The sequence below is a fragment of the Macrotis lagotis genome, chromosome X, assembly GCF_037893015.1.
Source record: "Macrotis lagotis isolate mMagLag1 chromosome X, bilby.v1.9.chrom.fasta, whole genome shotgun sequence".
NCBI lineage: Eukaryota > Metazoa > Chordata > Mammalia > Peramelemorphia > Peramelidae > Macrotis > Macrotis lagotis.
This window is the reverse complement of record NC_133666.1, coordinates 628,446,343-628,504,626: the sequence shown is the minus strand read 5'-3', so window position 1 is coordinate 628,504,626 and position 58,284 is coordinate 628,446,343. Positions and strand designations below refer to the sequence as shown.

The 58,284-nt window shown below is 41.5% G+C and overlaps 1 long non-coding RNA gene across 1 annotated transcript; it reads left to right on the top strand.

Moving 5' to 3' along the window:
• Nucleotides 1-12,984: 12,984 nt before the first annotated feature.
• Nucleotides 12,985-49,244, top strand: LOC141500477 (uncharacterized). The gene is made up of 4 exons (XR_012471939.1): nucleotides 12,985-13,409; nucleotides 45,422-45,511; nucleotides 46,287-46,521; nucleotides 48,089-49,244. It is a non-coding gene; the product is annotated as an uncharacterized LOC141500477 (long non-coding RNA).
• The last annotated feature ends 9,040 nt before the right edge of the window (nucleotides 49,245-58,284 follow it).

Genomic DNA, 58,284 nt, shown 5'->3' with positions numbered 1-58,284 from the left:
CTATAAATTACAAGAAGACAAAACTGTAGAGTTCTGCCCAGAGCAGGCAGAAATACGCAGAATGTATGTAGTTAACAGCTCCGAACTGGAAAGGATCTTAACAATTAACTAATTTAACGTCCATTTAATTTGAATGGGCAACTTTTAAGTTGTTACTTTTTGCTTTTGTTTTTGCAAGGCAATGGGGCTAAGTTACTTCTGTATCTGAGGTCAGATCTGAACTCAGGTCCTCCTGACTGCAGGGTGAGCGCTCTACCCACTGTACCACCTAGCTACCCTTATAAAGGTGGTATTATTTTTTCCAAGGCATTGGGATAGGAGGAGTCTTACCCAAGGTCACACAGCTAGGAAACTATTAAGTGTCTTAGATCAAATTTAAACTCAGGTCCTCCTGACTCCAGGGCCGGTGCTCCATCCCCTGAGCCACCTAGTTGCCCCAGTGGGCAACTCTTAAGCTAGGAGACCTTGTGACAGCAGGCAGTAATGTTCCCCATCCCTGGTCCCAGCAAAGAGAATGGGAGTCATCATAAAGCCCTGTGAAATTGCAGCTGTCCCTTTAGCCACATCTTCTCTCCAGACTGGTTCCTTTTCTTGGCAAGAAGCAGATCCAGTTCCTGACCCCTCACTCCCACCCTGTTTTGCCTCTGTATTTCTTCCCTCATAAGGCTGCCTAACTGCTTTGGAGCTCTCACCAGATGAGTTCAGGACAAAGGAATCAAAAACATATGATTGCGTTTCTTAGATGGAAGAATTCCAGACAAAAGAGCTGACTGTCGGGCGGGGTGGGGTGGGGTGGGGTGGGGTGGGGGGGGAGAGGAGCAGGGTGGTATCCAGCCTGGGTTTGGTGTCAGTTTTGTCTTTTACTCTTTGTGTTGTTACCTTGGTCAAGTCCCTCTCTCTTTCTCTGGACCTCATCTTTCTCGTCTATAAAAGGAGGGGGGGAGGGACTAGAAGTAATCTAAGGTTCCTTCCAGTCCTGGATACTGTGATCCAGAGGAGGTAGAGACAAAGCCAGGGCAAGACTCAGGAGTCTGGGAGTTTTGACATAGGGCCTCATCAGATTGTACTGTCCTCCCCTGAAGTCTAGCATAGTAGTATATACACATAGTAGGAGCTTAAATGCTTATTGATTAACTGGCTGACTGAATGAGAATGAAAGCTGCTTCTTGGCTTCCCTGAACAAGGGGCTAGGCAGAGCTCTCCACTAGGCTTAGCCTGACTCCCAACCATTTTATTTTCTTTTATTTTTTAAATTGTATTAATTTAAGGAAATTGGGTTGAGTGATTTGCCCAAGGTCACACAGCTAGGCAATTATTATTGTGTCTTAGGATGGATCTGAACTCAGGTCCTTCTGATTCCAAGGTCAGTGTTCTATCCACTGTACTACCTGGCTGCCCTGCTCCCAACCATTTTAAACCATTTCAGTAGCTGGGATACTTGGTGGGAAGAAGGGACCAAGGCAAGTGGCTGAAGCTTTAAAAACAAAGCAGAGATAGAGACAGAAAGAGAGAGGAAGGAAGAGATAGAAAGAGAGAGAGAGGGAGAGAGAGACAGACAGACAGACAGACAGACAGACAGATTTTGGGGTGGCAGGGAGAGATTGGGGGGGTAGAGAGATAGAGTGAAAGAGAAAGGCAGAGACAGAGAAGCTGACTGAACATCCCAGTCTCAAGATGCTGCTCAACCCCCACTTCTGTGGCTGAATGTTGGACACTTCAGGGCTAAAAAGGATCTTATCTCTGAGGTTAGTCAGCCTTGCCAAGTCTGGTCAAGGCCACTTAATCATGAACGGGGTCCAAGTGTGGGGAGGCAAGACCATCTCCCAATGGGAAGGCACCCTTCTTCCTCTAGCTCCATCCTCCCTAAGGCTCCCTTCTCTTAACCCTATTCTTTGTCCTCAAACCTGCACCTTCCCTTCTAGCACCTTCCCCTCAGTCCTCCTCCAGCTCTCTTTTCACTTCCCCCCCCCCCCCCCAGTCTTAACCTCCTAGTTAACCAGGGACAAGTGATTAGCTCTCTTGTCCAAGGGGCACCTTGAGCATCACTGAACCTCAATCCTAAATTGAGCCCATGACCCATTCCTCCATGCATTTGAATGAAGGCAGAAGGAATCACTTAACCCTCCTCACAGGGTCTATTGTATCCATCCTTAAAGAGGCCCTCACAGCCAAAGGAAAGCCTTCTACCTTTCCCTGATTAACTCAGGAATTCAACCTCAGATTCTACAGACTCATAGATTCATAGAATTGGAAGCTGCCTCAGAGGTCACTGTGAGTTCAACCTCTACTCTTACAAAAATTACCTTTATATCACATCTGACCAATGGTCTAATCTTGGTTTGAAAAGCTCTCAAAAATTTTTTATTGACATCTTTTGCATTTAGATATGTTTGTTGACACAGGGAGGGCCTATTATTGCCTCTTGAGGAAGCCCATGGCACTTTGGGAAAACTCAAATGATTGTCATTGCTGTTTAGACATTTATTTCAGTCATGTCTGAGTCTCCGTGACCCCATTTGAGGTTTTCTTGGCAAAGATATTGGAGTAGTTTGCCATTTCCTTCTCCAGCTCATTTTACAGGTGAGAAAACTGAGGCAGACAGGGTAAAAAGATTTGCCTGAGGTCACACAGCTAGTGTCTGAGGCTGACTTTGAAATCAGGAAGATTAGTCTTGCTAACTCCAGTTCTGGCACTCTATGCACTATGGAAAGTCCAGATGCTCCCACAAATGATTAGGAAGGATTTTCTTACATCAAGCCTAAATTTTCCTGTCTGCAGCTTCCATTACCTCTATTTTACAACCACTGAACGAATGTTTATTAATTTATTTTTATATGCAAGGACAGGGATTCAAAGACAAAGAAAAAAACTGAGCCTGCCCTTAAGGAGGTTGCATTCCATCAAGGAAAACAACATGTACCATACAAATAAACAAAATATAGGGTGTAGGGACTGAATCTGTGATTTCAGTAATTTAGGGAACTTCTAGGGAGCTCTACCAAGGCGGGTTGTCACCCTCTTTTCAACTTACAGTCTTAGAGAATTGCCTAAGTCACAGAAAAGTTAAATGACTGACCTATAGTCACATAGACAGTATATGCTAGAGTCAGGAACTGAAAGACAGCTTTTCATGACTCTGAGGCCAGCTCTCTATCTGCTTTGCTATAGATGCTTGTGAACAGAAAACAGAAATATAAGATAATTTTTAGAAGAGACCCCAGGAATTGGGGAAATGAAGAAGGGCCTCATAGAGAGGGCAGTCCTTGAATTGAGCTGTAAAAGAAGCCAGGGGTTCTAAGAGACAGAGGTGAGGAGAGGGCATGTTCTGGGAAGGGGGCAGCAGTGTAAAGTCATTGAGGCGGAGATGGAATGTGGTGTATGAGGAACTGGCAAATAGACCAGCTTGTAATGTCTTATGTACACAGGTAAGTAAACACAAGGTAATTTGAGGAGGAAAAGAGCAATTACAAAGGGAGAGGGAGGGGAATCAGCAGAGGTGGAACTTAGGAATTCCAGCACCTGGAGCAACTTCAGTTGAATTATGGGAGGGGGGGTGAGAGGAGCATAAGGAAAGGGGGGGAACATCCGAGGGAAGACTATTTCTAGGCAGGTGTGGAGACAGAGGTCATGGGAACTGAGGGAACTGAACAAATGGAGAGGCCAGTATATATGAAAGGGGAGGTTGGGTGCAAAAGAAGACTATGAGCTAAGTACTGAACTCATTAAGGTTGTGAAAGATTGGCCTAGAAATCCATAGATGACAGTAACATGGCTCTGGAAAGGATGGAGGGAACTTTAAAGGGGAAAGGCAATTGCCAAGTGGTGGCAAAAAGTGGGACTGAAAGTGGTAGTAAGGACTGAGGAGTAGGCCACCACTTCTTCTTGGCCCTGGGTGTTGGGGGTGGGGTGGGGTGGGGGGGTATGAGAGATAAGGAAGGCTGAAGATAGAAAGAGATGGAGAGAGGGGGGGCAGGGAGGTGGGGCGATAGATAGAAAGGGAGGGAGAGACTGAGATGGAGAGAAAGAGACAGAGAGAAACAGAAAGAGAAAGATAGAAGCAGAGACAGAGACAAGAAAGAGACAAAGACAGAGAGAGGGAGAGAAGGGGGGAGAGAGGGAGAGATGGAGGTAGAAACAGAGGGAGAGAGAAAGAGGGAAAGAGAGAAAATGAGAGAGGGAGAGAGAAAAAAGAGAGAGAAAGAGAAATAGGGAGAGAGGGAGAAGGAGAGAGACAAACAGAGACAGAGAGAAACAGACAAAGAAAGAGAGAGAAAGTGATAGCGGCAGAGACAGAGACAAAGACAGAGAGAGAGGGAAAAAAAGGGGAGAGAGAGGGAAAGATGGAGTTAGAAACAGAGAGAGGGAGAGAAAGAGGGAAAGAAAGAGAGAGAAAATGAGAGAGGGAGAGGGAGAAAGAAAGAAAAAAGAGAGGGAGGAAGAAAGCAAAAGAGAGAGGGAGAAAGAAAGAAAAAAGAGAGAGGGAGAGGGAGAAAGAAAAAGAAGGAAAGAAATAGGGAGAGAGAGGGAGAAGAGGAGAGAGAATGGGAGAGGGAGAAGGAGAGAGAAAGAAACAAAGAGAAATAGTAAGAGAGAGGGAGAGGGAGAAAGAGAAAAGGAGAGAAATAGGAAGAGAGGGAGAGGGAGGGACAGTGAGAGGGAGAGAGAAAGAGGGAGAGAAAAGGAGGAGAGAGAAAAAGAAAGGGAAAGGGAGAAAGAAAGAGAGAAAAAAGAGAGGGAGAGAGAAAAAGAGAGAAATGAGGGAGAGGGAGAAAGAGAAAAAGAGAGAGAATGAAAGAGAAATAGGGAAAGAGGAAGAAGAGAGAGAGGGAGAGACAGAGAGGGAGAGAGAAAATGAGCAAGAGGGAGAGAAAGAGAGAGAAATGAGAAAGGAAGAGATAGAAAGAGAGGGAGACAAAGAAAAAGAGAAATAGGGAGAGAGGGAGAAAAAAGAAAAAAGAGAGAGGGAAGGAAAAAAGGAGAGAGAGGGGGAGAGAGAAAGTGAGAGAGAGAGGGAGAGAGAACTTTTTATTTATTATATATTATCTGTAATGTATAAAAATATGTAAATTATATTTATCTATATAGTGTTTACTATTTATGTAGTGCTTGTTGGATGCCAGACACTGTGCTAAGCTCTTTCCAATTATTATACACTAAAAACAAAAGGAATATAAGAAAAAGAGATACAAGAACATGGGATTATTAAGGGATAATCTTATAAACACAAAGGAGGTTCAGTCCAATCTTGGGGCATCTAGGTGGTACAGTGAATAGAGTGCCTGTTAGGAAGATCTGAGTTCAAATCCAGCCTGAGACACTTGGCAGCGACCTGAGCAAGTCACTTCAGCCTCTATGCCTCAGTTTCCTCATCTGTAAAATGAGTTGGAGAAGGAAATGGTAGTATCTTTGCCAAGTCACAGACCTGAATTGCAACAATAATAGTTTAATCCTACCATTATACTGTTTATGTCAGCAAATGGAAGTATAGAGAGGTGGAGGGGGCTTGCCCAAGGTTACATCAATACAAAGTGTCAAAGAAGCCAGATTTCAAACTCAGGGCCTCTGATTCTCCATAAAAATAGGAGGAGGAGGAGTGGTTGTAGCGGTAGTATTGTCCAGCATTTACATAGTCCTCTAAGGTTTTGAAATAACGTGCTTCCATATTTGATCCTCACACAACTTCAAAAGGTAGGTACTATTATTATTGATATTTTCCAGATGGAAAAACTGAGGAGGAGAGAGCTTAAGTGACTTGCCTAATGTCACAAAGATAATAAGCATCTGAGACCAGATTTGAGCTCAAGTTTTACTGATTTCCTGTCCTGGACTTTGTCCACTTTGCCAACCTGTTTTCTCTAGTCCAGTGGTCCTGTCACTACATTTCAGCAAAGTGAGGCAGACAAGTGCCCTACTTAGGGCAGCACTAGAGCTAAGAGGTAATGTGGTATTAATATGGGTTTTAGTTGCATAACCAATGTAGTTAGTCATTTTGGTCAATGAATCACTTTGGCTGCTGATGCTGCACCAAACTCGGGTTCTTCTTCAGCTGTGAGTTCTTTTGGTCCTGACTGAACTAACTCATTCAGGCTGTTTCCTTCACTTCCCCAAAGGTCATCCCACCCCTAGAGAAGGATGTGTTGGAAGAGGGGGTGGGACAGTAGACAATGGGGTAGACAAGGAGAAGGGAGCAGATCTCCCAGAGAACCAACTCTGTCCTGTTCTTTTTAATTTTCTTTTCTGTGTTATCTTCTCCAACTAGATTGCAAGCTACCTGAGGGCAGGAACTATATTTCTTATTTACATCCATATCCTTAGAATAGTGTCTAGCACTTTGTAGGTGTTTAATATATCTCTATTGACTATTTATGGAGAGGAGGGCTTGAATCTCCTATGTTATCCTATGTAGAACAGCCTCATTGCTGTGTTCCAATATTAGTTTGGGGGATCAGTAAAAAGAGAAGAGCTTTAAGGAAATTAAAAATTCTAAGAGGCAGAGAGATAAAGGGGAAGGGAGAACCTTTGCAAAGGCAAAAAATGGAATATGCCGTTTGGGGAACTTCTACCATGTCACTAAAGCTTCAATGCAGTGTAACAAGAACCTAATTGTAAAGGACTTAAATGTGAGATTGAGAAGTCTATTTTATTTTGAAGACATTGAGGAGCCATAGAAGGTTTCTGAGGAGAGGAGGGACATAGCTTTCTGCTTTAGAAATGATCCATTTGGCACCTATTTGGAAAAAGAGTTAGAGAGGAGAGAGACTGAAGGTAGGGAAATGGCTTAGGAAACTACCGAATAAAAGCAACCAGATAGCTCAGTGGATAAAACAACAAACATGAAGTTAAGACCTAAATTCAAATCCAGGCTCAAAAATTTTCTAGCTGTGTGACCCTAGGCAAGTCACTCTGTGTAGAAAAAAAAAAGAATTTCAAAAGAGGTGGACTTGAAGGCATAAGATAATGAGTTCTCTTTCAGGCAAGTTGAGTTTGAGATACTTGTGGGACATTCAAATAGGGATATTATTGGTGATGTAAGAGGGAGATTAGGGTTGAATAGATAGATTTGGGATGGTGAAGTGTTGGACCTAGAGATGGGAAGACCCAGATTTTATTCCTGCCTTAAACACTAGCTCATTGAAACTCTCTGTAATTCAGTTCACTTATCTTACAGGGTTGTTATAGGGGATCCAAGGAGATAACAAAGTACTTTGAAAATATTTAAGTGTTATTATTATTATTATTATTATTATTATATAAAGAGTGGATTAAATGAACTCATGGGAGCTGTTGAGGTTATTATTTGGAAGGTTATAAAGAGAGAACAGGGTCTAGGCCAGAACCTGGAGGAGACCCCTGAGTGTGGGTGGGTAGGAGAAGGGTTATGATCCATCAAAGGAAAATAAATCATTAGAGAGGGTCATGTTAACAGAAACCAAGGGAGGAGAGGGCATCAAGGAAAAGGAGATTGACAGTGTCAAAAGTTAGTTCTCAAGTAGTTTGAGAATTGAGAAAAAGACTTTGGGTTTAGCGGTTGGTAACCTCAGAAAAGAAATTTCAATCTAGTGGCGATATATGAAGTCAGATTGCAAAAGGCTGGGAAATGAGCAAGAAAGGAGCAAGTGTCGGCAATGAACCCTCGGCTCTTTTTCAGGAGTTTGGCTGTGAAAGGAAGAAGACAGAAGACAATAGATTGAGGGGGAGGCAGGGTCAAGTGAACTTTTTTTTTCAAAACTAAGAACAAGTGGGTATGTTTGTAGGCAGCTGGGAGGGAGCAGTGGACAAAGAGAAGCTGAAGATGAGAGAAAGATTGATGAGGCATGCTGTAGAAAAGACAGGAGGTGATGGGATCAAGGGTACAAATAGAAGACCCCAACCTTGACAAGAAGGGTCTCCTCTTTCTCTGAGACTAGAGAAAAAGGAGAGTAGAATGGGGGATATGGATAGCTAGGGAAGGAAAGGGATCTCATGACAGATGGCCTTTATTTTCTCAGTCAAATCAGAAGTGAGCTTATCTACTGAGAGAAAGGAGGTCATAGTCATAAATTTAGAGCTGGAAGAGACCTTAGAGTCAGTTCATTCCATCTACAAATATATAATCCATCAACAAATATTTAATAGGTGCTGATTATGTATCAGCACTGTTCTAAGTGATTAAAGCAAAAACCAGTCCCTGCTCCCAAAGAGCTTACATTCTTAGGGTGGAAATATGCACATGTAAATCGATACATACAAAAGACATTCAGAGCTGAAGTCTACAGTTAAAAAGTTAGTGACTTGTCCAAGGTGGCAGAATCAGAGCTTCTAATTTCAAATCCCATGCTTTTTCTACTGACCCACAGATTGAACACTGGTGAATATCTTGGGTAATTGGGTATTTTTCAGTTGATGAGATCTCTCTCATTTTTTTCTTGGATTTTTGCAAGACAATGGGGTTAAGTGACTTGCCCAAGGTCACACAGCTAAGTAAGTATTAAGTATTTGAGGTCGAATTTAATTTCAGGTCCTTCTGACTCCAGGGTGGGTGCTCTATCCACTATGCAACCTAGCTTTCCCTGAAGAGATCTCTCTCTCTCTTTTTTTTAAAGAATCTTTTGAATCTGCCACAAGTTGTCATGTTTGCTGCTGCTGTTGTTGAGGGAATGGGGAGGCAAATGGGATTAAGTGAATTGCTCAAGGTTACACAGTAAGTCTGAGACCACATTTGAATTCATATCCTCCTGACTCCTGGCTGGTTGCCACCTAACTATCCCTTGCCTTGAAGTTTTTGTGATTTTAATGTATATGGAAAGGACATAATTGATTTCCAAATCAAAATCTTTGAGAGCTCTATATTCCCAACTAATTGGTGGGTTTTTTCTACCACATATTTAAAATTAATTACATTATCTTGATCCAACTATTCCACTATTGAAAAAAAAACAAAGTGGCTGAAAAATGTCTATTGTCCAGATTCAGCTACACAGTTGAATGAAGAGCCTATATAATTTACTGGTCTTGGACAGGTGAAGTAAATGAACCAGGCAACAGGGAAAGATTGAGGAAGAGAAGATAAGACTGGATTTAGGAAATGACACAGAATTTCCAGTGACCTCTTAATGCTCACTGCCTCTGTGTCCATCATTTTCATACCCATAGTCTCTCAGCAAGATATTACAAGGTTGGGAATCTTGGAACACTCCAATCTTGGAAGAATTGACATACATTATCTAAAAGGTGGTAGAAAGTCATATCATGAGGAGTAACAGGCTGAAGCATGTCATAGGATTTGCGTGTGAGAGAGAATAAGAACATGTCATGGTGGACCTGGGATTAGCAGAGGAGAGCGGCCAAAGTATAATAAGTACAAGGAAGAGAGGAAGGAAGAAAGGAATGGAGATGGATGATTCAATGGGAACATTGGAACTCCTGTTAAGAAGGGCACAAAATAGGGGCGGCTAGGTGGTGTAGTGGATAAAGCACCGGCCCTGGAGTCAGGAGTACCTGGGTTCAAATCCGGTCTCAGACACTTAATAATTACCTAGCTGTGTGGCCTTGGGCAAACTACTTAACCCCATTTGCCTTGCAAAAACCTAAAAAAAAAACCAACAACAAGAATGGCACAAAATTAGAAACAAGGGTGGTGGTGAATTTGTAAGTCATTCCTTGTAGAAGAGGAAGCATCCACATCCCTGATAGAGTCCCCCTAAAAAAAACCAAAGCATTCACCGGAATATTTAAATCTGGAAGGCATCTAGTGAGCATTTAGTTTAGTCCCCTCATTTTTTTTTGTTTTTGTGAGTCAGCGGTGTTTAGTGACTTGCCCAAAGTCATACAACTATAAATATCAAGTGTCTGAGGTCCCATTTGAACTCAGGACCTCCTGACTTCAGGGTCCATGCACTGTGCCACCTAGTTGCACCCAGTCTCCTCATTTTATAAGGAAACCAAGCCAAATATAAGAAAGGAACTTGTTCAAGGTCAGTCAGGTGTAAGAGAGCCACGATTTAAATCTAGGTCTAAGGATGCAGACACTCAAGGGGCCATCCTACCTAACTACTCAAGTTTGATTCCTGCCTTTAAAAACTAATTGGGTAATTCTGGGCAAGTCATTGAAACTCTCTCAAAATTCACTTACCTTACACGTTGTGGAGATTTCTCTATTCCTTTGGTCACACCATTCTCTCTTTATCTTGGCATATTCCAAATTCAACTAAATCAAGCCAAACCTTGAAACCCTCCTTGGACATTCAAATATACCATGATCCTGTGTTCCCCTGAACTTGCATAGCATTGAAATCACCAGTTCTGTGATAATAATAATGCAAGGCTGTTTGTAGGAAATGGTAAATCTGAAGACTGCAGAAAAGAACAAGAAGACTTAGATGAACTGATGCAAAGTGAAAGAAAAGAACTAGGATAATACTATATAGCAACATAACTGGAAGGAACAGCAACAAACCAATTAAAACTGAATGTTGTGAAATTATAATGATCAAGCTTTGTCCAAAAGAAGGAACCCTCCACACACCTCTTTGCAGAGCAGAGGGACTATGGGTGTGAATATGTAAGACTTTTTCAATATGCTGACTCCTTTTGCTGAACTATTTATTTGTCCCCTGCCATCCTCCCCACTTTTTTTTTAACTTTTCTATAAGGAATGGCTCTCTGAGGGGGGAGAGAAAGAGATACATTGAGAAATATAAAATAGAAATTATCAATAAGAATGTATTTTTGAAAATTCATGGCAATAACAACAGAGAAGTCAATTGCTTATGGGTGTGAGTCATAGGGTAACTGAGTAGTGCAGTGGATAGAGTCCTGGTCCTAGAGTTGGGAGGATCTGAGTTCAAATTTGGCTTCACACACTAGCTGTGTGACTCTAGGTAAGTCATTTAACTTCAATTGCCTCCCCCAAAAAGTGTGTGTGTGTGTGTGTGAGAGAGAGAGAGAGAGAGAGAGATGGGTTGTGTCTCCACCACTAGAAAATGAGCACCACAAGGACAGGTAAAAGATGAGTTTCTTTCATCTGTATATGTGATATATGGGATACTAGACTATATGGTTGCTCTAAAATCTGGTGATTAATTTTGTGATTCTGACCTGGGTTCTAATCCCACTACTGTCACTAACCCTATGTGCAGGTAAATGAAGTGAGAGGTGGTGCTTCAATTTGCTCATCCTTAAAATGGGTGGGTTGGACTACATGACCTCCCAGGTTCCTCCCATTTCTAGAGTTATGATTCTGTGATCTTTCTGGGCCCTTCTTCTTCCAGATTTTAGGACCCTAAGAATGAAATACTAGGGAAGACAACAAAAAAAGGAATGGAGGAGGGAGGAAAGAGAGGGGTTTATGGAGGGTAAATATTTTGGCTTCATGAAGGAGGGAGAATTGACTAATTCCCCAGACCGATTAGTGGTAATTAACCCTTCACGAGGCAGTAATTATATCTGTTCCTTAGAAACTGTAATTAGCAGCAACTTGGTTTTCCACTCTCCTTCTCAGGCAATGCCTTTCCTCAGGCCCCTGGAGCCCCAAGCCCTAGACTTGACTGGAGAGCCCAGGCACTGACCCCCAAGCTGTGTCCTGACTCATCATAGCTTCTTAGGATTCAGAGTCTGGAAGGATCTTAGAGATTGTCCAAGTCACAAATACTTGACCTGGGGTCCATGAACTTTTTTTTTTAACATTTTTGAAACTATTTCAATAAAATAAAATTTCCATTTTAATCTTGTGTATTTCATTCTGAGAAGGGTCTACAGCTTTCACCAAAATACCAAAGGAGTCCATTACACATGCATGAAAAAAAAGATTAAAAAGCCTGCTTTTGGTCTAGCCATCTCATTTTCACAGAAGAGTAACCAGAGGTCCCAAGGGGGTAAATGAGTGGTCTAGGTCACACATTAAATGTCAAAGAATGAACTCAAACCCAGATCCTCAGCCTTTATATCTTTTGACATTCCAGAAGAATATCTGATGACTCTACTTCCCTCATACTGATTCTCCCCCCCAAAAAAGAAGGGACCCCCCTCAGAGAACCAAGGAGCTTAACTGTCAGTCCCCTTGAGTCTCCTTATGCATCCTTCCTTCAGCTTCTCTCTCTCTCTCTCTCTCTCTCTCTCTCTCTCTCTCTCTCTCTCTCTCTCTCTCTCTCTCTCTCCCTCTCCCTCTCTCTCTCTGGTCATGCAGTTATTGGGGCAAGGGTGGGGAGGAACGAATGAGGGAGAACAGTGGAGTCTGGGGGAGTGGACTAGCGGAAGGGGTGTGGAGACAGCTGGAAACCCTGGCCCCAGCTCTCAAGTGGCTCCTGCGGCTGGGAGTGGGGCTCTTTGACCAGGGAGGGGCGGCAGGAGCCAGGCAGGTGACTGGTACAGCTCCAGCGGTTGCCATGGCAACCGGCGACTGGGTGACAGCCGCCTGAGGGGCCTGCAGGGCTTTTGTCTGGCCAAGGGGAGCTCAAGCAAGGGATGGAGCCCGAGGCAGGGGCAAGGAGGCCAGACCCCTCTGGAGGGAGGCTTTTCCAAAATGGGGCACAGGCTGGCCAGAAGGGGAGAGGAGGAGACAGCCATCCATTTCAAGTACAAGCAAGATCATGGAAGCATAAGATTGAGAACTTGAAATCATCTTGTCCAGGGCTTCTTCGCCCAGAAGTGTTTTGAACCCCATGGGCAGACTGGGGAAGCCCAGGGACCTTTTCTGGGAATAATGTTTTAAAAGGCATAAATAAAATAGAGAGGGCTACAAAGGAAATCATTTATTTTGAAATATAGCTATCAAAATAATAATAAGACAAGGTCACGGATCCCAAGCTAAGAGAGTCTTCGACTCCTCTAAGCCCTTTATTTTAGAAATGAGGAAACTGAGATGAGGAGAGAGCAAAGGGACTTGTCCAAGGTTACACAGATAGCTCTTAGAGGTGACAGCTGGGAGGAGGGGGTGGCGCTAATCTGATCTGCTCGTGCTGGGAGGCAGTGGGATGGGTAGAGCTTCAGAGCTTGCCTTTAGAAGGCAAGACCGAAGGGAAGACTAAGGCTGCTGTCCAGAGATCATGGCTGGTCTGGGGGGGAAAGAGCGCTCTCAGAGAACCAGCTGGCTAGCCGTCTATCTCCCTTCCTGGGTTTCTGCTGCCCCCTATCTAGGGATGTAGACAGGCAAGGCAAAGGCCAGAACGCCACTCCTGGGGGGTAGGAGCTTGAGGAGGGATTGGAGAGAGGAGCTAGCCACCTACAAATGTTTTCTAGTCCCCTAGATCTGGGGGCTCAATCTTTCCTCCTCTCTGCCCCTCCTCAGAATGTCACTGGGGGTAGGAGGAAGGGCGGGGTAGGAAGGGGAAGTGGGGTCACTTACCTGAGCCAGGTTAGATCTCCCTTGGCCTATGGATCATCCATTATCTGGGATCTAGGACTCCAGGGTTCCTGCAACACATCAAACATAGGTCAGTCTGCCTCTCTCCATGGATCTTCCTTCCCTCCTATGACTGTGGGGCCCCCGGGGTTATTGTTGTGGCTTAGTCTTGCTCTGAGTCTTGGACGGGCAATCCTCCCCCTGCACCCCTCTGCCCGTGCACACCTCTGCCCGTGCCCGCCACTGCAGCTCGCTCCGCTCTGCTCACTCGCTAGTTCCTCTCCATTGCACATGCCACTTTGCTTAGTAATTAGAGTCAATATCCCTGGTTCCCCTTGGAGGCAAATGTATGTGTGAGAGAGAAGAGGAGGATTGTATTTATGGTTCTGGGGTCTCTCCATGCGCAGGCAGGTTTGGGGGCATTTTTTTTTTACCTGCAGACCTTCCTCTGTGTAAGGGCTGTGTGTGTGTGAATGTGTATGTGTGTCGTATGGGTATGTGAGTGTGTGTAAGTGTGTATATGTGTGTCATGGCTGTCAGGGTGTATGACTATGTGTATGTGTGTTTGTGTGAGAGTGTGTGTGTGTTTGTGTCTCTCAGGTTAAGAGTGAGATACAAGGGACTATTGGTGCAGAGGTGTCTGATTGTGTCATTAGGCAGTGTGTGTACCTGGAGCCTATAGTCTCAGGTGGGGGTGTCTATGTCTATGTCTAGGCCTGTGGAGACACACAAGGGAATGTATCTTTGTTAAGCTGCATATGTCTATGGTTATGCATAGAGATTTTTCTATCTGCAAGACTGTGTTTGGGTACCTGTGTGCCTGAAGCCAGGGAATGTGTAATTATGCCTATATGTGTGTGTGTGTGTGTGTGTGTGTGTGATTTTTGGATTGTGCAAGGCTGTGTAGGGATCTATTTGTATTTATCTGACTAGACAGATTTGTGAATCTGTGGATATGTGTGCAAAGATATTGGAGTACCTGGAAGAACCCTGCAGAGGTGTGTGTGTGTGTGTGTGTGTGGTGCACACGTGCACACACATGCTTGCACATGCATACAAGGGTGTATATGCCAGGGTATGGTAGCTGGTGGTGAGTGAGTATTCAGACTTTAGGGTCACTGAAACATCTGAGGTCCTATAACTTGGACTTAAAATCCAACCCAGAAGGTTCTAGGACCTTGATGACATCACTTTCTCAAATCTTTTCTCTTAAGGAGCTCCAAATACTTTCTATTTCTTTTCCTTGGGGTCTCCAGGAATGAGCAGATATTGGATATTTATTTTTCCCAAAAGCAGGTGACTTAGTCTGTGTTTGGAATATTCAGTAGAATGGGGAAACTGAGGTCAGAAACTGTGCCCTGTAAGCTGACTTGTTTACTTGTTTGTTTTACAAAAGCCAGCCCCTGGGCTTGGCGGCCAAGCCAAAGCCGAGTAGGGCTACCTGCTCTTTCAGGTTTCTGGTTTTGGCGGCAGAGCACTTCTCCTCAGTGGCCCCCAGGTGGCGAGCTCGGCCTGTACTGCTATAGCAGCCTTGCATGGACTGTTGAAGAAAAGCATTCCATCAAGAAATGGGGGGATCTGTCCATCTGGGCCGAGACCCAGCTCCGACCCTCCACCCGGCCCGGTCACCTCACCAGACCTTAGGAAGTCCACCCTCAGCCCCAGCACAGTGGAGAGAGGATTCAGGTCTGGAACCAGAGCACCAGGACTCACATGCCCACTCTGCTGCCAATGTGACCTTGGACAAAAGGGGAAGTTAAAGTAGACTTCTGAGCTTCATTCCAACTCTAGGTTTATGATCCCTTGATAATATTAGTTAACACTTATATAGCATTTTCAGGTTTGCTGAGCATTTGGCATATGACGTTTGATTCTTACAATAACCCTGTGAAGCAGTTATTATTATTACTTCCATTTTGCAGATAAGGAAACTAAGGCTGAGAGGTTAAATGGCTTCTCTGTGGTCTCCCAGCCTGCAAGTGTCAGAGGTAGAATTTGAATCCAGGTCCTCCCAAAACCCATGACAGGCACTCTGTCTGTCATGATGCCCAGAAGAATCATATTTGTATGGACATGCTGACTGAGCAGGGCACTAGGTGTGCCAATGTCATTCCCCTCTTTCCCCTACTCTTCTATCGGCCGACACAAAAGAAAAGGGAATAAGTGATGGGGGGGCAATGGGTGGAGAGCCTGCACCCAGAATAAAAGACTGTGAGTTGGAGATTCTGCTCACACACTCTTGAGCTGAGCAAAGCAAGGGCACCATGGCCCACTCCCCAAGCGTGGATGCAGGAAGATTTCCCCACCCCCAGCCCCCAGCAGTTTCTACCAGGGCCTTCTGTCTTACAAATTCACTCATCAAAAGAAGGCCTAATATATCTGGGTAAGCTGTTCACCGATGTTGTCTGACTCCATACAGGGTATATAGGGTCAGCGCACTAGGAGGAAGAGTAAATGGTGGGAGGTGGGACCTCCCAGCAGCTTCTGGGGCCTCCTGCCTTATTCATTCATTCATCAAGGGAAGGTCTGATATATTTGTGTAACCTGATCTCTGATGCACAGTGTCTGAACTTGGAGCTGGCTCCTACTCAAAGGGTCAAGATGATAACACCACTTCTTCTCGGACCAAAGGAGGAAACCAAGATGCCTCTTGGGGGTGGCAGCTGCTACCCTTGCTGGGGAGAAGAAAGGACCTCAGGATCACAGCTTGGACCTGCTCTAGCTGTTTGTGTTCGTATGTGCTCTTCCGAGGCCTGGCACGAGGGTGGGGAAAGACACAGGGGACTTCTTTTGTAGGAGTGTATGTGGGGACTGGAGGAACTGGCCACATAAACGTGTGTGTATAATGTGTAAATATGTATGTGTGTTTGGGATGGGGGCAGTAGGTGTGCATGTGAATCTCTCTGTGTGACCATTATTTGTGTTTCTATATGTTTGCATTTGATGGGGTGTATATGGCTTACTATGTTCATATCAAGCATGTGTTTGCATGGATCTTCATGCATTTAAGCAACCAAGAGGCCTTGATTAAAAGCCCACCGCATGCCAGGCTCTGGGTTAGTATGCAAAGACAAAAGGGAAGGCTTAAGGAATTTAAAATCTGGCTAGAGGCAAACAGCATGTGCATATACATGGATATATATTGAGAGGGAGACACACACACACACACACACACACACATACACATACAAATAAATACAAGGCGATGGGGTGGAGGATGGCACTAGCTGACAGGGGATCTGCTTCACGTAGAAGACAGAATTTGATCAGTCTTGAAGAAAACCAAGAGGCAGAGGTGAGGAGAGTGTGATTATTTCTGATTATTATCTGGGGATATAACTTGGGCACAGGAAGAGAGATGGGAAATGGAGTATGGTTTGGTAGGAATAGTCAGAAGGTCAGTGTAGGTGGAGGATGGTACACGAAGGGGGTCAATCCAATGTGTGATAACCCCAGAAAGGGAGGTTGGAGCCAGGTCAGAAAGGGCTTTAAATATCAGGAGGTTTCACTACAACAACCTGCCTCTTTCAAACTCCAGTCGTTTCTGCCTTTGTACTTGTTGTTTTAAATGAATTTTTAGCCATATCTTTTGTGATGTTAAAAACAAACAAAAGACATCAATAAAAACTCATCCCCTGCAGTTTTGAGATAGGTTATTTATAAAATTTTATAGATGTTTCCTTGATCATCCTTTCTTTTCATGTACATTTGTTGGAACTGTGCTTAAGAGAGAGGGTTGATACTGGGTTTTATATGTATATTCAGGCAATTTATATATGTAAACTGTTGAAATTGGTAGTTGTTATTCAGTCATTTTTCTGTTGTCTCTGACACTTTTGTGACCCCCATTTGGGTTTTCTTGGCAAAGATACTTGAATAGTTCACCATTTCCTTCTCCAGCTCATTTGACAAATGAGGAAACTGAGGCGAACAGAGCTAAGAGATTTGCCCAGGGTCACAGTTAAGTGTTTGAGACTGGATTTGAATTTAGGAAGATGAGGCTTCCTGACTTCAGGCCTGGCAATTATACACTTTACCACTTAGCTGTCTTGAAAAGAAATTTGTACTGTTTTTATGTAGGGTCTGACCCCATTTGGGGTTTTCTTGCAAAGATACTGGAGTGGTTTGCCATTTCCTTTTCAAATTCATTTTACAGGTGAAACTAAGGCAATCAGGGTCACAGAGCTAGTAAGAGTCTGAGGTCTAGGACCCTATTATTTTCCAGCATAGGGAAACTGAGACACTGTGAGGAGGCACTATTCATTTTTAAAGCCCTGATTCTCTTTGTTTTATCCCTATGGATTCTCCTTCTCCTCTTTTGAACTCGAGATTCTGAAGACCTATTGTCCATTGCCTTCATCCCTCCCAGGAAAGAATCAAGCCCAGTAGTCCATTTTTTGGATCCTTGAGGTTTAGAAATATTTCATTTATGTCTTTATAATCTCAGGACAGTGCCTAGCACACAGAGCAGGTGCTTTAATAAATATTGTTCATTAACAATTGTATATAATTTATATTTATATATGTTATGTATATATTTTATGCATAAATGATGTTATTCATTTATATGAATGTGAATGTTCACATAGGACTTGGGGTCATAGATTTAGAACTAGAAAGGACCTTAGAAGTTACCTAGCTCACCCTCCCATTTTACAGATGAATAAACTGTGGTCTAAAAAGAAAAGTAGCAATTTATCATGAATCCAGAAATACTAAGAGTCAGACCAAGAATTTTGAGCCTGTAATCTCTTGCTCCAAATTTTTCTGACTTTACCCCCATTGAATATCAGATACACACACACACACACACACACACACACACACACACACACACACAGACTATTAACTGCAGTTGAATGGACTTGTGTTTGACTTCTTCCTGATCTGTGCCTTACTTAGTCTTATCTCCCATTCAACCAGGCTATTCTCCAGCCTCTGTAGATGACTGAGTCTAAGCTAGCAAAGGGGTAGGCCTCCCTGAAGGCAATTAAACAGTCTGTGCTGTTCACCAGGCTATTGGATTTCTTACACATTTCTCCTGTTGATGCTCCAGCCCCTAGGGCCTCTGCTAGCTTTATGAATACAACTTATTAATTAGCATCAATTAATAATCAACTTCAGGGTTATTATGGCGCCTGCTGCAGGGATCCCCAAGCACTTAAAGATACATAAACTCATTTTGGTCCCTGGCATGTTGGGAAGAGGGCAAAGGCCTGGCCAGTGTGGTCTTGGTAAAAATAAGACCTGGGCATAAGCCAGATGCCCACAGCTGTCAGAAAGGTGTTGGTTCTAGGGCCTTAGAAGATGATGTCAGGTCATTGACTGGTCTCATGCTCCTCATCTGTAAAGTCTCAAGGGTGGGGGACCATGTGATATCTAAGAGCACTTTCAAATCTAAACCTACAATCCCATGAACAAACATTGCCTTCAGCCTGAAATCCCTATGTAGTGGTTTCCCTTCTTGCCAGTAACTGACCTTACTCCCTAAGGACCTTGCTAAACAAATGGACTGATCAGGAAGGACCTGAGACCTCCAACTCTCTCTTCAACTGAAATCATATAAAGAATAATCTCCCTTTAAAAGACTGTTCCTAAATATCATTCATTCATTCATTCTGCAAACATTTATTTACAAAGGACTGACTGTGTGTCTTTCTGTTCATGTCTAAGACACTGGGGGCCATTTTAAAGGTACAATTGAATGGAAGCTCCCTGAGGGCAGGAACTGTTTTTTTTTTGTCTATAATTACAGTGCCAAGCACAGGATTTGAGCATGGCATGTACAGAATCAATATTTGTTCAGTGAATGAAGAACAAGATTTGCTATATATGAAAACTGAGGGCAAGCTAAGACCAAGGTTATGAAACTAGGTGCCTTGGACAAAATAATGAGACCACTTCCATTAGATGCAATTCCATTCAACTCCACTCTATGAACAAGGTACTCACTATGTCCTGTACCAAGGGCTGGAAATACAGGGAACTAAAACAAAATGGTACCTGCCTACAAGAAGACTACATTGTACATGAGTGATACCCCTCTACACAGATAAGGTAGACTGAGGAAGGATAGCACATACCCAACTCTGGGAATCCCAGAAGGTTTCATCCAGGCTCAGGAGCCTGAGTTTAGATTTGAAGACAGGCAATGTTTCTAAGAAAGGGTAATCATAAATGCTAGACTGGAAGGGACCTTAGAGGAAGGAAAAAAACCAAGCAATTTTAAAATGCTTATTATGTTCAGGTTCTTTGCCAAGAACTTCACAGATATCACATTTGATCCTCACAAGTCCTATTAGTATACCCATTTTATAATTGAGGAAACTGAGGAACACAGTTGTTAAATGACTTGCCCAAGGTCACACAGCTAATGAGTGTCTAAATCTAGATTTGCTCTCAGGTCTTCCAGAGACCAGACTCAAGACTCTATTCACCAAGGCACCTCAAGACAGATAATTCAGTGGAGACCCAGAGAAATGAAGTGACTTCTCCAAGGTTATACAAGCTGTTAGGTGGCAGAGCTTGTATTTGAATGCAGATAGTCTGATTAGATCTAGATTAATGAGACTACTTTACAGGCACAATGAACAGTCATTGAAGGAAATACTGTATTTTCAAAATAATTGATAGTTCAGTTTGACTGTGATGAGCATGTAGGGGAGGGGGAGAGGAGGGGAAAGGAAATGTTTTGAAAGGTAAGTTGGAGTCAGGCTGTGGAGGAGTTCAAATTCTAGGCTTAAGAATTATTGTATCCTAGAGGCAATAGGGAGCCATTGAAGATTCTTGATAGGTCACAGTCATGCCTGAGGAAGGAATAGGATTTTGGCAGTGGTATGGATTAGAGAGAGGAGAATCTGGAAGCAGGGAGACCAACTAGGAGATTATTGAAAGGAAAGGTGAAGAAGGACTGAATAAAGGAGTGACTGGATGAGAGAAAATAATAGAGAAGTTTGGAAGAGGTCCACATTGGGGGAAAGATGAAATCTATTTTGAGCATGTTGAATTTGAGATATCAATGGGAAATCCATCCAGGAAATGTCCACTGAGGCAGGTGATGATGTGGGAATGGAGGGCAGGAGAGAGAGGTTAAGGCCAAACATATATGGGAGTCATCTGTTTAGAGGTAACAATAGAATTCAATTAGACCATATAGGGACAGAATTTAGAAAGAGAAGATGGACCAGAACAGAGCCCTGGATGGACAAAAATGATTTCTAAGCAGATAAGAATGTTAGCTTACAAATGTTAAAAGCATTATATAAATATGTTTTTGTTATTGCTATTATCATCATTATGATGATGATGATGATGATAATACTTTTTGTCTTTTATAATGGTGTCTGAATAGAAACTGGATCCTGGGACAGAGCTCTGTCATGTTATTACTTTCAGATTTAATGTTCTGCAGACTATCATACAGTAGGATAAAAGGATTTCTTTTAATAATTGAATAAAAGGATTGGGATATCGACTCCTCTTCACTGGGCTCGCTAAAAGCATCTTCTGGACAGATTCACAGGGAGAAGACATGTATGGTATCCTGTTCTATACACCTTTGTTTTCTTCTCCTAGGTCTTCATGTTTTGGAAAGTTTTCTTTGTTAATGTGGAGCTTAGAGATTTGGAATATTTGATATGGCAACATCTAAGCATCAATCAAGAGGCATTTATAAAACATGAACTATGTACAAGACACAGTGCTAAGCACTAGGTTTCCAAAGAGAAAACAGTCACAGCCCTCAAGAAGCTTATAATCAAATAGGATTATATTATATATTGTATTAAATTAAATCTATACATATAAATATATTCATAAACCTGTTTGTGCACATGTATGTGAATACAAGGACAGAGAATATGGAATATAATCTCTGAGGAGAGACACACATAACCAGAGGAAATTGGGAAAGAGAACCTACAGAAGTGGGATTTGAACTGTCTTAAAGGAAGCCAGGATTCTGTGAGACAGAGGTAAGGAGACAATATTTCAGGCAGAAGGGAGACACAGTGCAAGAGCATGGAAAAAGGAGACCGAATTTTTATCAATCAATCTATCCTTAAGTTTTTATGAAATCCCTACTATGTGCTACTTACTTTGCTGGGTTTTGGGGTCACAGCATCTCTATTTATCCTCTATGAGGAATAGCAAATCAACCATTGTCACATAGAATCTATGGAGAATAGTATTATGTAAGAAACCTGGAAAGTTGGGATGGGACCAATTTATAAAGATCTTTAAATGCCCAACAGAAGAATTTATATAATTAGGAATTGCTAGAGATTACTGAGAAGGGAAGCGATATGGGCAGGTCAGTTTTAGGAAAATCATGTTATCAGCTAAGTGGAGGATAGACTGAAATGAGGAAAGACTTAAAGATAGGGAGACCAAGGTGTTTGTTGCAACAGCAGAAGAGAAATATGATGAAGTCCTAAACCAAGATGGTGGCTGTGTTAGTAAACAGAAGGGTGCACATCAAGAAGGTATAAATGACAAGTAACTATAACTGACTGGATGCATGGGGTGAGTGAAAAAGAGGAGCTGAGGATGACCAAGATTTCAAAGTTGGTTGACTAAGAGGATGGCAGCCCTCCAGAATAATAGAGAAATTGGGAAGAGGGTTGTGTTTGCAAGGAAAAATGACTTCTGTTTTAGACATGTTGACTTAGAGCTATCTGTGGGACCTCCAGTTCAAAAGGTCCAATATACAGTTGGTGATACAAGACTGCAGCTCAGGAGAGGGATGAAAGATGAATTTATAGACATGGCAGTAATCACATCATAGAGTTGATGATTGAGTCATCCCTGAATGAGATAATGTGGAGAGAAAAGAGGACAACCCAGGGTCAAAGCAAATATCCACAGTTAGGGGTTGTGACATGGATTAAGATCCAGCAAAGGAAACTGAAGAGGAACAATAAGACAGGGAGTTGGAAAACCAAAGAGAGAATAGTGTCATGGAAACTCAGAGAAGTATGCATGACAAGGTGATCAGTTGTTAGGGGACAGCTAGATGGAGCAATGGTTAACACACGGGGTTTGGAATCAGGAACACTCATCTTTCTGAGTTCAAATCTGGCCACACTTACTAGCTGTTTGATCCTAGGCAAGTCACTTAACCCCAATAACCTCAATTTCCTCATCTGTAAAATGAGCTGGAAAAAGCAAAACCCTCCAGTATGTTTGCCAAAAAAACAAAACAAAACAAACAAACCTCAAAAAGGGTCACAAAGAGTCAAACATGACTGAGATAAGAAACAACATGAGCCAAATACTGTAGAGGAAGTTAAAGATTAAGAAAAGACCATTAAAGTTAGAAATTAAGAGGTCCCTGGTAACTTTGGAGAAAGTAGTTTTTTTTAAAAAACAAAACAAAACATTATTTTAAATTTTTATCAACAATCATGTTCTGTTGATTGTGGAAACAGTTCAGTTTGTGCTGATCTAATTTTAGTTCAGTTTATAGATTGAATTCTCAAGATTGTATTTAAATTCTAAAGAATACCAGTGTTTATAGTATGGATATAATATTTAGAATGGTTTTTAAAAGATTTCAAGAATTTGGTATATATAATCCTAACTTCCAGGTCATGTCTTGGATAAGTGTTTATTTTTGGTAGCCTAAAAATTATATGTTATGCAATTTCTACCCTCTTCTTGCATAATCTGCATTAAGGATAACTCATCTGTAATTTCTTTTTCTCTTTTTCTTTTCTTTTCTTTTCTTTTTTAGTTTTTGCAAGGCAATGGGGTTAAGTGGCTTGCCCAAGGCCACACAGTTAGGTAATTATTAAGTGTCTGAGGCCGGATTTGAACCCAGGTACTCCTGACTCCAGGGCCACTCACTTAACCCTATTGGTTTCAGTTATCCATTGCGCCATCTAGCTGCCTGTAATTTCTGATGAACTAATCCTAAATTGCTATCATATAGCCCCCCCCCCATTTCAATAAACAAATATACATGACTCAGTCATTTATTTGAATTGTCTTTACCAATACACTGTTGGCTGAGTTCATGTGAACATTGCCCCATGAAGAACCTTTAACTTCCACTCTTGCATCTTAGCTATCTGGTGGTAAACCAATTTCTGTCACAGTTGACAAATCTAATGACATATACTTGTTATCGGCCTCTGCTATTGCTTAGTTAAGAGATGTCTTGTTTCAAAAGTGTTTCTGTAAGTGTTTAACCCATTGATAGTGGGCTCCGATAATTTCTATCAATGCTTTTCCTCCTTTCTGAGAATTAATCTTTCTATAGCTGCCTTAGGGTGATGGGGTCCATATTTCATAATATTGTATGGATTTCTGGTAGGATAGTTTCAAAGTCTATTACAGTCTATTTTAGAATTCTAAAAGTGTATGTTAAGACTAGTATTGAATGGGCATTATTTACTTTAAGCATGTTTTTCTCATTGAACTGTTATTCCGGGATTCCAATAAGTCTCTTGGCAATACATAGCTATAGTTTTCTCCTGAATAGATTCATGTTCAATGTGCCTTGCCTGGAGGAGACCAAGGTATTGTCACTACCCCTGTGATCTATCACCTCCAGATTCAGGCTTGAAGTCTTTAATCTCTATCTTTCTTTGGTATATGTCTAAAATTACCCTGAGTCATTCCCACCCTCCCCCACTCCCCTAAAATGTAGGCATAATGGTCTATGCCTGTAATCCCTGCTGCTAGAGCTGCCTGAGACTTCTAATCAGGTGAGCTAATCAGGTGTTTGGGCCATCTTAAGAGGTGCAAACTGACCCAGACCAGAAATGGAATAGGCCAAAGCTTCCATGTCAACAAGCCGTGGGAATGGATTTATGAATGGCTTACCACCTTTCCAGTCTGAATGAGCTGGGGAGACCCAGTTTCAAAAAAAATACATTAAGTTTAAATGACCTTTCTATATCATTGGAGAAAGATCCTATGAAATGAATGATCTGTTTAATATGTTTTTCAGTGGAGCTTGTCATTCATTTGCATTAAATGATTAATAAAATGTTTTGGTCTGACTCTTTTTAATTGGGAAACCATACTTCTATTTAGGAAAGATGATAATAAAGTTAAGGCAGAACTATAATAGACTTAAACTATTTCCTTGAAAAGTGACATGTTTTATATGAATTTTTCTTGACATGACTGTGTTGGTATTGTGTTTTAAGTAGAGACCCTATGTATTCCAGCATTTTATTATTGCAGTTGTTCTGGTGGTGATTTTAAATGTTCACAGGACCATGAATGTGGAACTCAGTCAAAAGGTTTATAGTAGTTTATAGGGCAGCTAGGTGGTACAATGGATAGGGCATTAAGCTGAGAATCAGGAAGACTTCCGAGTTTAAGTTCAGCCTCAGACACTTTGTAACTAGGTGATCCTGAGCAAGTCACGTAACCCTATTGATTTCAGTTTCGCATCTGTAAAATGAAAAGGAGAAGGAAATGGCAAACCACTCCAGTATCTCTGCCAAGAAAACTCCAAATGGGATCATGAAGAGTTCGGACACAACTAAAAAAAAACCACCTGAATTTTTATTTAATTATTTATTGTTATAAAAAAAATATTGTGGTGCTTTTGGATGGTGAGGTGCAATCAACCAGTCAGCTAGCAGCTAGTAAGCTCTTTCTGTGTCCCAGCAACTGTGCTATACCCTGGGGATATGAAGAAAGGGACAAACAGTCCTTGCCTTCAAAAAAGATAACATTCTAAAGGAGGAGACAATATGAAGAATTAGGCACCTACAAAATAAATACATGATAGATGGAAGGTATTTTCAGAAGGAAGGTAATAATGTTTGGGCACTCTCTCCTTGCTAGTAATATTTCACACATAATTGGCCTCTTTTTGGAGAGAGTCACTGGCATTCTCATCCTCTGATAGTAGATAAGTGATGTTTTCTGTTAAGAGAGATGGGTTCAGGCTTGCATCCTGGAAGTAGCCAGCAAAAGAGCTTTGCTAATCATCCATGAGCCACTGCAAAGAATTGAATCCAATGGTTATAGATTCATCTAGCCCCAGTGCTTAAATGTTTTATAGAGGAGCTAAAGTTTCAGGCCTCTCCTTTTTTGTGATTATTTTATTGTTCATTTTATTGATAATATCAAGCTTTCTTTTTCTCAGTTGATACAACTTGTGTTTTTGTTGTGTTGGATTTCTTTTGACTGTCTGGGTGACCAGAAGTTTTCCAAATAGTGTTTTTTCGGGGTTCTCTATCTTCTCTGAACCATTTGCTTCTTAAGCCTCTGTAATGAAGTTTCTGATTGATGTTGGATTGTTTTTTTTTTTTTTTGTTATTTGTGCTGCTTTGTCAACTTGAATCTTTTGACTTTTGTCTGTAATTGTTGATGAAGGAAATCTAGAATTTTGGATAAGCTTCTGTTTTATTTTAAATATTTTTTCCATTTACATGTAAAGACAATTTTTAACATTCATTTTTTTGTAAAATTTTGAGTTTCAACTTTTCTCCCTCCCTGTCTTCCCATCACCCTCCTTAAAATGATAAAAAATTTGATATAGGTTATAGACATGCAATCATGTAAAACCTATTTCCATATTAGTCATATTGTGAAAGAAGAAATAGTTTGCCAAAAATATTACAGTTTGCAAAAGGAAAAAAATATGAAAAAAATAAAGTGAAAAATAGTATGTTTCGATCTGCATTCAGACTCCACCAGTTCTTTTTCTGGATGTAGATTATGCTTCTGTTTTCAAATTTTAATTCTATATGTTTCTTTTTTTGTTGCCTTTAGTAGGCAATATGGAATTCAAGTTTTCTACTGTACATATCACCTGTATATTAATGCAATTGTCAAATTTTTCATCAATCTTCAATAGCTCTCTCAAATCATTTCTGTTATGTCCTTATACATATTCTTTGATAATGCCACCTTTCCTCCTATGGTTTTTATCATGGCAATTGTTGCCATACATACTATACTAATGAGTCAAAAAGCCCTTATTAAGCACACCATGGGCTATAGTCTTTCCCTTTTCCTCTCCCTCCTATATTCATCCCAGCTTTTCCCATTCTTAAGAGAATAAAAAACCTACCACCTGACCTGTTGTATTATTATATTCCTTCTCTTACCCCTGATGAGGATAGGTTTCCCTATCATCTCCCCATATTAGAATATAAACAGTTTATCCTTGTTCATTAAATTATTCTTCATTATAACCATATTTTTTTGCTTTCTGGAATATTGTATCCCAAGTTCTCATTTATAGTGATGATTACTAAATAATGTGTGATTCTGACTTTGGCTTCTTAGTACTTGACTGCTTTCTTTTTGACTGTTTGCAGTATTTTTCCTTTGACCTAGAATCTCTAGATGTTGGTTGTAATGTTAGGAATTTTCATTTTCATCTTCCAGGAGGTGACTAGTGGGTTCTATTTTTTACTTTTCCCTCTAGTTCTAAGAGACTTGGGAAGTTTTCTTTTATGATTTCTTGGATTATGTTGTCTAAGCTTTGTTGTTTTTGTTGTTATAACTATCTGGTAGTTCAGTGATTCTTAAATAATTTCTCTTCAATCAGTTTTTCATGGTAGTCATTTTTCACTATGAGATAATTTGTATTTTCTTCTATTTTTCAGGCTTTTGATTTTGTTTTTTTATTGTTTCATAGAGTAATTGATTTTTATTTGGCTGATTTTAATTTTTATAGAGTTTGGATAAGATTTTGTGCCTCTACACCAGTTGCTAATTTTATTTGGAATTCTTTCTTCCACAGCTTTTATTTTTACCATTTTTTCCCCTTACTAGCACTCTCATTTTATTTCAACAATTTTTTTAGGTTTTTGCAAGGCAAATGGGGTTAAGTGGCTTGCCCAAGGCCTCACAGCTAGGTAATTATTAAGCGTCTGAGACCGGATTTGAACCCAGGTACTCCTGACTCCAGGGCTGGTGCTTTATCCACTGCTCCACCTAGCTGCCCCGATTTCAACAAATTTTTTAAAACTTTTACTTTGTCTCTTCCAGATATTCTACTTGAACTTGTTCCTTGTACCTAAGCTGAGTTTTTCTTTGAAGCTTTGCTTGTAGATATTTTGGTTTCATTCTTTTCTTCCATATTTGTGTCTTGAGCATCCCTATGACCATATCTTTATATGGTGGAATTCTTCCTGTTTTTATTATTTGCTTTCTTCTAGACTACTTTCTGCTTTCAGACTTTATGTTAAAGTTAAGTTCTATTCACTTCCATGACTAGGTTTGGGTCCTGCTGCTACTTTCTTATAGTATGGATCATTGTATTATTCCAAAAACTCAGAGAACATTCAAGCTGAGGACTGAAAAGTTTTTAGTGTTCCCAAAGTAGTACAATCTAGAGCATAGTCTCTTTGTCACCATTGTCTACTTGTTAAAAGTTCCTAACTCAGATTTGTGTCTGAACTACATACCTGTAGGTTTACCCATGGTTGGAGTTTCGGTATACTTCTTTCTGTTGGTCTCAGTAACTATCAGTCAGCTAGAAACCTTTGCTGTTTCATAGCAATAAAATCAGAGACTGCCCACACTTTGCTCTGAATTTTCTGCTCAGGTTATTCCTCTTCAGGCATCAGACTTAACTGAAGATTGGAACTAAGACCCTCAGCTCTGTTTCACTTCTAGGGTCAAAGTCAAACAAATGCCTCTTGTTTTTGAACATGCTCTTTGCTTAGGACATAATCTCAGGCCTTCATCATAACTTCATCCTGGAATGACACCCCTGGGCACAAATCCTTTCCTCCTTTCACCCTAGATCCATGTCCCAGAACTGGGTAGTGGTAATAGTCACTAACTGGCACTTGTTCCTGTTTCCTACACAATTGTACTACTGAGAAGAGCTAAGTCTGTAATAGCTGACGATCAATAATGTTGCTATTATTGTGTACAATGTTCTTCTGATTCTGTTCACTTCACTATCAATCTTTATTAGACCCTGTCTCTAAAATCTGAAAACCTTTCTGTCTCCCTTTGCCGACCTGGACTGGAAAAAAGAAGCACTGCCTCTTTTTTTGATGTTGGATTTCCAAGTCAGGACTCAAGTCTCATACATTTTCTAGAGCTTTATGGAGGAGTCATGGAGAATAGCTCAGCCATATTTCTTCCCCTCCTTTGGATTTTTAAATTTTTTTTTTTGTGAGGCAATGGGTTAAAGTGACTTGCTCAAGGTCACACAGTTAGGTAATTATTAAGTGTCTGAGGTCGGATTTGAACTCAGGTCCTCCAGACTCCAGGATCAGTGCTCTATCTACTGAATCACCTAGCTGTCTCTCCCCCCCCACCCCCACCCCCATTGAATTTTAGCAATCATGACCATTTCCTCTTCATAATCAATTGAGGCAGCAGTATTGTTTTTGTCATCTATTTCAATATTAGCTATAATCTTTGGGATTTTATTTAGGAAAGCTGTTTAATGACATAGTTTCTTCAGCATTTCCCTTTTGAGATTTTAGTACCTGCATTTTATCTCTTATTTCCTTTAGTCTAGGTTTAGGGATGAAGAAAATTCAATATGCATACTGAATGACTTGGAGAAGAAGGTATACCTGGCAAAGATATTAACTATTGAAGCCCCCACCTATAACCAAAAATATTTGATTCTGGTTTTGTTGTGATGCAATACTGACATATTCATGACAAGGATATATGTCTTCAGTCCAGTTCATGCCCATTCATAGTTTTCTGGCTTTAATAGCCTGTACTGAAACAATGAATTAAGTAGGGTGAGAGTATTTATGATTTAATCTCATGTAACCAGTTTTCTTGTCACACTGGAAGACAAAGGAGTAACACTCACTCTGCTGGCCTCTTTGTCATACCCATTATAGGGGCAGTTAGATTACTAGCCCTGGAAACAGGAGGATGGGAGTTTGAATCCAGTCTCACACACTTGACACTGATAGACTGTGTGACCTTGAGCAAGTCACTTAACCCTGATTGCCTCATATCCAGTCAACTTGATTCATATCTGTCTACTGGACCCAAATGACTCTGGAGGAGAAAGTAAGGCTGGTGACTTAGCACAGCACCGCCTCCCTCCAATCCAAGTGCTTGTCATGGCATCACCTCCCTGATGTTTTGACCTTTGAGAACAAAGGAAAAAACAATAACCCATCATGGTGATGTTTTCAAGTAGGACCAGCTGGTAACCTTAGGCTGCCCTCCCTTACTCTCAGGACTCTTAAGAACAGTTGCATTATTTTACCTGGAGTGCTAACCCAATTAATGGTATCACCAGAGCCCAATTTGTCAGTATGTCAGAATTTCAGCTAGGGTTTTCCCAGCTTCCACACATCTCAGGGCACATGGAGTCTCAATTCTATGTCACCCTGGTTGGCAATTGCCTTCCTTGCTATTGTTCCATCTCACCTCAAGTTAGGGACAATAGCTTAGACTTTGAGGGTGACAGGATGAAATTTGAGAGTGAAGGGTTGGAATTTGAAGGAGAAATGGTTATTATTATTATTATTAATAATAATACTTAGTAGTCATATTATAGTAGACTCAGCATGCTTTCCAAATTTTAAGGTACTACAGAAATATCAGTTAATACTATTATCATCATCATCATCATCATTAGGGAAACCTCTAAATAAATTATGGTAGCAGTCCATGCCAGAGGCAATGAGGTCCTGAACCATGGTGATGGCAATAGGATTGGAGTAGGATTGGTTGTGATAGATCCTTTTCTCAGATTTGTGCCATTCACATTTGATAAGCATTCCATGTATATCTCAACCCAAGGCAATGAAAAAAATATTAAAGCAGCACAGATCTCTGGGGCCCTCCTAGAAACTTCCTTCCTAGTTGACATAGAATTATAAATGCCTGCTCTTTGGGTCCCTCTTTTCAGGCAGTTCTGGATTCGCTTAAACTACGATCTTTTAGCCCACATCTCCCCATCTTGTTCCCATGACAGTATGGGAAGCATGGTTAGATACTTTACAGAATGTTAGGCAGATAATTTCTATAGCATTTCCTTTATCTATCTCTTTGGTTATCCTGTCAAAAAAGAAAACAAGGTTAGTCTGATATGTGATGATCTATTCTCTTTTGGGAGGTAGGGGGTAAGGAGGGGGTCATGAAATTAGTCTAATTATACTCAAGCCTTGATTGATAGCACCTCAGTGTACCAAACTCCTCCCAATGCCTTCCTTTCCTAGGGGTCAGAAAAAAGTACCCATAGCTCACTACACTTCACATAAGTTGTTCTTCCTTGTTTCAGTTCCATGGAACAAGATATCCCCCATGCCCTCACTTTCTTGCCTCCTTTTGTGAGTTAGCTACCCCCATTAGATTGGAAACTTCTTGAAGGCAGGGGCTGTCTTTCTTTTTATTATTCTTTTTTTTTTTTTGACAAGGCAATTGGAGTGAAGTGACTTGCCCACAGCTAGGAAGTGTCTAGTGACTGAGGCTGTATTTGAACTTAGGTCTCCAGACTCTAGGGTCAGTACTCTAGTCACTCTGCCACCTAACTCCCCCTCTTTATTATTTACATCTCCAGCACTTAGCACAGTGCCTGACACATAGTAGGAGCTTAATAAATGTTTATTGAATTTTGATTTAGTTGTCCTTTTATGATGCCTTTTCTTTTACAAATCATTTCATGATGAATTAATCACTTCCTTCACATACACATCCCCCCAAGATGAACCTTCTCTTGTGACAATGAAAATTTTTTTTCCTTTAAGCAAAACCAAGTGACATAGGGACTTCAAGTATGCACATACAACATTCTATACCCATAGCCACCCACCTCTCTAAATTATTTCCTGATCAGTTCTTGTTGAAGCCATTCTGGCTCTCTGTGATTCCTACTTCTTTTTCTATAAGTTCACTTATGATCAATTTAATAATAAAAGTGGAATTTTTTCAGGAATTAAAGTCTCCTATTGACTATTAAAGTCAAATTCCTTGACCTATAGTTTGCAAGCTCCAGTCTTTTCTCTTTTTTGAAAATAGGGACATTGGCCCTGCTCTGGTCTCACTGTGGTATTCCTGTACTCCATGATCTTGTAAGAATGTTTTGGTTAAAAAATACTTTATATATATATATATATATATATATATATATATATATATATATATGAATCACATTCATTTCCAAACTGATCCCTTCACCCTTCCTTCCTAGTAAGCTGTACTTTATAATAAAGATTTAAAAAGAAAGAAAAAGCTGTTCAGTAAAACAAGCCATCATATTATTGAAATAATTAGGGTTATATACTTATCATTATATATATGTAATAGATATATATATACATATAACATTACAGATATGCATATATGTATACACATAACATTTCTAGTATAATTACTATGCTGAGTATACACAATACTTTACAACCATAGCTAGGTGGTGAAATGAATAAAGTGCTGAGCCTGGGATCAGGAAGATCTGAGTTCAAATATGTCCTTAGACACTTACTGGCTATATGACCTTGGGCAAGTCACTTGACCTCTGTCTACTTCAGATTTATCAGCTGCAATATGGGGATATTAACAGCTACTTCCCAGGGATTTTGTGAGGATCAAATGAGACATATTTGACAAGTGCTTCAAATAGGACCTGGTCCATTGCAGGGGCTTAAGTAATACTTATTCCTGCTCCCTCACCCCCACCTTCAATGTGAAGGGCAATGTATTTTCCCAAGTCCTCTCTGGAGCTGAACTTGGTCTTTGATAATTCTGAAGTATTTGGCTTTATTTTTGTTGAAGTTCTTTCCATTCTTTTCATGACCTTTCAGAGATCCTGGGCAATGGCTCATTAACTAACTTCCTGAGTCTTCCGGAGCCCTGTGACTCAGTTCACCTTGGCCTGGTAACTTAAACTCATCAGAAGCTGCTAAGTGCTCTTTCACCATCCTCCCCTCATGAATCACAATGAATAATTTTGGTAGTTGGAGCAAGATTCAGTAGAGGCTTGCCAGCAGCATGAAATGTGCCCTAAAAGCAACTTTTGAAGACAAATGCAATTGGAAGGTAGGAGTGGGGTGAGACCCTGAAACCATCTCAGTGCTATGATGATGAGGCTAGGGAGGGAGTCTTGAGCTAGACTGGGAAAGAGCCTACCTGGGGTAGGTGGGGAGTGGGAAAAGGGTAGCATCTGGTAACTTCCTATTTGAACTAATTATTCTTTCTAAATGTTATTATTGCGCATATATTAATCTGACTGTAGTCATTTAGGGTTTTCTTGGCAAAGATATTGAAATGGCTTGCCACCTCCAGCTCATTTTATAGATGAACAAACAAGGTTAAGTGACCAGGGCCAATAAGTATCTGAAGCCAGATTTGAACTCAGGAAGATGAATCTTCCTGACTCCAGGCCTAGCACTTTCTCCATTGAGGCACCTGACTGCCCATTCTGTCTAACTAGGGCAGGGGCCTAGTAAGGTCAATTGTTTCTTCAGTTGAAGGAGAGTAAGTGCTCTCAGTGTCTTCTAAGTGTTTCTGCCCCAGACCAAATCCCCAATTATTCCATCATAGTGAAGATTTTATTTCCTAACACTCACACACCCCTTTCACCCACCCCTAACCCACCACATGTATGTACATTGCAATCCAGTGATACTAACTGTTCCCTGAAACACCATCATTATCCAACTCTGCACCTTTTCATTGGCTGTTTCTCATGTTTGGTATACTCTTCCTCTTCATCTCCAATTCCTGGCTTCCTTCAAGTCCCAGCTAATATCTCACCTTTTCCAGGAAGCCTTTCCTGATCCCTCTTAGTGCCTGCACCTTCCCTCTATTGACTATCCCCAATTTCTTCTGCATGTACTTATTTGTACAGTTCTTTACATGTTATTTTCTCCATTAAATTTTTTGTTCCTTGAGAGTAAGGATTGTCTATTTCCATTTTTGGTGTCCCTTTACTTAGATTACCTAGCACAATGCTTGAAACAATATAGACAATAAATGCTTATTAACTGATTCCCTCCTTATTTTGAGCATCAGTGCCCTATTATCCATAGATGTTCTCCATTTTCTGTTCTAATGGTTATTCTATTTGGCAAATGAAACAAGCAAATTAAGAATTGAATTTTCTCTATCTTCAGTAATCATTGGCTCACCTACCCCTGGCAGTGGTCCTATGCTTTTTTCATATCTTTTTTCCTCAACATAGCTAAAAAACAAACAACACAAACCCTTCACCCTTAATTTTTCTCACCAGATTCAAGTTCCTTCTCAGTTTTATTGCTGATGACACTTTGCTTAGAGGATCAGGTCCTGCTTTTGCATTCATCACATCTCATTTACCCCTAGTATTTTGCTGTCTACCCTGCAGGTACTTCCTTTCTCCCCAACTAGAACAACATTCTCCTGCCCTGATCAGCATCCCAGAGACCATACTGTCCTCCCTAGAGGAGCGAATTCATTCAGCTTTGTATGAGAACCCTCAGGCTGAGTTGTCTGATTAAGTGAATGAAAAACTCATCTAACCAGTTAGATCAAGCCGGTCCCAATGCTTTACATCCCACTCTATATAACAAGTCATCTTCCCCTGCAGCTACAGTACATGCCCAGATCAATCTTTCTTTCCTAGTCTCCATCCCTCTATTCCTCTATATGTATTGTTTTCTCCCATTAGATTGAAAACTCTTTGAGGGCAAGATCTGTCTCACTTTTGTAGTTATATCCCCCTGTACCCAACAGCAGTCTGGCTTGAAGCAGACACTTGATAAATACATTTTCATTCATTCATTCATTTGTCATTTTTTTAACCTGCCCTGTGTCTTTTGTGGATGTCTTTCTTAATCCTAAATTGGTTGATGAGTTCCCTGTATAAACATATTGATCTCATAAGACAACTCCATCTTTTTTTTTTTGGTCTTGGAATCAGTTTTCTTTGTATCTTCAGAATGGTATTGTTGAGCATCTCCTATCTCTCCTGCACTGACTTCTGTAGAATGTCAGTCCCCAGTGTCCAGCCTATCTTTCTAAAATTTAGGGTTCAAGTGAGATCATGTTCCCATTTCCTCTCCTTGACTATCATAAATTCTAAGATGAAAGGGTCACTTCTTTCCAAGGGTCACTTCACCAGTTCCTCCTTTTTTTTTTAATAAGAATCAGACTCAGGGGGCAGCTAGGTGGCATAGTGGATAGTGCAGCTGCCCTAGAGTCAGGAGGACCTGAGTTCAAATCTGACCTCAGACATTTTAATAATTATCTAGCTTTGGGCAAAGGGTTGGGCAAATCACTTAACCCCATTGCCTTGCAAAAACTAAAAAAAAAAAAAGAATCAGATTTAGAATAAGTTTCTCATGTTGGTTTTTCTACCTTTTCTGAATGTTTCATGTTTGTAATATCATTCTTGAGAATTTCTAATTCTTTGTGGATCTTGCTTGCCCTTTAGATCATGCAATATTCTTCCTCAAAAACCTTTGAAATCTACTTTCCTTGAGGTTCAGCTGTATATTAGATACCTGGCTTTCAGCTCCATTATAAATTCTAAGGTGGAGTGGATACTTCCCTCCACAATTCTCATCCTTTTGACTTCAATAACTAGTTTCTCCTTATTGGTCATACAAAAGTATCATTAAGGAAAGTTAAGAATTTGGATGCTGGACAGGCCTGGTGGCAGCTATGTCTCTGCTACTGGGGAAACTAAGGCTGGTGGACTTCTTGAATTTGGTAACTCATTAGATTGCAATCTCTTTGAGGGCAGGATAGCCCTAAATCCTGACTGCATGACCTCAGTATTCAGAATCCCCAAGGCAGGGTTCCATATGGCTACCAAAGGAGGGGCAGTACAGCCCAGGTCAAAAATGGTACTAGTCAAAGCTTCCATCCTAATCCATAGTGAGGCAAGCCCATAAGTATCCACTGCACTTTACAGCCTGAGAGATAAATGGATATAGAAAGGAGGAGATAGATGAAGAAGAAGAAAAAGAAGAAAAATCAGCTATAGATTAAAGCTACCTGTAACTATTACATCTGGCTTCCCTGCAGGATTTGTGATCTGTTTCCCAATTCATCAGAACCAGTGAAGTAGGAAGGACAAGAATTATTACTCTACTCTACAGAAGAGGACACTAAGGCCCACCAAAGTAAAATGACTTGTCCATAGTCACACAGTGAAGCAATATCAAAGCAAGACTGGAGCATGGTTTTTTAACTAAATCCAACTTGCTCTTTCCACTATACCAGGACACCTTCTGTAGAAGCTGACTCTTGCCTAGGCTCCTCTGGGGCTGCTCCCCTCAGGGTCTCTTCAGGGTAGGTTGATGCCAAGGCAGGGAAAATGCCTGTGAGGGAGGTGCCTTGGGAATACTGCTGTCATTATCTTCTGAGTCTCAGTTTTGTTCACAAGTCAAAACTAGAAGGGGCATCATCTCTAAGGACTCCCCTTGGGCTCTAAGCCTATGATCTCTGTCTGTTTTAATAGTTCTCTTCTCTCAGCACTCAATTTGGATGCCACCTCCTCCATGAAGCCTTTCCTGATTTCTTCATTTTAAGAGGACAAAAAAGAAGGTCTGGAAAGCTAAAAGATCTTTTCCAGAGTCATAAGGGGATAGGGGTGGGGGTGAAAGTCAGGTTCATCTGATGCCAAGTCCAGGATTCTTTCCTCTGTACCACCTGATCTCTCATCTCTCTCTCCTCTTCCTTACAAATTAACCCTCCAGTTCTGCTTCTTTCCCTCTCTCACTGCCATGATGTGCCCTCCTTGGTGGGCAGGATAAGGACAAGAAGGGGTCATGGCAACAGGATGGCCAGCTTCTGTAGTTCCTATACACTCTTGTGGTAAAGGAATTTACAGGCTGGGTTGTTAACAGCTTTGGAGAAGGGGCTCAGGAGGGTCCCTCACTGCTGTGTGATTTCCTCTTTCCCTGTAGGGGATTCAGCTTTCTTTCTCTTCTTCTAAATTTCCCCTGCTGGGCCACCCACTCCTTCTCCCTGGGGCTCAAAACTCCTCCTCACACCCACTGTGCTTTTTAACTAGTTCATAGGATATCATCTCTTTTGTATCCCCACAAAACACTGGAAATAGATGGGGGCTGGAATTATTATGCTCATATCAGAGATAAGGAACCCTGTTTCCTCAACTTTACAAAATAAGGGAAAAAATTGGGGGGGGAAGGGAAGGGAATTGTTAAACTAGATGGCCTCAAAATCTTATGCTTTCTGTGTGTTGACATTTTTCTCTTCCTTCTATATTATCTCAGGTACCATCAGGTAATAATAAGAATTCTCACAATCACTTGAGAGAAAGAGCCTGGTGTTAACAGTTCCCCACCTTAGATTTTCCCACAGAACTTTGACGGACTCTGTCCATTGTCCCATCTCACTCTAGCTTGTTGTAAAGGGAGATTGAGCAAGGCAGTTCTTAATGGGATCCCAGAATCATAGGCTTAGGACTGGAAAGAACTTCAGAAGGTCTTTGCTCTAACCTTTCTGACTTTCAGATAAAACTTAGGCCAGAGATGTGAGTCACTTATCTATGATCATGTATAATAATAAAATAATAATAATAATAATAATAATGGTGGGGATATGATAAAGTAACATTTATATAGTACTTACTTTGTAAAGGCTGGGTGTGCAGTAGATAGAACACTGACATTCAGGAGGACCTGAGTTCAAATTTGACCTCAGACACTTGACTCTTACTGTGTAACTTTGAGGAAGTTACTTAATCCTGATTACCTCACATCTAGAGTCATCTCCAATTCTGTTCCATAACTGGCCACTGGACCCAGATGACTCTGGAGGAGAAAGTGAGGATGGTGACTTTGCACAGCAGAACACCCTCACTCAAATCCAATTCACTTGCTTGTCATGGCATCACCTCCCTGATGTCATGGTCTTCTTCAAGAATGAAAGACAACTTTAATTGGGGAATGGCTTAACAAACTGTGGTATATATATATATATGTATTGGAACACTATTGTGTTATTAGAAACCAGGACAGGGGGCAGCTAGGTAGCACAGTGGATAGAGCACCAGCCCTGGAGTCAGGAGTACCTGGGTTCAAATCTGACCTCAGACACTTAATAATAATTACCTAGCTATGTGGCCTTGGGCAAGCCACTTAACCCCATTGCCTTGAAAAATCTAAAAATCTAAAAAGAAAAAAGAAACCAGGAGGGATAGGAATTCAGGGAAGCCTGAAAGAATTTGCATGAACTGATGCTGAGCAAGATGAACTTTAATGGACTTGCTCATTCCATCAGTGCAACTATCAGGCACAATGGAGAATATTATCTATATCCAGAGAAAGAATTATGGAGTTTGAACAAAGACCAAAGACTATTACCTTTAATTAAAAAAAAAAAACCCTGTTATCTTATTAAAAAAAAGAAGAACGAAGGACAAATAACAACAACATTGTGTAGGATCTTATGCCAAGCACTTTGCAAGTATTATTTCATTTGATCTTCACAGCAACCCTGGGAAGTAGGTGCTACCATTATCCCCATTTTACAGATGAGGAAACTGAGACAAATGGAAGTTGGTACTTTGCTCAACTAGTAAGTGACACTGGATTTGAACTCAGGATTTGAAATTCCTGACTCCAGATCCAGTTCTATATTCATGTTGTTGTTATTGTAGTTTTAGTATATTAATGACTCCAAGCCTTTTTTCCCAAATTACATGACAAGATAATTTTCAACCATCATCCTTTTGTAAGCTTTTGAGTTCCACATTTTTCTACTTCCCCTCTTTTCCTTCCTCCCTCCCCTCTGATATAGGTCTCTGTATCCATTTTGCCTACACTAGGAAGCCCATTGCACCATACAGCTCCATCTCTTGTTTCAAGGTCACTTACAGTGGAGTTAGACTTGGGATGAACACTTCACCTATTAGGCTTCAGAGATTGGGTCTTCCTCTTGCTGCTTGGTTTCCAGAGAGATCCAAATTGAAGGAGTTCATAATAATTCTGCATTTTTATCAAAATGAACTGTGGAAGTGGGTTCCTTTTCTTTCTGAACATATGGGAATCCTGAGTTACAATGCACTATGAGATCCTGGCCTTAAGTCAAAGAATTATCAATAAGATCATTGGTCTTTGCTCCATTCCATTCTACAGATGATATGAAAAGAAAATGACTTGCCCAAAGACACACAAGAAGACAGAGGCAGTGATGGGATTTGAATCTGGGTCTGGGGTTCTTTTCTACCCTTTCCTCAATCTTTCCATCCAACCTGGGAGTGGATGGGAAGGGAGAGATTTCAAGCAGAGGCTACCAAGGTCTTACCTGATAAAGTGGTCCCTGGATCAATAATGAGAATTCTTATAATCACTTAAGAGAGACAGCCTGGTGTAATAGTCAGGGGACTGACCTGAGAGTCTGGAGGACCTAGTCTCCAAGGTTACCCCTGATACAACTTGCCATTTATTCAACTGCCTCTGCCCAAGCCTCTTTCTTAAACCTCTCAGTGCTTCCCAAGAAAGTCTCCTAGACAATAACTTACAAACAAATTGTGATTGCATGAGTTGGGACAGTTTCCTAACCCTGTAGAAAAGACAGAGCAGTATCCAACAAAATGATAATGGCTTACATTTATATAATATTTTGCTTTCCAAAGCAATTTATAAGCATTATATCATTTAATCAAAAAACAATGTCCAAGAAGCACTGCATTACCTCCCTGCTGAGACAGGGAGGGACCAATGTGTACAAAGTGTGACGGCTGGGACAAATTTCCCTTTCCACACACAAAAAAAAAACCATTCCGGTCTTCTCAAATGGAACTACTTTGCACACAGGCAGCTTGCAATAGTTAGTTTGAAGTTTGGGGGACCTGGGTTGGACTGTGTGACCATGAGCCAGTCCCTTCACCCCAGTGTTTTTCAATTTCCTCATCTGTAAAATGGGGAGACAACAAATACAATTCTATGATGGGGCTGTTAGCAACGAGCTGTGTGAACCTTAAAAACACAACAGAATTGGGAGCTGTTCTTGCCCCATATCATGGCTACCTTGGATCCCACCTAACACAGGAACCCATGCTGGTCGACAAGGACCTCCAGACTGAGGCTGGTCAGGATCCAGTCCAGTCCCCAAAGCCAGTCAGGAATTGTACCAGCATCTGGGGATCCGGCATGGTAAAACTGTCTGGGGCTCCCCAGAAGTCACCTCCCCTTTCAGACTTGGAAAGAGATGGCAGAACATGGAGGGAGGATTCATCAATATGGCCAGTTTGCCATCCTTCCAAGGTCTCCCACTCTCTTGGGGTCCCCCCCTTAAGAAGGGCCGACCCCCCTGGCAGGGGATGCGGGAAGGGGCTGGGCTGCCCGGCAGACCAGGGAAGGAGCCGGCTTGTCTGCTATCGACCGGTTCACTGCCTCGTGGCGAAGCTTTTAAATCTGCCCGCCCCTTTCCCTTGGCGCTGGGGAGAATTCCCTGGCCCCCAAACAGGCAGGGAAGAAATGAGACTGAGGGCTTCCCTCAATCGCTACCCCCCCCCCAGCTCCCTGGAAAGAAAGAGAGCTCAGGAAAAGGGGGGTGGGAGGCAGCAGGAGAAAGAAAGGGGAAAACCACCCAGCTTGGATTGTTAAGGCCTGGAAAGAAAAACTGGCCCCGCTGGGGCAGGAGTCAGTCTCAGACTTCTGGAGTTGGAACCCCTGCCTTCCTACCTACTGTGACCTTGGGTGAGTCATTTGACTTCTCTGGGCTCAGTTTCCTTAACGATAAAACGGGGATTATAATTCCTGTACTACCTTTCTGAGAGAGGTGCTGCAAACGTTATACTTGCCATTTATTCAATCAATTAGACAAACCGGGCAGTTGTCACTGAATTACACTTATTGGATTCTTTAGTGTCTACTGCACTACCACAGGCCACTGTCTCTGTTCTTTGTCCTCTGTTCTTGAGGAGGCCTTAACGGGGAAGTGATGCCATGACAGCTAGGGAATTGGATTCAAGGGAGGGCTAAGTCATCAAGCCTCGCTTTCTCCTCAGGAGCCATCCAGGTCCATCGGCCAGATATAGATCAGGATTCCAGAGGTGCCCTGGATATGAGGAAATCAGGGTTAAGTGACTTGCCCAAGGTCACACAGCTAGTCAAGGTCAAATGTCTGAGGCTGGATTCGAACTCAGATCCTTCTGACTCCAGGGCTGGTGTTCTATCCACTGTGCCACCAAGTGCTTAACATGCAAAGACAAAACCCAAACAGGTCCTGCACAAATGGAATTTACATCTGGGGTATATAATATCTAATCCCCTAGCAAAACTCTTCCCTTTCTTCCCCCATCCTCTCCCATTTCTCACATCCAATAGCAGTTGAATCCCCAGAGAGTAGACTACTACTCCCCTCTGGGTTCAAGAAACTGGGGTTACCCAATATGGCCCCCATGAGACTTTTCCCATCAATATCAACCAGTCAGACTTGAGTTAGCTTTTTTTTTAAGTTTTGTTGAGGTTTTTTTGGTAAGGCAATGGTTAGCTTTTAGAAAAGGGTTTTTATTTACCAAAGTAATATAGTAAGAACAATTGGTGCAAAATAACTTCTTCCTAATGTCTGAGGCAATTCTCCCACAAGTGCACAAAGAATGTACTCAATGGGAGTGGGGTTCTATTTGTAGAAAACACCTATATACAAAGGATAAATTTATAACTCTCTTGTAACTGAAAGTATTTTCTTGTGTTCACAGCCAAGGGGTGATCCTTAAATTTTCTTCCTGTTATCTGTCTGTCTATCCATCCATCTATCTATCTGCTTATTTGTGTGTGTTCTTGGCATGTCCCACCCTGCCTCTGCTTAGATACATGGACTCCTACCGGTTCAGTCTCTTCAACGTCATAGTCAATGGGGGAGGAATGAGTGTAAGTCTTGATCTGGGATCTCTACCTCTCCTTGATTGTCTCTCAACCCAGCTGCCCTCTCAAGCAGCCACAAACTTTCTCGAGGCACTCCTAAGCCAAAAGCCTGGAGTTCTATTTCAAATTGGACATCTCAAACTGGATGTCTAATGGACCTCTTAAATTTAAAATGTCTAAAATCTTCCCTCTTCTCAATTTCCCTATTACTGTTGAAGATACCACACCATCTCCCCTGCAATCCAAGCTCAAAAGTTAGTTGTCATTCTTGATTCCTCACTTTCTTGCACCATCCTGCCCCCCCACCCCCAACCCAATCTGTTGCCAAATCCTGTCAAGGAAACCTTCACATCATTTTTCCCTTATAAGTCTATTTCTCTCCTTGTACCCTGCCACCGATCTGGTAAAAGTCCTCATCACATCACACCTGAACTCTTAAAATAACCTGCTGGTTGGGCTACCTACCATAAAAATTTCCCTATTCTAGTTCATCTCACTCTCAGCTGTCAAAGGGAACTTCCCAAAGTGCAAGTCTCTATCACCCCCCTACTCACTATAGTCCAATAGCTTCCTAAGACTTCTTCTCAGCTTTCAAAGCCTTACCCACTCCTCACTTTTCCAGGCCCCTTATATCTTATATCTCCCACACCCACATACTTCTTGATTCATCCGCATTAACTTCCTTGTTGTTCATCGAACAAGAAACTATACTTACAAGTGCCTGAAGGGAAATAATGTATAAAAAAGTCTGGAAAGGTAGATTATGGCCAGATTGTGAATGTCTTTAAATGCCAAACAGGAGAGTTTGTATTTGCTCCTAGAGGTAATAGGAGGCTACTGGAATTTTTTTGAACAGGTAAGTGACTTATTTGTGGATAAAAATATTCATCCTCTGATGGTGAGCCTTCCTGAACCCACAATAACTAGCCTTGGTTCTCACTGTCTGGGTTCTGTCTGAATCCTTTCCATTCTGGGAGGACCTAGTTTAGCTTGTGTTATTCTGATAGAACTTTTGAGAGCCTGAGATCACAATGAGGTACCAAAGAAGGATCTGGATAAAGGGGCCTACCTGATATGTTCCAAATATCCCCTCATCTTTTTTTCTTCCTACTCCCTTTTTTATTTTCTCTTTCTCCTGATATTTCCCAGGATCCATCACTGGTGACAAACCAGATGGAGAACAAGCTGGCCCCGAGGGAAGACTCTCTCCATATGGCTGCCCTGGCAACTCCCCCCTCTCCTAGGGCCTGGGTTGGGCTCAGAAAGGCAGTATTCCTAACATGATAGGGAGATCCTGTCTGCCAGATCAGAGGACCTTCTATCCTATCCTTAGTTTTAGGATTAGGAAACTTTCATGCGTCTCTGTGGAAGCAGCATTCTTTGTATACACAAGACTTAGCTTGCCCTACAGAAGCTACTTAATAGATATTCATTGACTGGCTGACATCAAAGCCACCCTATCTTTAGAGGAACATATGTACCAAACCTGTTGACAACCCTCTCCAGGGGATGGGGCAGCATTAGAGGAAACAGCAGCCTATTGACAAGAGTGATACCCTTGTTTCATCTTCATCCTAGCAGAGAAGGCAGGCCAGATATGGTGATGCTGGGAAGAACTTAAGTTTCAAACTGAACTCTGGAGCGATTTGCTAGTTTCTAATCCCTCTTGTTGGGGCATCAAACTCCTAGACACAAACCCAAACCTGAGCAAAATCTAGCTGAGGATCATTTGGGGAAATTTCTCTCAGTCCCTCACTTTCCTTGGACAATTAGTTGATAAAGACTTGTTGTTATTGTTGTTAAAAAGTCTTCCTCATTTGACTCTCGTCCCTACTTCCACTATCTGAATTCTGGTTATAGTAGTCATTCATCTTGAGTTTCTCCCTTCTCCAATTCATCCTTCACATGTTGCCATAAAAATTTTTAAACATTCCACTGTGATCACATTACTCCTCTGCCCAAAGTTTTTCATTGGATTCCCATTACCTGTCAAGTGGAGATAGGTATATGGATAGCGATATACATAACATATGAGGGGCGGCTAGGTGGCGCAGTGGATAAAGCACCCACCCTGGAGTCAGGAATACCTGGGTTCAAATCCGGTCTCAAACACTTAATAATTACCTAGCTGTGTGGCCTTGGGCAAGCCACTTAACCCCATTTGCCTTGCAAAAAACCTAAAAAAAATGCAAATAACATATGAAAGATGGATAGGTAGATAAATTGTTCATGAAATTCTAACTATGTTCTAATTTCCAGTGATACACAGATACAAACAAGCAAGATAGTCTCTGCCCTCAAGGAGATTACATTTTAATGGAGGAAAGTAACACAAATGGCTGTTGGAAAAGATAGAAAGGGAAAATAGCATCATATGGAAGTTGTTTTTTAATTCCACAAATATTTAGCTCCAAAAAGGTAAGGTAAAAATCCACCAGCCAGTGCCAATGGACCAAAGGTAGAATCCAAGTGTGGTTGGAGGGTGAAGAGGATGATGATCAGTGTGAATCAGGAAATGTCATAGAGTCCTGGTTCTGGACAAACTCATCTATTAGAGCCAGGGCACTATTTATCCTGTCATTCAAGGTTCCTCACCCTCTGGCTCCTATTTACTTTCCAAGCTGTATCTTATATTCCTAATTCCTACCAAACTGGACTAACTGACCTCTTATATTAATCCTACTCTCTTGCATCTCTTGCCTTTTTTTTTCTCACATTGTCCTTGAGTCTATAACAGAGGTACATACCCTGTTCCCTCTTCTCTGTCTTTTTTTTTTTTAAATCTCTTCCTTTTGAAATTGCTCCCTCCTCCAAAGGCTCAGCTCAGGTGCTACCTCAACTGTAAAGCTTTACCTGACCCTAAGGCTGAAAGGGATCTTTCCCCCCCTTCTCTGTTTTCACAGTACTTTGTCTGAGAGAAACAATATGGAGAAATAACTATAGAAGGAGGGTTCATTTTAAAGACACATTGATATCGATCATCTTCAAGTCTGGACTGACATTTACAATCCGTGTGGCCATTTGGAAATCCTTTCACACTCAGATACAGATAAATGTCCAAGTAGATAAAGTACTGATCTTGGAGTCAGGATTCAACCTCAGATACACACTGACTGTGTGGCCCTGGGCAAGTATCTTGACCTTGTATTGCCTTAGATTTCTCATCTGTAAAATGTAAAAATAGCACTTAACCAGGGTGGTTGTAAGAATCAAATACAATAATTTTGTAGAGTACTCATAGCATGGCACATTGAAAGTATTAATAAATTTTTATTTCCTTTCCCTTTCTTCCCTTAACCTCTCAGGTATACCATGCCTTCTTTCTTCCTACCCTCCCTCATCCCCCCCCCAACAAAAGCTCTTAAGATCATAATTTATAGATGAGTTGTTGATCTCCATTGGTGGAGGGAGTTTTCATATCGACAGTCCCTTATAGATGAACTCTCAGGTCCAGCTCTCCCTTCCAAATAACAGTAACAAAAAAAAAAAACCTTGTTTATACCTCTCTTTCTCATGTATCGTATCCCAATCTGCCTTGTATCAGAGTTATCTGTATAAGTGTCTTGTCCTCCAAACTAGATATTCCTTGGGGGCTAGGATTGTATCTCCTTTCATTATTCTACTCTGAAACTATACCAGTCTTTCTTTGTCTCTCTAGGGTTTAGTCCAGTGTCTGGGACACAGTAGGTCTTTAATAAAAGTTTGTTAGTATGATCGAAGGGAATTTTACAGAGAGTGGCCTCAACTCCCTGGGGAAATGCTGTGCCTCAATCTTCTCTTCAGAGAAATGGGATCAAACCCTCTTCAACCCAGGTTTCCTTTTCTACCTCCCAGGAATTAGCTCTGAAGAGGAATAAATGTTTGGAGGTCTCCCAGAAAAGTAAGACTGGGGTTGGGGTGGGGGCACTTCATTCGTTCTCTGAGCCAGCTGCAATGATTCCCAGTCCCACTCGAAGCAGAAAATGGAGACAGAGGGAAACTACAAGAGACTTTCTGGCCAGGAGTCTGTAGGCAGTTTCTTCCCATTACCTTCCCCAGCTACCCAGTTACTACTCTTGCATTGTTTCTATTGATAAACATTTGCCTCCCTAGGGTTCCAAGGGCCTGATGAAAGATCTTATTAAAAATCCCAGCAACTGTCAAGCCAGGAATGAGAGACAGCATGCAAAGAGGCTTGGATCCCGAGGCAGGAGACTTAGTTTCTAGTTGGGTGACCTTAAGGAAAGCTCTTTTTACTCTCTGGGCCTCAATTTCCTTCTCTGTAAAATGAGGGACAAGATGATTTCTAAAGGTCTCTTGCATCTCAAAATCCAAGAAATGCTCTAAAGAGATTGATTTATCAAACAATAATTCATTCCCCCTCCAGTTAAGCTGGGGAGAGCCTTGAATATCAACTAAGAACACTGGATGGAATTAGAACCCTGACTTTGCTGATTCCTGACCTGGGTGACCTTGGGTAAGTCCTTTCTTCTCTCTATGCCTGTTTTTTTTTTTCCCTGTAAAATGGGGGTGGTGGAGGAAGCCTACAAATCAATGAATTCTTAGGTTTCTGCCCAGGGTTCTATGGGTCTATGACCACATCTTTCCAACCTTAGTACAGATACCCCCCTCCTCTAAATGACCCCCCCTTTATCCTGCCTCAAGGCTGGCAGCAGTTCTTCTGTTTATAGAATGAGCCTGGGGTGTTGGCAAGTTTAAAACGCTCATTAAGGCCGGAGTTATTTTTATAGATTAGATTTCCTGCTTCTTTGCTTTCCCCACCCTCTCTGGCCCTCCCCCTTTTCCTCCCGCCGTATTTATTTGAGTTAGGGAAATAATGAGGTCCCTGAGGTCAGAACAACAGAACTGCATTCTAATCAAAGTATTGCTGTGGAATTAAAAAAATATAGAGATATCTGTGCATGAGTGAGTGTGTGTGTGTGTGTGTGTGTGTACATATACTGTTTAGCTAGCCAGCTAGCTTCCCCCCTTCTTCCTCCTTACTCCCCCCACCAAAAAAGAAGAAAACACACCATCATATAATCCCTGGCTTTTTTTTAAAGCTGCTACTGACCAGCTTCTGCAGAAGAAATAAAATTAGGTTAGGCTTGGATTTTTTTGTTTTTGTTTTTTTCTGTTGGTTCCCCCCCAAAAAAAATTTCTGGAAAGGGAGAGTAGGATTGAGGGATGTTCTGATCTCTTGCAATGGATGGGGGAAGGGTCAGTGTATCTCCTTCCCTGTTCTGTTCCAGAGGCTCTGGCCAATGATACCAAGGCTTGCCAATCCCCAGGTGCTCTCTGGAGCTGGGGAGTGAGGGAAAGGCTCCAAACTACCCAGCAAGAAGTCATCAGTTGTCATAGAACATAAAAGTTTGCCCATCTGAAAGGACCTGAAAGAGACCTCTCTGAACCTCAAGTCTCCTCATCTGTAAGATGGAGCTAAGAATCTTTATCTCACCTGATCGACCTCTCAGTGGGTTGTTGTTGGTATGTTGAGGCATAATACGAGTTAGTGGTGATAGAATCTGTATCATCATCATCATCACTTCAGTCCAGTCTTTGATTGGCAGTCACGGTTTTGAACATGTCTGTGCTTCAGGGCTCTGACACATCCAGGGCACAAGAGAGGGGTTGCTTCATCTAGAGGCAGACTGGGAAGAATTAGCTAAAGAAACCTTCCTTATTAGCCAGGTGTGTATGGCCAAGCTGCTTCACCACTGACTTCAATTTTCTTATATGAAGGGAAATAGGATAGAGCAGAGATCAAAAATAAAACGGAAGTAGTCCTTCTCCTCCCCATGGAGACTGCCATCCCAGAGCTTTACCTCAACATTCTCTGGAGGTATGGAGGCTTTCATTCCTATCCCTACCTGAGGTAACTACACCTGAAGTGGGGCTGATTACTTTCTCCTATGCCTTTGGATGATCCACTTCTGTCTCCAAATGGCCATGTGACTCTGCTGCAAGATGCTAAGATGTGGGTGGGGTTTAGAAAGGAGAGTTCCCCACACTCTCCTAGCTATATTCTTCAAAAGATGCAAATCACTCCTCAAGAGCTGAAAGCTTCCTTAAGAGCTGAATACTTCCTCTATAGGTGGCTCTTTACTTAACTTTCCAAGTGACTAGCAATAACACACTCTGAAAACTGCCCAATTTTTATCAGAGGCTCCCCCCACCCCACCATCCACCTACTCTGCCTGTAAATAATTGCTTGGCTCCCAGAGCATCCCTTAAGTTGCATGGAGGTGTAGAAATACACCAAGGTCCCCAGTCTGGGTTAATGGGTTCTTAATAGCTCACATTTCTATAGTATTTTAGAGTTTAAAGGCCTTTACTTACCACAATCTTCTGAGGGAGATTAGTAACCCAGAGAAAAGACATTTAAAATTTGCAGAGTTCTTTACAGATTTTATCTCATTTTAGCTTTCTCATTTGGGGTGAGGTAAATTACTCTAGGTCTTGTTAATCCCCCCATTTTTCAGATAAGAAAACTGATGATTCTCACCTTAAATGACTTGTGCAGGAAATCACAGAATTAATAAATGGAAGAGGTGGTATTTGAACCCAGGTTTTCATGCCTGTAAGCCAATCTTTTTGTCAACTCTTGCCTGCTGCCTCTTTTCACATGAGGCAGGAAGTGAAGCAGCTTGCCCATGGCTACTAAAGGAGGTCTCTTTAAACCTAATTGCCTGGCTCCTGGACAAAGCAGACCCAGTAGAGTTAATAGAGAACCATTTTCTCTATTGTCCCATTTTCTCTAAGTATTTTCAGAATGACAGAGTATTTTCCCCATAGAACAAATATAATTACTATTCCCATTTTATGGGTGAGAAAACTGAAGAATAGAGAGGTGAAGTAACCTGTTCAGTCAATTAAATCACCAAACTTGGATTTGAATCCATGCTTTCTGACTCCAAATCTAGAACTCTTCTCATTATGTCACTTTAATCAGAATCAAAATTTCTGGGATCAATTGACCTTTGGCCCTTCCCTGAATCTTTTGAACCTCCCCCTCATCAGTTCTTTGGGAATTAATTTTTTTTTTTGATCAAAGGAAATTGTGTGATGGTAAAAGAGAAGAAAGAAGAAGCAGACGAGGAAACAGAAGAAGAAAGAAGGGAAGAAGAAGAAGAAAGAAGGGAGGAAGAAGAAGAAGGAGGAGGAGGAGAGGAAAGAAGGGAGGAGGAAGAAGAAAGAAAAAAAGAGAAGAAGAGGGAGGAGGAGGAAGAAGAAGAAAGAAGAAAAGTAGAAGAAAGACGAACACTATATTTGAAATCAACAGACCTGGGTTTGAAAATTCCCTTCTTACCTAGGTGACCTTGGACAAATCCTTTCCTTTCTCCAGGTCTCATTTCCCCACAGTGTAAAGAGAAGGTGGAACAAGATGTTGTCAAAAGCCCTTCCAGCTCTATGCCATATGACCCAGCGAGGAAGGGGAGCCCAGGGGGCTGCTGACTCATCCAGCCCCTGCCCCTCCCAGCTCAGCTTCTCAGATCTTGCCTATGGATTGAGCTCCATAGCCCAGTGACATTTACAGAGTCTTAGGCCAGGATTTGGCGGCCAGCAGTGGTGAGGGGCTGGGGGCCTAGATCCACGGAAGCTGCTAGTGTTTGCTGTGGGGGGCTGGGAGCTGCAGAGCCTTGCCCTCACCTACCCTGTGCTGTTCAGTGCTGGGGGCTAACCTATTTACCCAGAGCAAATATGACACTAGGCTGGTCCACTCACAGCTCCCCCCAAGCCCAGCTAGCTTCTACTCTCAATTTATTGCATCTCCCCTCTCCTCCCCTCCTCCTTCCCCAAGGCTTCCATTTCTCTCCCTTTTTTCTCACTCCTCTCTCCTTTCCAATTTTTCACTTTCTCCCCATCCTCTCTCCACTTTCTTTTCCAGGCTTCTCCAATATTACTATCTTCTTCCTTTCTTTGGTAAACTCAGCTAAACCCCGAAGCCCTAATTCATTCAATTAATCTGTGATCTATTGGGTATTTATGGAATGCAGCCTTTCACTAGCTATGTGGCTGTGGGCAAGTTGCTTAATCTCCATTCCTCAATTCCTTTTTCTGTAAAATAGAAAGAGCACCTATTATTGTGAAATTCAAATGAAATTATAGCATTTTGTAACTCTTGAACTCTATAGAAATATTAGCTATTATTGTTGTTGTTATTATTATCATCATTATTAAAAATAAAATAAATAAATAAAAATAAAAATAATAAATAAAAAATAATCATCATTATTAAAAATCAATGTAGGGGGAAGTTAGTGGATAGAGCACCGGCCCCAGAGTCAGGAGGACCCGAGTTCAAATTTGACCTCAGACAATGATTGCCTAGCTGTGTGACCTTGGGCAAGTCACTCTTAAAAAAAAGATTTTGAGTTTTATAATTTTTCCCCCTAATCTTACTTCCCTCCCCCCACTCCCACAGAAGACAATTTGCCAGTCTGTACATTGTTTCCATGGTATACATTGATCCAAATTGAATGTGATGAGAGAGAAATCATATCCTTAAGGAAGAAACATAAAATATAAGAGATAGCAAGATCAGGCAATAAGATATCAAGTTTTTCCCCCTAAATTTAAGGTAATAGTCCTTGGTCTTTGTTCAAACTCCACGGTTCTTTATCTGGATACAGATGGTATCCTCTATTGCAGACAGCCCCAAATTGTCCCTGATTGTTGCACTGATGGAATGAGCAAGTCCATCAAGGTTGATCATCGCCCCCATGTTGCTGTTAAGGTATACAGTGTTTTTCTGGTTCTGCTCATCTCACTCAGCATTAGTTCATGCAAATCCCTCCAGGCTTCCCTGAATTCCTGTCCCTTTGGGCAAGTCACTCTTAACCCCATTGCCTTGAAATAAAATTTAAAAAATAAAATAAAAGGCAATGTAGAATAATGACTAGAAGAACTAGCCTTGGAGCCAGGGAGACATGATCAAATACTATCTCTGCAACCACTGACTCTGACCTCTGCTATTGCTCTAGGGAACTCTCTAAGATTATGCTTCAGAGGGCAGTTAGATGGTTCAGTGGATAAACCACTGGCTCTGGAGTAAGGAGGACCTAAATTCAAATCCAGCCTCAGATACTTACTGTGTGACCTTAGGCAAGTCACTTAATCTCAATTGCTTCCAAAACAAAAGCTATAGAGAAGGTGAGGAATTGCACTAGCCCTGAGAGTTTCCTTATTCCCTGCCAGGAGTCGAGTTCCCTAGACCTGCCCCTGTTTTACACGTGTCATTTTATTTAAGTCTCACAACCACCTGCAAGGTAGTTTCTATGAGTATAATTCTCTCCATTTTATAGATGAGGAAATTGGGACTCCAAGGGAAAAAAGACTTGCCTTCAGTCATTAGAATGCTGGACTTGGAATCAAAGATCCAGAAGCAGCTCAGATAGGGGCTCCTGTTCCCCACTTTCAGAGCTCGATATGGAATCAAGGATCCGTCTTCAAAGAGGAAAGAATAGTATTTACTAGGAGCAGCAGCCTAAAGGGATGTGGTTGTTCAGTTGAATCTAGGTCTTTGTGACCCCATTTGGCATTTTCTTGGCAGAGATATTGGAGAGGTTTGCCGGTTCCTTCACCAGGTCATTTGACAAATGAGGAAACCAAGGCAAATAGGGTGAAGTGACTTGCCCAAGGTCCCACAGCTTGTATGTGAGGTCACATTTGAACTGAGGTCTTCCTGTCTCCAGGTCCAGCATCCTAACTACTAAGATATCTAGCCGTCCCAGGAAAGAGGGCCGCTAAACGAGTATCCCCAACAATTCTCATCATTGGGGGGGCATGGGCCATCACATTCCACAGAAGCTACAGAGGATCTAAGAGATTGAGTCATGAAGGGAGATGGAGGAACAGAGACTTTGTAGGAATTGGGGAAATCAGGAGGGAAGGGCAGAGCCAAGGACCAAGGAGATCTCGGGTTCGACTTGTAGATCCAGAAGGAACTTGAGGAATGAGCGCATCCAAGCACCAACTTTTGCAGGTGAGAGAACTGAGGACCAGGAAGCACAGAACCAGAAAGGACCTTAATGGTCCCCCACTCCATCCCTCTCATTTTCCGGTTGAGGAAACCGAGAGTCAGGAAGATTAGCTTTGCTGAGGGTCACACAGGCAGCCTGGAGCCGGAATCCAAACCCAGTTGCTGGGAGCCTGAAGGGATGAACCCACAGAGCGCTGGGCTTGGCCTAAATGCTCGCGTCCTCTGACTTGCATTTGTGAAAATGAGCTCCACCTGCATCCTCGGCAGCCAGGCCCAGGGCTAGAGATTAAGAATCAATTAAGAGGAGGAAAGCGGATTTGCCAAGGGGGTGGCTGGCGCTGAGCTGCTTAGCTGTGGGTGAGGGCAGTGAGTGACTGGTGGAGGCTCAGGAGTGGGGACTGAGGCAAGGATTAGCGGGATGGAGGGAGAGGAAAGACACAGAGCTTGAAGGGCTTTGCACAGGCCAGGCAGCTGCGAGAGGAGCGCATGGGGGGGGGGGGGGATGCTCATTTGTTTAATCAGCTCGATTGAAAAAGCGCCTACAATGTGTGGGCAACTAGGTGGGGCAGTGGATAGAGCACCAGCCCCAGAATCACGAGGGTCTGAGTTCCAATCTAACCCCCAGTCACTCACTACCTGTGGGACCTTGAGCAAGGCACTTAACCCCGATTACTTCACATCCAGGGTCATGTCCAGGCATCCTGATTCCTAACTGGTCATTAGACCCAGATGGCTCTGGAGGAGAAAGTGAGGCTGGTGACTTAGCATGGCACCCTCACTCAAATCCAATTCAGGAACATATCATGACATCACCTCCCTGATGTCATGGTCTTTTTTGAGAACGAAGGACAATTGTGTGTGTGTGTGTGTGTGTGTGTGTGTGTGTGTACACACACACACACACACACACACACACACACACACATATATATATAATGCCCTCAAGGCACTTACATTCTATGATGGGGCAATGTTGTATTATAGAGAGACACACATTAAACTATATATATAAAATCTACATAAGGTATAGAAATAGAATATATATATATATATATATATATATATATATATATATATATATATATAAATTTCACATACTGAAGAAAAGGGAGAGGACAATGGATTTGGGGGGGAATTAGGAAAGGCTTTCTGTGAAAGGTTTTTGTTCTTTGTCCTTCATTTCTCTCTCTTTTTTTTTAGTTTTTGTTTTTGAAAGGCAGTGACTTGCTCAAGGTCACACAGCTAGGTAATTATTAAATGTCTGAGACCAATTTGAACTCAGGTCCTCCTGACTCCAGGCTCAGTACCCTATACATGGCACCACCTAGCTGTCCCTTGTTCTTCATTCTCAAAGAGGTCCATGACATCAGGGAGGTGATGCCTTGAAGGAAGGTCTGGATGCTGTTAGGAAGAGGTGAGAGAACTATATAGAGAATCTTAGGGGTCCTAGAATTGGAACTAAATGTGATTTCAAAGGACAGGACTTCTAGTCTAAGGGCCTCATTTTTACAGATGAAGAAACTGAGGCCCTAAGAAGTGACTTGTCCAAGGTCACACAGGTGCTCTTTCTATTATATAATACAGAAATCCCGGAGTTGACTTCCTTCATCTCCTACAGGTCTGACCCCAAAAGAGGAGACCTGCGCCCAGGTATGGATAATAACCTTCACCACACAACCCAACAAACCTTCTGTACTTTTGCAGACACACTCACTTGGGGCTTGGGACCAGCTCCTAAAAGTTGTGATCTCTGAAACTTGGACCCCATGTCCTTTCTTGTTTCCCTCCTTCCTTTCCTCCCTCCCTTCTTCTTTGGCTCATTTCCTCCTTGTGTATGTTAAACTCTGTGGGGGAAATGCTCCTGGAGCTCATGCTAATAGGGGAAGAAGACACAAGTAGAGATTCAGCATTGACTCAACCTGACTAAACTACAACTGCCTCTAAACTACAAAGTGTGTGTGTCTGGGGGGGAGTATTGGAGGCCACCAAGTCAGGAGGCTACAGTGGAAATGGTCTTGAAATTAGTCATTGAAAATTCCAGTTCTGTCCTTACTGCCTCAGTGACCTTGGGTAAATCACTCGGGTTCTGTAGGTCTCCTGATCTCCAAAATGAGTCATCCGGACTACACTGTAATTTTTATTGACGACAGCTGCTTTCACATAAGACCTTAAAGTCTGAAAAGTGGCTTGAGTGTGTTGTTCCTGTGAGGGAGATATTACTACCCCCAGAGGCAGCTACATGTTTTAGAGGACAGAACACTGAGATCAAATCCTAACACTTACTAGCTTAATCACTGCCTGCCTCAGTTTCCTCTTCTGTAAAATGAGCTGGAAAAGGAAGTGGCAAACCACTCCAGTATCCCTGCCAAGAAAACCCCAAATGGGGTCATGAAAAGTCAGACATGACTGAACAACAAAATGAAGCAATGGTTGTTAGGGTTCATCCCAGCACAATTGGACTCAGGCAACAGGGTAGAAAATTGAAGTTTACAATTCCGTCTCTGTTGAGTCCCTCTGCTACAGTTCAAAGTCTGGCTTTCCTGGCTTTTAAAACCACTGTTCCCAGGATTCAGTTCCCTTCTTTCTTACAGACTGGCATGATATCTTAGGCAAAATGTATCAAATATACTTCTCCCAACAACACTCAAACCAGATCAAAATGAAATTGGAAAATATTCTACAAAATAAATAAAAATACAATAGAATATAGTTAATGTATTTTTAGAAAATACTTAGAAAATTAGAAATTAGAAAATACTTTTAGAAAATATGTAATTTTCAGGGCAGCTAGGTGGCGCAGTGGATGAAGCACCGGCCTTGGAGTCAGGAGTACCTGGGTTCAAATCCGGTCTCAGACACTTAATAATTACCTAGCTGTGTGGCCTTGGGCAAGCCACTTAACCCCATTTGCCTTGCAAAAACCTGAGAAAAAATATAATTTTCTAAGATAATAAGTTGCCCAGAGAATCTTATATATGGTTTAGTGACTCCATTTGTTTTGGGGTTGGACATCATTGCTAGAACATTCTTTCATTACACAAATATTTATTTATAAATTTATAAATGACTTTGATAGGTTCTCCATGAGACTGAAAGGGTTATAAGCACAATTGCTACCTCTAATTCTTAAATGGATTTGTGATCTTATTATTTTTGGAGTTTCCTCCAATAATAATAGTTCAAATTTATTTTGAGTCTACTAAGCTAGTACACAAGTAGTATTTTATTTTATATTCTTGACAATACTGCAAGAGGAAAGTGCTATTGCAATCTTCATTTTATAGTTAAGGAAACTGAGGCAAACAGAAGTTAAGTGACTGTATTTGAACTCAGATCTCCTTGACCCCAGAGCAGATTGATAGTGCAACAGATAGAACACTGGACCTGGAGTCAGGAAGACCTGAGTTCAAGTCAGTTTGACCTGAGACCAGCCTCAGGCAGTTACTAGCTGTGTGACTCTAGGCAAGTCCCTGAACCCTGTTTGCCTCAGTTTCCTCATCTGCAAAATGATTTTGAAAAGTCAGTATCTCTGCCAAGAGCATTCCAAATGGGGTCACAAAGTGTGGACAAAACTGAAAGGACTCAGTAAAACTTCTTGACTCCAGATCTTATTCACTATATAACACCATCTAGCTTCCTTCAAAGATTAAGATTGAACACAACCACACTTATCCATCCTGTGTGACTCTTGTCCCTGTTCTCCCAAAAGAACCCATGAAACATTAATAAGATCATATATTTAGGTTTGCAAAAGCCTTTTGAGATCACTGAGTCTGACCACTTCTCTGGAAATTTATGGTGTGGTTGACAGGTCCATAATAGCTTTACTAGAGCGCTGTGTGTGAGAGTGCTTCAGGACCAGATATACTAAGTGCTTCAGGAAGAGAAGGGAGGGACCACTTTTGCTCAGACTGAAGAAGACGGCCCTTGAACTGAGTCTGGAAGTCAATTAGAATTTCTTAGAATCTCCAAGTTGAACCAAAGCTCAGAGTTCACCAGGACCCACCATACTTGAAGGAAGATCCTTTCTACAACACACAAGGGGCCAGCTAGCATTGTCTCAAAGACTTCTGAGGAAGGGAAAGCTTAGACATATCATTCATTCTACTATGGGACAACTTTGACTGTTACAGAGTTTTTCCTAACATTAAACCTATTTTTTGACAAAAATGAATACAAAGATAAAAGAATAAAAAATGAGAACAAGATATAGTACACAACTAAAACCATTCCAATCTGATCTATTTCAACAAGTTAATGGATGCTCCCCTACCCCCATTGGGAAATGGAAGAAGAAAAGACATTAGTATTGATTAAAACAATTTCATTCAAAAGTTTAACTGGCATAAATCGATCGCTCAACCAGAAATCCAAAAGAACCTAAAAACCACCTCTCTCAGTAAATCCTTGTCCTATTTACCAAGAGGAAAAATATGGCAGCACAGTTGTATAAAATATAACTTTGTTTGCAAAATCTTTTCTGAGGAATATGTTACAAGATTATGAGCAACTTTATCCCTTAAAACAGTGAAGTGTAGTAGAGGGAAAATCAGTTCAAAGAAAACTTGGTAAAAACTCATCTAAATAAAGTCATCCCATGGGCATTTAAGGATGAAACTGGAAGACAACAAATATGAAGCAGATTTTTTTTCAAATCTATTGAAAATATTTCTCCAAAGATGAAACATATCTATAAAAGTTTTTTTTATAACAAAATCTTTTTGCTGTTAAAGATAGTGAGAAGCAAGATATTAGGATACTAATCTCACAGTCCTGGTTGTGTCCAGAATGGAAAGACCCCTGAAAGAAATGAAGATAAATGGCACAATGGATAGGTCCCTGGAGTCAGGAGGACCTAAGTTCAAATTCGACCTCAGACACTTGACTGTGTGACCTTGGATAAGTCACTTAAACCTGATTGATGAAATGGAGAAGAATATCTGAATTAGAGTCCATGGAGAAGGTCCATGCTAGAGGAGACATAGAAATTAATCTCAAGCCAAATCATTTCTAAGTTCTATCCATTGTTCAGCTTCTCCCTCCGCCCCCCCCAACAAATGACTCTAAGTTCACAAAGATCAAGTCTGTTTTAAGAGACTGAGATCCTTTACCCCCACAAAGAGTCAAACTCTTTGGCTTATTAACATCCCTACCTATATTTCTCCAGAAAGAGGTTTTTTTTTTTTTTTTTTTTTTAAGTCCAAGCTTAAGTCTGGTTTATGTGTAGGGTTTCTCCAAAAGTGAATAACAGGCCCCTTTCCCACAAAAGTATTCAGTGAATGAATGTGGGTCAACTTTTTATTTCCTTCACCGCAGAAAGTACAAAGGATCATAAGAACTCATAAACATAGAGAAACCAAAAACACTCAAGTAAACCATTTCACTTAGTATCAGGAAATCCTTGTAATGTGTTATAATTTTAAGAACTTCCTCTCCCTCTCTCTCTCTGAGCAACTGATGCCCAGCTCTTGATCTCAGGAACTCTCAAACTGTGTATAACTCCCCAAATATTGGCAAGCATAGATGAGTTTCAATTTATATTGTTGGAGGGAGTTGTAACATTGATGAGATCAAGCAATGCTACATAAAGGGGAAAGGACTACTAGCTAGGCACTCCCCCCATTTATATGTTGTGGTTCCTTTGAACTCAAATGTGAGATTTTATCTTCTGGGGTGTGATTTCTTCTTTTTTAGGTTTAGCCCAACATTCTAAGCTTTGAGATCTTTTCTGTATAACCTCCTAGCTTTATATCATCTAAGATTTAATGTACCTAATATCTTTGCCTTTATCCAAGTAATTGAAAAAACACTAATGATCCCAGGGCGAACTCAGATCCCTGGGAACCTCTTCTAGAGATTTCCTTCCAAGTTGATGATGAATCACTAATAATTATGTTTTGGGCCTAGACATTCAACCTGTTTTGACCCTACCAGATTATGTCATCTCCCTGCTCACCTGTCTACATTGTGTCCATAAGAACAACATGAAAGGAAGGAAGGAAAGGAAGAAAGGAAAGGGAAAAAGGGCAAGGAAAGAAGGAGGGGAGGGGAAGGGAGGGGAGAGGAGAGAAGGGAGGGGAGGGGAGGGAAGAAAGAAAGAACAAGGAAGAAAGAGGGAAAGAAAAAGAAAATAGGGCTAGCCTGATCTGACCTGTTCTTGATGAAGTCACATGTTCAATCTTTGTCATCTCTACTACCTTTTTTAGATTATATCTTAGTGGTACGTATAATAATGTTCTCAAATTTTACCAAGACCCAAAGTCAAGCCCATTGCCCTGTAGGTTGCATATTTCACCCTCTTTCCTCTTTCCTTTAAAAAAAAAATGGGAACATTTTCTCTTGTCCTATCCTGTAATAAGTCTCCTTTTCACAGTTTTTTTCAAGATCACTGACAGTGGTGTCACAATCACAGCAGGCAATTCTTTCAAACCATCCTGGAAAGTCTTTCCACTGGGCTGCTTCACAACTTGAGCATCTGAGAAGAAGCTTGGCTCCCTCTTCTAAGATTTCAAACTCTTTCCCTATATCATTTTCATTCTAACCTTTGCAGACTAAGGATCAAGGACCATTTCCCTCGGCAAAAAAAACAGTGGCAAGTTAAGAGTTGAGTATTTCTGCCTTCACACCATCCTCAGTTCTTCCGTCTTCTTTCCCTAACTAAAATCTTATTTTGCTATTCTTAGCTTTCCTCAACAACTTGAGTTTATTGGGAGTTTTAGCTCTCTAAGAGTCCCTCTTTGAGAACTATCATGCTTTTTTTATTATCCACTATTACCTACCCAAGCTGCCATTTTCTGTACATCTTTTAAAAATCTAAGTAGGTCAATAAGTTCCCTATGCACCCACATCAATCTCTTTGGAAAACTCACTTTCCTCCTCATTGTAATTGTTTCTCTTTGTGTCTTCAAACTTTCATTTTTGAGAGTTAACCAACCCTCCTGGGCTGATCACTTACCCCATAGAATTTTAAGCCTCTTCTTTCTTTGAATCCTTTGAAATGCAGGATTAGGGATAGGGACTGAACCTGCAACTTCATTGCTGTTGGGAACTCCCTGCATGTTAGTACCTGCTCTGCAATTTATTGTCTTTAAGGGTTGCCTGGGGGCAATGAGAATTTAGTGTAGCTTCAGGGTTGAAGCCAGTCGTCAGGGCTTGAACCTAGAGCTTTCTAAGAGGTCAACTTTGTATTTATTAAGCTGTGAGGCCACTTTCAAAAATCTTTTAAATGTGCTTTCCCCATATCTAGAGTACAAGCCAGGTTGTACCTG